Source organism: Primulina huaijiensis, chromosome 12 (genome assembly GCF_012295235.1).
Source record: "Primulina huaijiensis isolate GDHJ02 chromosome 12, ASM1229523v2, whole genome shotgun sequence".
NCBI lineage: Eukaryota > Viridiplantae > Streptophyta > Magnoliopsida > Lamiales > Gesneriaceae > Primulina > Primulina huaijiensis.
Genome location: NC_133317.1, coordinates 17,445,573 through 17,517,661, shown reverse-complemented (window position 1 = coordinate 17,517,661; position 72,089 = coordinate 17,445,573). Strand labels below are relative to the sequence as shown.

The 72,089-nt window shown below is 37.0% G+C and overlaps 3 protein-coding genes across 6 annotated transcripts in view; 2 read left to right on the top strand and 1 right to left on the bottom strand.

Annotated features, from left to right (window-relative positions):
* Positions 1-384, top strand: part of LOC140989447 (uncharacterized) — a 4,527-nt gene extending 4,143 nt beyond the window's left edge. The window contains exon 7 of the mRNA XM_073458648.1: positions 163-384. Coding sequence (XP_073314749.1) covers positions 163-384 — 222 coding nt within the window. The remainder of the gene's footprint in view (positions 1-162) is intronic.
* Positions 385-20,972: 20,588 nt separating this feature from the next.
* LOC140989731 (DNA mismatch repair protein MSH3) lies at positions 20,973-34,879 on the top strand. Of its 4 annotated transcripts, XM_073459091.1 has the most exons (14): positions 20,973-21,579; positions 21,670-22,052; positions 23,537-23,731; positions 23,907-24,071; positions 24,157-24,255; positions 24,364-24,594; positions 25,083-25,337; positions 25,439-25,570; positions 25,930-26,190; positions 26,274-26,345; positions 26,585-26,734; positions 28,223-28,714; positions 34,303-34,596; positions 34,705-34,879. In XM_073459091.1, exons 1-14 carry the CDS (start codon positions 21,045-21,047, stop codon positions 34,744-34,746), a joined length of 3,306 nt encoding a protein of 1,101 aa, XP_073315192.1. In that variant the 5' UTR covers positions 20,973-21,044; the 3' UTR covers positions 34,747-34,879. The 4 variants fall into 4 exon arrangements, with proteins under 4 accessions (XP_073315192.1, XP_073315191.1, XP_073315193.1 ...); XM_073459090.1 differs by having other exon boundaries at positions 20,973-22,052; XM_073459092.1 differs by lacking the exon at positions 25,930-26,190 and having other exon boundaries at positions 20,973-22,052.
* Positions 34,880-57,596: 22,717 nt separating this feature from the next.
* Positions 57,597-62,220, bottom strand: LOC140989959 (BTB/POZ and MATH domain-containing protein 3-like). Its single transcript, XM_073459520.1, has 4 exons — positions 61,633-62,220; positions 60,713-61,061; positions 60,337-60,607; positions 57,597-58,040 (listed from the first exon to the last, which is right to left on the bottom strand). The coding sequence occupies exons 1-4, from the start codon at positions 62,010-62,012 to the stop codon at positions 57,808-57,810; spliced, it is 1,233 nt and encodes a 410-aa protein (XP_073315621.1). The 5' UTR covers positions 62,013-62,220; the 3' UTR covers positions 57,597-57,807.
* Between the last annotated feature and the right edge of the window lie 9,869 nt (positions 62,221-72,089).

Below are 72,089 nucleotides of genomic sequence, written 5' to 3'. Positions count from 1 at the left end.
TTTCGTGGCACAGTATGATTTGGTATGAAAGGAAAGTTAGCACCGAGATATGTTGGCCCGTATGAGATATTGCAGTGGATAGGCACTTTAGCTTATCGATTGGCTCTACCTCCATCTTTATCTGGTATTCATGAAGTGTTTCATGTGTCGATGTTGTGGCAGTATGAGCCGGATCCTTCACATGTGTTGGATATTTTTGAAGTTCAGTTAGATCCTGATGTATCTTATTTTGTGAGACCAGTTCGTATTTTGGATCGATCTGAACGAAAGCTTCGTAGTAAGCTTATACCGATGTTGAAGGTTCAGTGGGAGCATAGAAGTGTCGAAGAGGCCACTTGGGAGACAGAGCAGCATATGAGGGAGCTCTACCCCTCCTTATTCTGATGGTATGACGTATCATTATTTATGCATGTTATTACTATTGTTGATTAATTTCAGGGTCGAAATTCATTTAAGGGGGGTAAAAATGTAATGCCTGAAGTAAATATTACAAGTTTTTGATTTAGTAATGTGATATTACTAAATAATTAACGATTTTTAAAGAATGAAATTTGACATATGTTGGTCATATGAAGTCCAAATGATTTGAAATTTGGATATAACGTAGAACACTGAAAGATATAGAAGTTCCATGTTTTGAGTTTGGAAAATTTGATCGTTTGACTGGTCCAAATGGATATACCGGTGTTAAAATGTTAAATATTATTATATTATACTATATTATTAATATAATATAATATTAAAAAAATTAAAAAAATTTGAGGCGGTGGATTTGATTCATTTCAAAAGAAATAAATCTCACTTTATCTAAGGACAGTGAACGAGAAAGGCGAGAGAAGAACTAATAAAGTTTTCGATTTTTCTTTTCGATCTTGCGACTTATCGGTTTATCCAATCGACGAACCGACTTCAATTCTGGGATCGTTGACACGAGGTCTTCGCTTTGAGGTATAAATTTTATAGTTTTGGTAATGTTTGAAATTCGTCGATTTCTGAAATAAATCTGATAAATTGTTAAATCATACAGAAATTGAATATTGTTGAATAGTGCATGATTTTAACGAAGTAGAGAAGATTATAGTGGTGTTATTTTTAATTATTCCTAATTTATTATAATTAGAGATTTTTAATCGTTGGATTGAGATTGAAGAGTTGTTTGTCAGTTGTTATTAATTCTGATATTATATTCGGAGTCTATGAAGTATAGGCTACACGTTGATATAAAGTTTTCGTAATTTGATGGATGTTGTAAAATAGCCTGTTATTTGAAGTTAATTAATTAAGGTGTATTTGATGGTAGTATTGTGAATTAAATACACCAGAATATTAAATTGTTGAACGATAAGAATTTATAATTGAGTTTTATATTTTGTTGAATTAATTGTTGTTGGGCTATTTGATGTTATATACTGAGGCTGTTATGTCTGTGTTGATACGTTGACAATGATCTGATAATTGTTGTTGAATTATTTAGATACATCACAAGCCTTGGAATCAAAAAATAACAAGATTTTATATATACTCGATTATCAGGTACGTGTTGACGTACGAGCATATGTTATTATTGTTTATTATTGATGAATACTATTGCGTTGAACGATGATAAATCACCGGAATTGGGTGATTTGATATTATATTTGTTGTTGTTTATTATTGTTGATATTGTTTACTATCGTTGTTGGGAGACGTCTCGTTGATGTTGTTCGTTCAACGATATTGCTGTCGCCGGAGTTGGGGTGTGACGTATCGTTGATGTTGTTGTTCGTTCAACGATATTGCTGTCGTCGTAGTTGGGGTGCGATGTATCGTTGATGTTGTTGTTCCTTGGGTGCGACGTATCGTTGATGTTGTTGTTCGTTCGACGATATTGTCGCCGGAGTTGGGGTGCGATGTATCGTCGATGTTATTGTTGCATTGTGATGTTGTTGAGGTTGTTGTTGGTTGATTGTCCAGAAACGGCAAAGGGGGTATTTCTGTTATGATTTCAGTTATATTTTATGTTGTTAATATAACTATTATATATTACGACGATGATTGTTGTGTATGCTCACCCTTTGAGGCTGTTTCTGTTGGGCAGGTTACAGGACTATACCGTGAGACAGGATAGTGGTGAAGGACTAGGCGTATCTAGTCAAACAATCCTGTAGTTGATAGTAGATAGAGACAGTATAGTTTATTGTCTTATTTGAGTTGTATGTGTGTATTTATTATACTGTTTCTGCTATACTGACGTAGATAGTGTGGTGATTGCACTATTTTGTTGTATATGCATTATATTATTACGTCGTCGAAAGGAAAAATTTTTATGCATATGACGTCACATGTTGTATGATTACGTGGCGAGGTTTGAAGCGCCACACGAACCAAGCCCTAGACTCAACCCTTAGACATCGATTAATACCCTGGTTTGACCTTTTCCAGCCCTAGCTTGACACAAGCACAGCCCTTAAACCACACAAACCCGAGAGCAGCCCATGCGCTACCCCTAACAAATCGCGAATCCAGCAACTGCCATCCAACAAGTCGCTAACCAACCTATATCAGACCTACCCCAGAACCCTAAGACCCCGTCTATACCCAGGTCACGAACCCTTGTCCAGCCACGCAAGCAAACACACGCACCAAGGACGTGCTTGCCCTACGCGCAGTCGTGATGCCCCTTATGGTTTCTGCTGCACCAGCGGCCTATTGGCCCATCTTGGACCACTTTCTAACACCTAAACACATCCCTTAACATGGCCATACATTGAAACAAGCCTTCGGATCAATCCAGTGAAGCCGGCGATCAAAAACTAGAGAAAACATGGAAGTTCATTCATATTATATATGGAAAACGATTAAAATAACGTTCTAGCATTCATATAATAAAGACAATGAGTTGTCGTGCATATTTTGTATCAAAATAAAGTAAGTAACATGATCGATACATCAAAGAAGGGTTTAGATATGCCTTTGAGTTTAAAACACACGAATATCGAATACCGACGTGGGGAAAAACGGAAGCCAGACGGAGACGGTTTGCTGCGTTTTCTTACTTCAAAAAGGACTAAATTAATCAAAAAACGTTGTGTGATGATCGGATAAAGCTGCTGCTAGAAGAAAAAAAAAATCCAATACCTAGTTGAAGAATTTCGGTCGAGAGGTGTGTGAATGTAGTGTGTGTAGCATGTGTTGTGCAAAATTTTGGGTTATGAATCTTCCTATATAATATTTTAAAATATTTATTAGGTATTTTAGGTTAATTTCCCAAAGTTTTAAATACCAAGAATCATAATTAGGTCCCCCAATTTTGAAATATGACAACTTAAGAGTCCTTAAAATCCTAAATTCCTCCAATAATATAAATACTAACCAATTTAATTAATTAAAACATAAAATAATTATTAAAATGTTGTATCTCTACTGAAAGGATTTAAATCCTCTACTTTTCGAAATTTGCTAATTAAAATTCTTAACGTTTCTTTATTTCACTCAATAAATTAAATTTGACCCTTAAATGTTAAAATTCATAAATACTTTAAAATTCATAATTTCTCGGCTTAAAATAAAAATATAACATTAAATTTTAACACCTCAATCGTCTCTGGTCCCATTTCACGGTCCAACATCGAATATTCGCTTGAAAAACTAAAACTCGAAAAAATATTTTAAATTGTATAAAAATTAATATACATACATTTAAAATAATTTAACACATAGGATGCACCACCTAGATCATTAATTAAGAATTATGCATAAGCTTACGTGTACTGATTTTTGGGCACTACAAAAAAGATAGAGTGCGATACCAAACTGTTTATGGATGTTCAGAGATAAACACTCATACATCATCATTTCTTCTACTTAGGAAGAATTTTACTAAAATACTTTTGTTTTATAATTGTAACAACTCACTTCAACTAGGACTTATTAAATGCTTAAGGTTAAACTCTCAATGATCAATTTATAGATCCGGTTGTTTAGGAACGGTTGGTTCACTAGAAAATTAAAAAAAATAATCAACGGTTAACTTGACATCTTGAGTTGGTAAAGTAGCACTGAAAGATCTTTGAATTATCTTATAGGTTTTCTACGAGAGTTGTGAGGCCCGGGGCCGAAGAGGATGGAGGGTGATCGCCGGTGCCATGAAGTTGCACAAACAATGAGTGGCTCCTGGCAGACTTCTAGGCGAAAGGAATATGAATGAACCAATCTCCCACCAGAATGAGAGAGATTCCAAAACTGTTCAGATATGAGACTGTGCAGTTGAGGAGGACTTATAAGATTTGATATGTACTACTCATATGAAGAAGGTGCATCTTATTTTCAGGAGCTCATCACATAAGAACTCTAAAGTTAAATGTGATTGACTTAGGGCAATTCTGGGATGGGTGACCCCCTGGAAAGTTTCCTAGGGTGCGTGTCAGTGAGGACATAAATACGCTGGAAAGAATCGTCTTGGTACAATGGGGACACTTGTCGAATCTGGGGCATTACAGTTGGTATCAGAGCCGACCTCTCTTAGTATAGTGTGGTTCGAGAATGAACCAAGCGGAAGCTGGTGGGCATGTGAGGCCCGGGGCCGAAGAGAACGGGGGTTGATCGCCGGTGCTATGAGGAGCACAGACAATGAGCGGCTTCTGGAAAGCTTTTAGGCAAAGAGAACATAAATGACCCGATCTCGCATCGGAATGAGAGGGTTTCCAAAACTCCTCAGGTATGAGACTGTACATTTAAGGAGGGCTTATAAGATTTGATATGTACTACTTATATCAAGAAGGTGCAACTTCTTTTCGGGAGCTCATCACATAAGAACTCTAAAGTTAAGTATGCTTGACTTGGGACAATTCAGGGATATGTGACCCACTGAGAAGTTTCAGAGGGTGCGTGTGAATGAGGACATAAACACGTTGGAAAGACTCATTTTGGTACAGTGGAAACGATCATCGAATCTGGAGAGTTACAAAAGTGGTACGAGAGCATCTTGAAAATGTGATCGTTTGAGTGTGATTAGAAATTTGTGAAAGTGAAGATTGAATATACTATGAAAAGTATTATGACTTAGGTCACTTTAAGAAACATTATGTAGTTGGTGAATACACACTCTCCTAGTTAATCTAAGATGTTTACCTTAATTATGCATTCACACACGTCTAACCATAACTAAGATGTTCAACTTTAACTAATAGCACGTACACACGTGTAACCATACAGTCGGGATGTCAGGTAAATCATTTTATATCTGGCGAAGAAGATTATGGTACTGGATAATAATAAAAAAACATTAAATATCGTACTTTCTATTCTGGGAAAAATATGTGGCTTCTTGTATGCCAACGAATGTCGACGCTCATATGACAAGAAACACACACATTAAGACCGTTTGTATGTCCCCATAATGATAAAGAGGGACCACTAATTAAAGCAACCATATCCGTATGAACAACGGCAATGATCAATATTTTAATAGATAATAAATTGTAAAATAACAAATTTTTTACCGATAAATTATTGAAAATTATATATTCTCTTGACTAAAATATACATATTGTTGCGGTTGTCCAGAGAATATAATAATCTAATCATGTATTATTTTTAGTTTTTAGACAGTGTCGTGGGCTGACGAAACAAGCAATCGGAACAAAGAAATTTACGCAGAGGTTCGAATTAGGGAAGAAGACGAGCCAAGAAATAATGAGCTCGATTTTTGAAATAGTAATTTACTCGTGTGTTTATCTATTGAAGTGATCCGGTTAAATTGAGTAAGCTGGATCGGGACAATCAACCGAATCAGATAAGAGTTTTGTTTAAGAAAATGAACAAGAAAATATATGTAAGTTATGGCTGCTGCAATGATGACCTGCAAACAAGAAGATGAACTCGTAAATGGGCGTCGGAGGGGTGTCCGACGTGAGCACTCCAATGTTTAAGTCAGCAGATGAAGATGACAGAAAACGGTTGTGTATGTGTGAAGATAAATACACGTGAAAGCCAAAAATCTCAGAATCCTTTGAATTTAAACATATCTGCTATTTATAGGAAGAAAATCACAAGATTACCTTGTTTTCAGTACTAACTTACTAACTATGGCAAAATGACTATCCATGCATTACTTTTGATAACTTTTCTGACATGCCATAGTCCTGTAATTATGATATTAATGATTACCAAGCATTAGGTATCTCATACTGATGCACTCGAGTGAGGTGTTACTTTCGAGGTAGCCCGGGTAAAAAACCTCTCAGGAACATGTATGAAACCCCGGGCTTCAGGTAGCCCGGGGTGATGATATATCGGGCATTCGGCTGCCCGACCACTGAAAAGATCCTCCTGCAAACTTATCCTGATTTGTGTATCCATATAATAACTCGGGTCATCCATGATCCAGGTTTTTACTGGGGTATCATCTATCATTTAATTAATATCGTTCATGTTCATCGTTTCATATTCCTTTCTTGTTAAAAATAAAAGAAAAGAAAATTGTAGTGAATGCATCCATCGGTTCAATGTAACCAGAAGCAAAGTCATTGAGTTAATACAAATATTAAATTTTTTTTTTTATCTTATACAATAATTTTGAAAAACTCAAATCATTGCTGGATTTTCGTGATAGATTTGAAGCTTTGAATAAATTATGTATAATAGTGTATCCGTACATACTGTATAATGTTTTTCTAATTAATTTGATTTACATTTAAATAGATATAATATCGTAGTTGTAAAAAAGTTATGAAAGGTCATACTCTACAATTTTTAATATTTTTTTTCTCCATTAAAAAAATTATTTATATATTGTAATAAATCAAGAAGGAAATTCATTTTTTACTCCACAAAAGATAGATATTTCCATAGCATAATATATCAGTGGTGCTGCGTGTATATGCCAGCTGCTATTAATCAAAAGAAATGTCAACATACCTTTTTCATTTTATGAAATTTTAATTAAATGTGACAAAATTGTAAACCCTTCATCGTAAAATAAACAATTGGCGTACCATTAGCCACAAACATACACAAGATACAGACACATACATACAGATACACACATACACATACACATATATGCGTGTGTATATATACACATATATGTATATACACACATATATGTGTGTGTGTATATATATATATATATACACACACACAAGATACAGTCACATACATATATGTACAAGATACAGACACATATATATCCATATTGCATAATATAAAGTGACCGAATACTTTATTGTTTATTTTTTCGAAATAGAAAAGGATGCATATGAATTGAGTTATTTAATTGGATAATCTTTGAATTTAGTTAATACAGTAAAATTTTCATATATTCATGAAATTTTATAGAGGAAAATTTTTTGTGTGCACATGATAAAAATATTTTAAATCGAATTATTTCTCTTATTTTTTCAATTATTCTTGAAAATGAAAAATGTCATCTTAAGTGTAACATGGAGCGTACATCCAGCATGACTCATTATTAATGCAGAAAAGTGATTGTTGGGTATTTATAAGTTTTAGCGATGTCTCTAAGTCATTAAGAATGCGGAAGTACTAAAATTCAACAAAGAAACAATTTCAGTAGTTCACATTTCAGGAGACCTCTTGCAGTTAATTCAGAAGATCTGATTAGGGTCTACCGAATTCGGAAAGATAGTCTTTAATGATTTATCAAGATATTTCTACTGTCTATTGAATTGTATTACATCCGTATACATATTTATTTTCTTAACATTGAAGACATTGGGAACAAATCCAAATCTCAGGTAATGTTCAGAGTATACAAGACAAAAACATATTAGTCGTTGGATGTTAGTGTTTCAAGGGATTTATTCTATATACTATTTTTGGAATGAGACGGACGTCACGTAACATTCGGTACTATTTTTGTTATGGACTTGATATGACTAATTATAGCCGTTAAATATGAACATTGCAACTCATCTATAAAAAAATACCTCGAGATTCATCAAACATTCTCGACACTACTACGATTTGTTAACTACTCTATTTGATAATCAAAGCTTTGCTAAAAACTTACAAGCACACACATAAAGATATATCCAAGCTATTTCAGAGATAATACGTGTTGAACCTTTAATCACAAGTGTTTCAAAGTCTATATTGTATTTTATGTGAGTTTTGTAACCAAAATAAAGAGTCTTTCTTTTCAAAATCTTCTTAAGATGTAAAAATTTGTTGGTAAGAGTTTCAATAGACATTGTATAAGACCTACAGTGGGTTTTGTAAATATTGTTAAAATAAAATTCTTTTAGTAGAATCTTTCTAGAAACAAAAGAATGAGAAACATAAAAGAGAATCATAATTCGAACTTACATAAACAAACTATATGTTATTTGCTTTCAGTTGTATTTTCCTTTGCTGATTTGTTATTCGTGATTTACTGAAATCACTTTGGTTCGCAAAGTTCGACTATATTTTTTCCACACTGAATCTTCATTTATCTACTGAAATTTGATGGTCGAGATCCTATTTTCACTGCTGACACCACTTGAGATAACTTTTTTTCAGAAGAAAAGAAAATGTTACGAAGTGTTTTGTAGTGCCCAAAAACCAGTACACGTAAACCCCATGCATAATTAAAATAATTTAATTAATATTTTAGGTGATGCATGCTATATGATAAATTATTTTAAAGTTAATTATATATTTATTTATTGATGAAATTTCAAATGTTTTCTCAAGTTTTATCTTTCAAATGAATATTCGATGTCGAACCGGGAAAGGAAACCGGAGACGATTAAGTTGTTAAAAATTTAAATTTATATTTAAGTATTTTAAAAAAATTTTAAATTTTAGCATTTATGAGCTAAAATTAATTTATCTAATGAAATAGAAACTCTTAGCATTTTAATTAAAATTTTCAAAAAATGAGAGAATTAAATATTTCCACTCGAAATATAATAATTTAATAATTATTTTATGAGTTAATTACCTAAAATTAGGCAGTATTTAATTATAGGTAGAATTTAAAATTTGTAAGACTCTTAATTTCAAAAATTAGAGTGCTTAATTAGTAAATTTAAATGGTGATTTAATTAAATTAAACCCTAGTTATTATTTTTATTTAAACAAGAGGTAGAGCCCTACTCCAAATCATACCAAACTCAAGCACACACACAACACACATAAAACACACACCAACACACACAAAAACCTTACCTCTCAGCCGAGAATTCCCCAAGCAAGGGCTTGGATTATTTTGATTTTCTTCCATCAGCAGCTTTATCCGAACACTCACACTACCATACTTGATAAATTTAGCAACTTTTCCAGCCATTATGACTTACCTTCTAAATACTCGTTTGCGAATCGTAACTTAAAACTACCCATGATGACTTAGTGCTATATTATTATTACCGCGAATTTCAACTTTTTTTACAATTCTCAATATTAAAAGATGGATGACCATATTTATCGTATATTACTTTCCTTATTTTATACCAATCTTACCTTTCATCAAAACTTAAAATCCCGATTTATGCATTTTCTTACTTCCAAAGATCATCGCAGTCTTCGAATCATTGTTCTTTATGTCAAATTCTCAAAATTAACTCAACTAGTACCCACGAGTCATCAGTATTTTCTTAGAAAGATCTACGTGTCCCAAAAGCATTCATAATATTCACGATTAACTTATGGCCTAAAAAGTAGAACGTCAATACTAAAACCCAAAATTCAACATAGTTCAATTCCATCATAAAGCCAACATGCGTTGAAATCATATAATTTCTTATTTCATATCGTATCACGTACAAAAATTCTAAAGCGTATAAAACATATATCCTCATAAAGATATTAAACATGTGATACGAACATATAATTCATGTGCTTATACAGGTAACATCATAAAAATCATATAAAGCATGTAAACTTACAAATTGAGGCTTGACGACTAAGCTTCCCGACACTGATGGTGACACAACCTTTTACAGGAACCATTGCTCTGATACCAACTGGAACGTCCACTACTCGTTTTGCATTAAAACATCCTAGAAAATTTTTTTTTCTCCTTACTCCATAATTCGAAATATACATATATATATATATATATATGTGTGTGTGTATATATATATATATACTTTAAAATACAATGACACCATTTTTTAAAAATAAAACAACCAACCAACATTTGAAAATCAAAGGAATTATTCAAAACATAAAATCATCCAACGTTTTACCAAATCTAAAAGCAATATTTGAAAAGTATAACACATACTATAACATCTCAAAACATAAATAAAAATTCGTATAAATCTCCTTAACATAACTTAAAATCATAACTAGTGCGGAAAACTAGCGTTGGTCTTCGGCTTATATGAACCTTCAGTCAAACAAAGTCAACCATCAAGACCTCCATCAACTTTATTATCATAATCACTTGCATCAATCACACCTAGTAAGTCTAAAAACTCAACACACCATAATCTTGATAACAAGTACTACATATACAGATCACATGCAACAGTGAAAATACTTGTACGTAAAATAACATTTTCGTAAATATGTATAAATTTTAAACATAAACATTTTCAATAAACATTTTCATATTATCATAAACATATTCATATTCATATTACCATCAACATATTCATATTCATATTATCATCAACATATACATATTTTTTTATTTTCGTTGAATTTAGATCGTTAATTAGGACTTTCATGTTCATCTACCTAGAGCCACCCAGCCCCAACAGCGAGCCCCCATGGCCGCTGCTGCGAAGGAAGGTTTAGTTACGATTAGAAATTGACTTTCTATCTTCACCCATGGATCCTTTACTCATACTTCCAATGAAATTCAAAGGATTTAATCCTTTACCTCTCAAATGAGCAATTCGAGAAAAAAAAACTACACATTCTCGTGATTTCTATCCCCGAGTCACTTATAAATTTCAAAGTTGGATTATGAAATTGCGAAACAGAATTTGAATTGGATCAAGACTTCCAATTGAATAAGTATGAGTAAAGGATCCATGGGTGAAGATAGAAAGTCAATTTCTAATCGTAACTAAACCTTCCTTCGATTTTCTATTCAATTTATAAAGAAATAAATTGAAGCAAAATAGCTATTCAACGACGACTTTGGTTTACTAGAGACATCGACATATTGTTTTAGCTCGTTGGAAAACCCTTTTCCTTAGGATCCTCTCAAATAGAAATAGAGAACGAAGTAACTAGAAAGATTGTTAAAATGACCTTCTTCTAGAAGGATCATCTAGAAAGCGATTCGTTTTGTTTATATTTAAACAAAAAAGCTGACATAGGTGTTATGGGTAGAATTTTGTTCATTTTGAACACATCTTAGATCTACGAATTTTCTTTTCCAATCGCCTGGAAAGGACAAAAGAAGGATCTTGTTGTTTCTTCAACAATTTCTGATCTCTAGTGGATCTCTCAGTAGGATTCGAACCCAGATGAAGTTCTGACCATCTATCAGAGAAAAAAGAACGAATGGATCTTGTAGGATTCCCAAGAAATTCTTCGATTTCTTCCAGAAGCAGGTGATTCATCATTCGAGGGGAAGTACACTACTCAATAATTTCACATTTCATTTATGTCGTAATTGAATAACGAATTAATAAAATCTAACGAATAATAAATAAAAATAATTATAAGCCAGAATAAATGAAATATTCCTTAGTCTTCACTTGGGAACTTGAGTAAGGAGTAGATCTTTTTGTTTTTGGGTTTTCTATAATTTGAAAGTGAGAACTCGTTTCTTTATTTGGTGTACCTACTTGAGTCGGATGAAAGGAAACTTTCACGTCCGATTTTGACCGGGTCCCAATTTTTCTTTTGCTAGGCCTATAATGAAAAAACCCACTTTCTTGCGATTACGAGGTTTATTCGAATATGAAATAGAATCTTGGAAATACAGCATCCCGCTTTTTTTTACTACCCAAGGCTTCGATACATTTCGAAATCGAGAAATCTCTACTGGTGCAGGTGCTATTCAAGAACAATTAGCCGATCTAGATTTACGAAATATTCTAGAAAATTCGTTGCTAGAATGGAAAGAATTAGGGGAAGAAGGACCCACAGTAAATGAATGGGACAATCGAAAGGTTGGAAGAAGAAAGGATTTTTTTTCTTAGACACATGGAATTAGCTAAGCATTTTCTTCGAACAAATATAGACCCAGAATGGACGGTTTTGTGTCTATTACCAGTTCTTGCACAGCCGCGCGACCTCCCTTCTAGTTCTCGGGTGGAGTCCTAGCAGCCATGGCCCATGCTAGGAATCCTTCCCTGACCCGTACGTGACCCTAGCCCAACCCTGGTCTAGCCAAAGCCAAGCCATGCATCACCCTTCCCCTTAACCGAACACCTAAGCCACAAAACGTGCAGTTGGGTCTAGGTTCTATCGTGTCTTGTGTGCAGAATATTCAAGTGTTCTAGGACCCTTTAAAAACATGTAAAAACATCCCATAACAATATCTAATCATGGCAGCCCCTTATGCCCATAAAAATCATGATTTTTGGATCCACACATGCGTTAAAAACTCACCGTCGATGCATAAACTAAATTATTTGAAAGATTCACTCGTTTTTCATGCAAAACATATTTAAACAAGTACTATGGTGTGATGGATGAGTAAAGAGAATAATATGGCGTGCCTTTGCGTATAATACACACGAAAACGAATCGACGATGCGAAAAACGGCGATGTACAACTTGGCTGAATTTTTCCTTCAATTTCCATGGCTTTTCTTCTTAAAATACGTGTATGTGTGTGTTGTTGGGGGTGGGGGAGAGTCCTCGAATCATTGAGAGAGGTGTGCGCGTGATTGTGGGGTGTTGGGGTAGGGTTTGGGGCTTAAATAATTAATTAAAAAAAGTAACAAAAGTTTAGGCCTATTAGAAAGTTAATTAGGCCCAAATAGCCCATTAGTGCTTAATTAAAATATTTTGTTTAATAAAATTTGTGAATTTATTATCCGGGTTGTCAAAACGTTCGTATTTTTGTTGAAAAACCAACACCGATAAAAATTATGTCCTTGCGTATAAAATAACCTCAGAACTCCTTATTTTCAAAAATAAGAAAAAGCATCAACCATATTTTAAATAATTAAAAAGAATTATTTAATAAAAACATTTTCCATTTTTCAGCTCTCAGTCTCCGTTCATCGATCGCAACTAGAATAAACTTTAAAAATACATTTTAATGCAACCATGTAGAAAAATATATTTTAAACATATGAACACGCACAACATAATTAATTTATGTAATTAAAACAATTAATTGAAATACTTAAGGAATTTAACAACTTGTATGCATGTGGTTTACGTGAACCTTCAAATTTTCGGGACGTTACATGTTCACTTGTTGATTCCAGTTCTCCATCATCTGCCATTAGGCATTTTACTTCCTCTTAATCATTGGAGCTACTCAAACTCTAAGACTCAGACTCTTCGCTGTAAGTCTCTGCCCATTTTGATTTGCTTTCTTCATTTAGCAGGACTTCATGTTTCTTTTTGAATGATCTTTTATCATTCTTATATCGTCTTCTGTATTCAACTGACTTCTTTCCTTTTCAGTTGAAGTCCGACTGTCCTTCTTTGGATTTGGACAGTCAACAATGAAGTGTCCTGATTTGCCATAGTTGTAGCTAGAGTTTAGTTCTTCCTTTGAGTTGTTTTTCTGATTATGCCTTTGAAGGAACCTTGATTTTTTCTGATTAATTTTCCAAATTTCTTGACAAATAATGACATGTCGTCATTACTCGGTTGCTCTGCAGTCTTCTCAACTGAACCAGTTTGATTGCACTAAGGTTAGTTGTGATTTGTGGAGTAGATGACTCTCCTTCTCTTGTTTGCAATTCAAACTCATAGGCTTTGAGATAATCAAACAAATCATGTAATTCAACCTTGTTCAGGTCCTTAGATTCTCTCATAGCCATGGTTTTGACATCTCATTCTTTAGGAAGACCTCGAACTACCTTTAAAGCAGCTTCTTTGTTTGAATACATTTTCTCAAGTGCATTCAGTTCATTTATTGTAACGTCCCAAAAATTTGAAGGTCCACGTGAACCACATGCATACGTGTTATTACATTATGTTGGTATTTTATTAAATTATTTTAAAGCATTAAATGCATGTTTATTTCATTAAATTGTGTTTAATTATTTTTATGCATTTTATGCATAATTATTCTATGGTATAATTTATTTAATGAAATTTTAAAGGTTCATGCATTATAGATTTTTAAGTTGCATTTCGTGATCGAACGAGGAACGGAGACCGGAAAATTATCAGAAAAATTATTTTATTACATGATTAATTTTTATTAATTATTATAAAGTGTGTTTAAGGTATTTTTCAAGAATTGGGATTTATTGGATATTTTTACCTGCATGATTTTAATTTTAACGGTACGTAAATTTTATCGAATCGGGGGATTTTTTGATGGTTCGGCTAATATTTTGAAAAAACTTTCCAAAACGAAATATTTTTCAGGAGTATGTTTGGATTTAAAGGGCCTACTTTTAAGTTTATTGGACTAAAACTCTTTTTAAATTTTTAAAAGACCATTTAAGGCCCATCATCTTACTAATTAACTATTTATTTATAAATCTAACTCCCACCAGCCGACAACCACTCTCTCCTTCATTATTTTCGTGGGTTTCAGCAGCCATTTTCATGGTTTTTATCAGCAAGCTTCGGCCATGGCTTGTTCTTGCAAAAGAATTTCCACGGCGCTCCCCCGACGCCCGTTTCTTCGACGTTCTTGCGTATATTTCATCAAGGCACGTTTGTATCTTCAACTTTCTCTTCATACACGCCATTATTGTTAAAGTAGATGCCCTGTAAGCCAACTGTTGGCTAGGGATTTTATTGACTCAGTTGTAATAAGCAATCTTTATTTTAATATAATTTAACTTTTAATGGTTTCGTTTCACTTTATCTGTATACCCATGTGATCAGCATAGATAAAGTCCTTGATTATGCTTTAATACAAATAAATTGTAATTCGATGTTGAAACTCATTTGTAAACACTGCATATTCTAAATTCATTCCTAGTCGATTCAGCCGCCTAAAACATGGATAAATATCGCTTGAGCTCGAGACTAGCATCTGTGATGTTGTGTACTACGTTTCTTGGTAAGGGCATATAGATGTCCAAACATGCAGATGGGTAGTCATATGATGATTATACCGAACAACCCTCCCTCGGACTTTCCAAGTGGTTATCATTCATCGAGAGGATAAGTCCTAGTTATGATTGTACACCGTTAGTCCTTACGACCCGGGACAACACTGAGGCTCTATATGCTAGGGCTGTGCTTTGACTCGTTTACCGGCTCCAAGAGAGTCATCAGGTGGCGAGGTTGGGTACATTTGCGACACATATAAGATCTAGTGCATTGTAGTCGGGGATTCACCGCTCACCTACGGGTGTGGATATCCTATGTGATCTGATGAAATAATAGTGCGTGGAATCTCTGGCCAGAGTATGAGATGTACGTTAGAGAAGGAGGTCTCCAATAGTACATGCGATGCCACTCTTATATGTGTCACATAGTTATCGCATTAGTATGCAACCCTCGATGAATCAATGGTTCCAGATTCGATCGGGATATATGAGATGAAAGGACCGTACTGTACGTTAATCATAATCGACTGGTTCTTGCATGCACTATCAGTGATACCTAGGGAGTCATAGGGCGATGCTACTAGACGCTCTTACCATGATTCGATGGGTTTAATCAGAAAATAGTTTATGACATTCTCATGATCAAATGTTGGTGCATGGAATGTGGCAAATTAGGGTAAGCCCGAATAAAGAATTATGTCCTGACACAAAGAGTTGTGAACCTACGGCTAGTTGTATCCCTGAACCATTGAAGGTCACACAAGCACTGGTTTACTTGTTCTCGTTGAGATAATAAATTCAATGAGTTGAATTTATAAGAAAAAAGTTTGATATGATCAATCGATAAGTTTATAAATAAAGTTTATAAAAGCTTATAGAAATTTTGAGAGCATGACTGTTAAGACAGTCAAAGGAGTATACCTGTCTTATTTAGACATTGTTGATCTCGAAATTAAAGTGTGCATCATAATAACAAATAAGTTGAAATTGTCACATCGATGATGTTGGATCGTCGATCGGGATTATGATGAGATTAATGTAATGGGAGCATGAATCATGGGCTTGTAAGAGTATAAGTCCATCGTGCAAATTTATTAAAGTTCAAATGGACTTTATTAATTAATTATATTTTAAATGAGTTAAAATATAGCCTTGAGTTTTTATAAAATATGGTATTGATACAATAATTTAAAACTTGCACACAAAGCAAAATAAATTAATGCATGATAATCTTGAAAAGATATATGCATAAAGTCGAGATTGGTCTTGAATATGGAATGAAATTAGAATCTATAATTAACCTAATTAATATGATTAATTAAGTTAAGGATGGATTAGAAATATAATAAGGATATTATTGTTCTTATTTGTACAGGAGGCATTCGGTGGGTTCTTAAGAAGAAAAGGAAAAAAGCTTTTGAAAAGGCATGCAAATATTTTTGGAATAATTAAATGACTTAATTAATTTGATTAATTAAGTAAAGTAATGATTAGAAATAATAATAAGGATTTGATCCTTATTTACGTGTATTGCATCCAAAGCCTTAAAAAAAAGGAATTCATTTTTCGGCTATTCCAATTGTTCAATTGCTGAGCTCTCGAAAATCATTATTTCTTTTTGCAAGAAAGAAAAATTTCGGTTCTTCCATTTTGAGAGGTGCTGCTCTCTAGTTTTTGTTCTTGTGACGAGAAGTTTTCGGCAATACATTGAGTCGTCTTCTTCGTGTTCCATCTCTACGCAAAAGTTCCTCTAAATTTCTAGTGCAATTTAGAAGATGAACAAATATTTCAGTCGTGGACCGGATTAGGAGATCGAAGAATGTTCGCAGGGATTTACAACAAGAGCTATGTCCGCTGATACCGGAGTAGTTGGAGTGAAGTGAAAATTATTCACTAAGGTATATTACTAAACGCCCTATGAATGTTAATTTAATTTAAACCATACGAGTGCTCAAACAAATATTTTGAACGTCAAAATAAAATTTTAAAACTTCCGCTGCGTTTTGGGCACGAGAAAACCGAGATCCAACAATTATATGCTGGATATATTGTGGGTGTTCGAAAGTTTAAAGATCTTGCATGTGATAGTGTTTTTGGTTTAAAACTTGTCATAATTCTTGCATGGTGTTGTTTATTTCTCACGTTTTCTGGAATGGTTCAAGGGGCTGCTGAATCTTGGTGTTAGGGGACTGTTAAGACATGATCAATGGAGGACACTTCGCTTGAGTCATGAACTGATCGAGCCTAGGGGGTAGACGAACGGAGTTTTGGTTGTAAGTCAATGTTTGTGGCAATGTTGAGGGAAGGAGCAAGCGCCGGCTGTAGGGAGTCACACCAAGCCACGGTGCAGGCTTTAAGGAGTCTGAGACGTGGGTTGTAAGGGTTCATTATCTGCTGGTCACGCTCGGGTATTCAATCAGGGCGCAAGGAATGGCGCTTAGGCTAGGAGTTGTGCACGGGTTTGAGTGTTTTGCGTGGGTATGGTTGCTTGGGTAGTAGGGCTAGTCAAGGAGAGTCTCTTGGGTTCGAACTTGGTCCTAGTATGGTTGGTTAGGCGCTGGTCCTCGTGGTCTTGAGCTTGATCGATAATTTGCAAGTTTAATGAATTAGTATTGAAGATGTCTTGCACAGAAATTTCCAGCAGCCTAAGGGGCCTGGTCGAGAGGTTAAAGGAGCTGGTCTTGAAGGTTTTAAGGCTGTTAATATGTTTATAAGGTGTGAAAAAAAGTTGGAAAAGTTTTGGTTAAGTTTCGATTCGATTCAGGTTAAAACTGGAACCCCGGTCCAAGTTCTAAAACAAATCGGTTAAGTTTGAATTTGACTCGAGTTTACGTCTAGGGATGCTTTTAAAATTTTTTTGGGACATTTTAAGGAGTTTGGTCAGCTTAGGGTCAATTTTAGAGGTCTAAGGGTGAAACGATAATTTTTGAGTTTCCAGGGGCAAAATTGTCATTTTGCACCTGGGATGCGATTTTGGTCCTGGCAGCGCCATGAGCACAAAAATATGATATTTTAAATGTTTATACATCACGTTTACGATTTATATGAAATTATGATAAATATGGTGCATGCTTGGTTTTAAGAAAAAAATATGTATATGCATGTTTTAATTAAGTGATGAAAATGATGACACGTTTTTGAAGGAAGGGATTTAGTTGTGACTAACAAGATGACACGATGATATGATTGGAGATATCGTGAGGGAAAAGACCCCAGAGGGAGCCCGTTTACGGGAGAAGACCCTTGAGGGAGCCCGACGATCGTATTTCTATTGACATGATATGATGATATGATAGGCCCGAGCTCAGTTGACGGGTGAGAGTGTCGCTGATGTCCCCCTCTGGCGGGTACCACGGTTACACGTAGATGGATCCATCGACTAACATGATGATACGAAAGTCACAGCTAATAAACGGAATTCAAATTAAGATTTTAACACGTATATGCTGATACGATGATACATGCTATTACCATGCTTTGACAGGTCACGGTTACGCATACGATATGATAACATGATGAGACAGGTTTTGACACGTTACGGTTTTGCACGACACAGCTTATGTTCATGTTTTTAAGCTCATGAAATGTATGTTGATTATGCTATTTTTCTCTGCTGTGTGCTATGTATATGTGCTTGTTATTACTTGTACATGTGTGTTGAGTCTTTAGACTCACTAGGCATGTGTGATGTAGGTGAGCATTTTGATCAGGGGACCGGAGGTGCCGAAAACTGAGTAGGCAGGGGGGGATTGCGGTGACACGACCCGAGAACCATTATTTTTCCGCATATTGATTCATGTGTTTTGAGAAGAGTTACACATTTTTATATGTTGATGATATTACGATTTTTACGCGTTTACGTTTACGTTTATGTTGATTTTGGATGACGTTAGTCATTTTTAAACTGCGCTATTTTTACAGTCAAGTGTTTAAGATCATTTTAAATGTTATATTTTTCTGCATGCAAAATATTTAAATGTTTATTTTCGAAAAACGAGCTTGTAAAAAAAATAAAAAAATATTTTCGCACTTTTAAAACGGTAGACGTTTCATTTATAATGTTGCTTACTCGTTCGTCGTACTTATTCATCGACTCTCCAATCTTCATTTTGATATTATCAAATTTGTGTATTGCGACTGATAGTTTATTTTCCTTTGTCTACTCATTTCCCTTGCATAACTGAATCAGCTTCTCTCAAATTTTTTTTGCTGTTCTGCACATCTTTATTTTGCTGAACGCGATTTTATCCAAGATTTTGTACAAAATATCTTTAGCACATTATCCAAATTGGCTTTCCTCTTATCTTCAGTTGTCCACTCTTCTCGTGGTTTCTCGATACGATGAGGAGCACTAATTGGAAAGTATTCAAGAACAAAATTCAAACTACTCTGATACCACTTGTTAGGATCGGTTGGGTGAATGAAATTGTTTTGAGGGGGGGGGGGGTTGAATAAACATTTCAAGATTTTCAAATCTTTTCGATGGGATGAATCAGTTTGGTGATAAACCGAATTCGCGAATCTTGAAGTCAATGTCAATCAGTTAACTGAAATAGTAGGGAAATAATGTGAATGACAGATTGAATACTTGAGAACAAAGAACAAAAAAATTTATGGATGTTCGAAGACTTCAAATGCTCCTACGTCACCTCTTCTATCTCAAGGATATGATCTTCACTAAAAGACTTTAATTAAATTACAACAACTGTAATAATCCACTTCAGTTTGGACTTAACACTGCCAAACTGAAACTCTTAGTATCAATACAATATTATCAGTATGCAACTGATGTGTTTTTCTAAGCACAATTGATATAAGATAGATCGAATATAACAACAATAAGTGTTTGTACTAGTGCTCAAAATATATCCTGAATGCTTTGAATATATCTGGTAAGCGTGAGCTCTTTGAAATTGATCTTTGAAAGCTTTTAACTTAAGAGTTTACTCAGAATGAATGTGCGTGCAAAAGTTCTTTTCTCAGCTGAACTTCTCAGCTATTTATAGGCTTTGCTCCCAAAGGTAATATTGAATGCGTTCAAATAATTATATTCGTTGATTTGTCTTGTCTAGACACGTCATCATTCTTCTGACAGCAGTACACTGTAGCATTCTGATATGCGTCGTTCCCACTACAAATTTCAGGCTACTTTTGTACAAATTGTAGGTTGTTAGCTACATTCATAACTGATGACGTGTCAAGCTGATTTATCAATCGACTCTATAGCCTATTAGATGAACTGACTGCGTAACTGATCAGTCTTAACTGATCGTCCAGTTAACTACACAATTTCAGTTAGCTTTTATCAGTTCAGTTGCCTTCGATTTTTAGCGCATTAATAATCAGTTCGGGCAACTTCAGTTACGTTGCGTTCAGTTGAGTCCATCAGTTCGGACAATCTTTAAATACTTAATTTGTCAAACTCTGAAATTCTGATTACAACGCACCCGCTACAAACGTTAATTTAATTTACTGCTTAATTGTTTCATAAAAATTGAAATTATAAAAAAGACCCTACTTGACATAATTGAAACCCTAATTCTAAAAAAGAAAACTCAATGTCAAGGTAAAAAAAAAACATAATCAATGAACAAGAACACAAAATCTAACCAAATAACAGCACGTTTCCAAAAAAAGAGATGATTAATTCAATCAAAATTTATAAAACGTTTAGGACTAAGTTGGGGATACCAAAATTTTTGGGACCAAACAAGGAAATGTGCCAAGCATATGAGACTGAATTGAGTATTTTCTCGTCACATGACATGTCTAACGTCATTATTTTTAACCATGAAATTGATAAAATGACCAAATAGACCAAAAAATTTAAATATTTAAGACTAAACAGAAAATGCGAAAACGCCTTTGTATTGAAGATTTGTAAGACAAGCCGAAATATAACCCAACGCCGAGGAGCGGCCCAAAACAGAGTTCTCCATCATATTTTATGTTTACATGATAGGCGCGGAGGCACAACGGAACGCTATATTCCGTGTACAGAACCGCCGCTTCGCCGCCGCCGCCGCCGCTGTTATGGGAAAGCAGAAGCAGCAAGTGATTTCCCGTTTCTTCGCACCGAAACCCAAATCCTACACAGCCACTTCTTCCTCCGCCGCCTCACCTCCACCCAAAATCACTGCCTCTGTCTCATTTTCACCCGCCAAACGCCTCAGGACCGCCCAGCTCACCCCTTCCCACTCCAAAATCCCCAAGCTCACTCACCCCAAACCCGATGAAGGCCGCCCCTTCTTACCTCTGCCAGACCCGACCCTCCACCAGAAATTCCTCCGCAAGCTTCTAGAGCCTTCTGGAGACCACCTCGAACCGTCGAGAGCTAACAATGCACAATCTTCAAAACTTAACTACACGCCTTTGGAAACACAAGTGGTTGAACTGAAGAGAAGGTATCCTGATGTTCTCTTGATGATTGAGGTTGGCTATAAGTACAGATTTTTCGGTGAGGATGCCGAAAGTGCTGCAAGAGTGCTGGGTATATATGCACATATGGATCATAATTTTTTAACTGCAAGTGTGCCCACTTTTAGATTAAATTTTCATTTGAGGAGGCTTGTAAGTGCAGGATATAAAGTGGGTGTAGTGAAACAAACTGAGACTGCGTCCATTAAAGCGCACGGGCTCAATAGTTCGGGACCTTTTTGCCGTGGATTATCGTCATTATACACCAAGGCTACCATAGAGGCTGCCGAGGATATGGGTGGCGCCGGGGAAGGATGTGGGCCTTGCGCTAGCTATTTACTCTGTGTTGTGGAGAAGGAAGTTGGAAATGTGGGGGGTGGCGTGGACTTGAGAATTGGGGCTGTGGGGGTGGAAATTTCTACTGGAGATGTTGTTTATGGAGAGTTTGATGACAACTTTATGAGGGATGGCTTGGAGGCTATGGTTTTAAACTTGTCTCCTGCTGAATTACTTCTGGGGATGCCACTGTCTAAACAGACAGAGAAGGTTGTTTTAAGAGGAAATTTTGTTTATTATGATTAAAATGATTATCTCATGTAATGTGCAAATTGAGTTTCTTTTCTTGCCTGAGTGGCACAACAAATCATTGTCGTGACTCTGATATATTGTTGTAGAAAATGCTCTGTGAAATTTGCGGATTGATTAGTGTAATTGCTTGCTTTTCAATAATTAAGCATGCCTTATTTTTGTAATTGCTTGAAGATAAGATATTTAATTGATTAAAACAAAAATTTTTTAATGTAAAAAATATATTAAATTATAAATAATATAAATATTATAGAAAAGCAAAAGTTTTTTTGTTTTCAAATAATGAAGATAAAAGTGGGAACATGTTTAGTCAGAAAAAGTTGTTGAGGCAATGGTGTGAAGTTTTTTTGAAAGTCTATACCCATAGCATAATTGTGTCTCTATATTTATCTTTTCAAGGAAATGGAGAATTTAGTAGTTAATCAAGTTACTTATTAATGCCAATTTGGTGGAACCATCTCTGTAGTGTTATCCTAGAAAGTGATAGCAATTTTTAATGTTTTAATCTTCTTGATTCTCCAGGTTGTTTACTCTATGTTGTAAGAATGGATGCATTTTACCGGTTTTGAAAATTGCACAATTATTACCGATGAAGTAAATGTAATTGGAATTTGATTGACTGATTATTTGATTGTAGCCTGCAGTTTCACTCTTCACTTCATTTCATTTCATCCATGAAAGTAGAGTAGGTAAGACATTTCATCATGGTTGTGAAATCAAAAACAAAAAATATTAGAAAAGTAGAATTGATGTGTCCACTGCAGTATCATGGACATTAAAGTTCTCAACTTATGCATGCAGAAAAAAATTTGAGACAATTGACGCAGAAGCACTTAATATATGTTTTTTTAATCCCGTCCACTTCCTGCCATTTTGTTGTCAAAGATTTATTTGAGCAATACTTGAGAAAAACACTATCAGCTATTAGCTTCTCTGATAATGCAAATACACAATTATCTATGCCTAGAAAGTCTTGATTGACCTCAACCTCTGTAATATGTCTTGGAAAGATCCATCGTCATCCTTTTGCTGGATTCTTGGGATGCCTTCTTCCCCTGGTGATTATTAAATAATGCGCGTGTAGTTTGCTTTGAAAGTAGTTGAGATTTATGTCAAATTCTGAAGCCCTTCCATCCGCAAATAAGCTCGATGTTTCTGTATGTTTTGTCATAAAAAAGAGTATTTGTATATGTACCATGATATGGTTTGTGTTTTCTTGGTGAACCTTCCAGGAGATCTGTTAAAAAAGATGAAATGTCTTGAACTTTGTGTCAACCTTGATGTGATGTAATTGTATCTGGTGGTCTTTAGGTTCTCTATTCACTCGCTTTGTTCATTGGCTTATTGTTGTTGATTGTATTTCTCTACATAAATTTTTTGTGTGTTTGATTTTTATTGGCATCATTCAATTTGTTTGCTGAAAACGGTTTTTGCCCTTGTAGTTACTATTAGCATTTGCTGGACCTGCCTCAAATGTTCGCGTTGACCGTGTGTCAAACAATTACCTTCATGAAGGTGGTGCTTTAGCTGAAGTTATGTCACTACATGAAGACTTTATTGAGAATATCTTGCTAAGTAATTTTCAAGAGAGCATTGTAGAGGCAGAACCCCAAGGGAATAGCGCCTTTGCAATTGAGGTGAAATCACTTGTATTTCCTTAGAAATAATTATTTATTTTGAACCTGGAAAATCTTGTAATTATTTTGAACCTGGAAAATCTTGTAATTTGGTTTGTTCACTTATCTAAGCAGTCTGTGATAAAATGGCTGATACATTCTTCTTTTGCCATTCTCTGAATTGATCACTTTGAAGGGAATTATGGCTATGCCTGACTTGGCTGTTCAAGCATTAGCTTTAACCATTCAGCATTTGAAACAATTTGGTTTAGAAAGGATTTTGTGTTTGCAAGATTCGTTCCGACCTTTCTCTTGCAGTAGGGAAATCATACTCTCCGCCAATGCACTGCAACAACTAGAGGTGATTAGTTTTCTGCTTTTTGACCATGTTATCTAACAACACATTGAATGGAAGAATGCCATCCACAAATGACACTCGTGTGTAGGTTCTGAAGAATAATTCTGATGGTTCGGAGTGTGGCTCCTTATTGCAATGTATGAATCATACTCTGACCATGTTTGGTTCAAGGCTATTCAGACACTGGGTATGGAATGTCTCTGACCCTGATATACGGTCTCTGGCTTATATTCCATCTCCTTCTTGCCGTACGTCTAATATAATATTAAACATGATATTTTTCTATTTCCTACAGGTGACTCATCCTCTATGCCATAGAAATATGATTTATGCTCGCTTAGATGCTGTTTCTGAAATTTTGGAATCCATGGGTATTATGGATTTTAATTCTGAATATTCGGGCACTGCTATGTTGAAACTTGAGCTTCATCATATAATATCATCAGCATTAATTGGTTTGGGAAGGTCCCCTGATATTCAGCGTGGGATTACCAGGATTTTTCATAGAACCGCTACCCCATCCGAGGTACAATGTTGATACCCAAAATTTAAATTGTTATAATCCATTTACATTTTCTTCGTGTTGGAGTTTCCTTTGACAGCTTGATTGATCTGTAAATGTTTAACGGCCTTGGCTATTTTGCCTCCACCCACCCCATTTGTCCATTTATATTGTCTTAGTGGCATCAGCTGGTAGGAATTCATATATTTTACTGCCCTTCGCTAATTGTCACCTCCTTGTTTTTTTCCCTATGGCTACTTGTTGATTTTTGATAAAATATTGCTGGATCTTTATCGTTCCAAATGTGATGATAAAAACTTATAGTTGACATTCTATATTTGGAAAAATCACTTGCTGAAGTAAACCACTCTTCATTGAGTTGCCTCAGTTTCCAGCCTGAATGTATATCATATGCAATTAACGAGGATATAACATAGTATTGTTTTTCTTTTGCTGCCATCATCTCTCTATATATTGATCCATTACAAATGTCCTTTTTGGTCATTTTACAGTTTATAACAGTTATTCAAGCTATTGTAGCTGCTGGAAAACTTCTTCTGCAACTCCATGTCGAAGAAGAGGATGAAATAAAAAATGTAGAAGTGAGAACTGTGAAGTCTGTTCTGTTAAGAAAGTTGATATCAACAGCTTCATCTTCAAGTGTAATCAGGACAGCGGAAAAGCTTTTGTCAACTCTCAACAAAGAAGCTACTGATCAACGGGATCTTCATAATCTCTTTATCATTACTGATGGGAAATTCCCAGAGGTTCAATTGAAGAGTTCATCCATGTCCTAATTCCTTTGAATTTTTAAATTGTCTTCATTAATTACTGCTAAATATGCTAGACCCTTTAATTTCTTTCTAAGGTCAGTGCCGCAACCACTAACATTCAGTTGGCAAATGAGAAGCTAGATGAATTGAAGCACCAGTATCGCAAACAGCTACGGATGAGCAATCTTGAATTCTCAAGTGTTTCTGGAATCACCCATTTGATAGAGGTAAGTTGACCATATTTGATATTTGTATTGCATCCTGTCATAAATTTATTTATCTCATATGATTTAACTTTATTTGGATCATAGTTTCTTGTTTGATCAGTAATTCAAAGTCATGTTTTGACTATCTCAGATAAACACAGGCAAGATGTTTTTGTTGCTTATTTGAAAACTTCTTCGTTTCTTGACTTTTCTTAACCACTTGTATCGAATAGATGATTAAGTGTGAGTGCTGTACCTTAAAATATCGAGTCCATGAGAATTTTATCAAAAGTGACCCTTTCTTCTATTTTCAGATAGACCAATTTTTTTAGCTGACATTCTAGTTAAAAATTTCCTCCAGGCATATTCTTTGCATGCAGGTGCCTTCAGATGCCAAGGTGCCTTCTGACTGGATCAAAGTAAACAGTACTAAGAAAACAATACGGTATCATCCACCAGAAGTAGTGAATGCTTTAGACAAATTATCTCTAGCGAATGAGGAGCTCTCTGTTGTATGCCGAGCCACTTGGGATAGTTTTCTAAAAGCATTTCACGGATGCTATTCTGAGTTTCAAGCTGCTGTTCAAGCACTAGCTGCCTTGGATTGCCTATATTCGCTCGCTGTGCTTTCAAGGACTAAGGTTTTATAGTTGAATTGCAGTTTAAGTACTGTTCACCATCCAACAATAATATCATAATGCTAATGTGTGGTTTTGTTTTGCAGAATTACGTACGCCCTATTTTTGTAGATGATGATGAGCCTGTTCAGATGCAAATCTCTTCTGGTCGACATCCAGTATGTAGTCTAAATTTACTTGTATGAACATTAATATTTTTATGTATGTATTAACTCTTTAAGATGAATGTTCATGATTATGCTTCCAAGCACTGTTGCATAAAAAACTTTATTTTCGTTGAAGCTAGAACTTTTACACTTATGTTGTCTTCTCCTGTATGCATCTTACTGGCTCCTTTTTCATAATTGTAACCCATATAATCCTAATGCATGCTGCTCATGATTTTTTTTTTTTTAAGGTTATGGAGAATATGCTACAGGATTATTTTGTTCCAAATGATACAAATTTGCATGCAGATGGACAGTACTGTCAGATTGTTACTGGACCTAACATGGGTGGAAAGAGTTGTTACATCCGCCAAGTTGCTCTTATAGCCCTGATGGCTCAGGTAAGTATAACTTGTTGCGCATACATTTTGAAATATTATCACAGGAATCCTCTCAAATCGAGGCAGAAAAATCAAATTTCGGGTGGGTGGGTGGCAAAATTATTATTTTTTAAATAATTAATTATTAAAAGAATATAAAGACAAATATAAAAATTGACTTGGAGTCTTGGACGCACAAAATAATAACAATTATTATGTTTGCAAACATTTTCAAAAAATGATTGTAAAAAACAATCATAATTTATTGTTTTTAAAAATAAAAAATTAGTAATTATGATTTGAAAATTAATAATCTAAAAATAGGAGCGATTAAGTACAACACTAAAGTTTCAAAGCTTCGGCATAACATGTTTTATAAACAATGAAGTTTGCAAAAAATAATTTAATCATTCTAATCGAATTAGTAATATAAAAATTAGAGTAAGAAATGATAGATTAACAATCACTGTTTACTAAGTAACTGTTTTAAGTTTGTCTCGACGTTTCGTCACAACTTCAAAAAATTGACAATATATTTCCCATTCAGTTCGACTGAACATACTTCTATGTTTTAAGTTGACTCTAACTCCATCTCTGCACATACTTTGCTATATCTTTCCATTTCCGTTCAACTGTACCTTGGTCTCATGCATGTCAGTATTCCTTTGTTAGGACTCCATATGTTCTCCGATTATTCTCTGTCTTATGTTGATAGGTTTTTCAATAATCCCATTATCTCATATATTTTGTCATCTCTTTTATGTTTTCACTCATAAGGTCCATGCCAAACTCTTCACTCCCGTTGGTGTGGCTTTTCTTTTAAAAAAGAAATTTAAATCTCAGACCATGTGTCTGCTCTTAGACTCTGTTTTAATACCCTATCATTTGCCCTTCCCTTCCAAATTTTTTTACATCCCAGGGGCCTCAAATGTTGTGGCAGGTTCTAGAATCCTGGTCGACAAATGTTCACGACGGATGCAATGAAATCTTTTAGAATGTAATTTTTGTTATGCAATTACTTTTTGCCAATCTAAAATGTTGTATTGGATTATGGGAATGTTTCGAAGCTTTAAATATTTCCATGAACTGAGGGTTGGCAGTATTTTGTGTTTCACTTCAAAAATCCTGACACAAACGAGTACCTGCACACGGAAATTTGGTCCTGGATCTTTTTATTCTTTGATCCAGAGCTTAGTGCTCATATATGATTAATTTATTGCTTTTTTAAATTTCAATTGTTTGTAGAGTTGACTACAGGAGTGTTTGCAAACTCTGAGAAAATGTTATTTTTTGTCAAGGAAAATGGGAGAATAACTTTTTTTAGAGTTTACCAACACTCCCCGACTCCTTTGGAGCTCTTCAAAACATAACCTTTAGTTTAATTTGTTTGTCATTTCTTACTTTTACATTCATTTCTCTCTTTTAGTGGAGAAATCTCTTTTTGAAACGTTGCTGAGAGATAAAATTTCCTTGGTAGAACTTCACTGAAATGTGTGTATCTATTCCTAGGTTGGTTCCTTTGTACCAGCATCATCAGCAAAATTGCACGTGTTGGATGGAATTTACACTCGAATGGGAGCTTCTGATAGCTTGCAACTAGGAAAAAGCACGTTCTTAGAAGAACTGAGTGAAGCATCTCACATTCTTCGGCATTGCACATCCCGCTCATTGGTTATAATTGATGAACTTGGTAGAGGCACAAGCACACATGATGGTGTGTCCATTGCTTATGCTACATTGCGTCATCTTTTAGAGCATAAAAGATGCATGCTACTTTTTGTCACCCATTATCCTAAAATAATCGATATAAGAAAAGAATTTCCGGGCTCTGTGGGAGCATATTATGTTTCGTATCTAACACCAATGAAAGAGTCTGACTTGGACGCCAATTTGGACCATGTAGTTGATGATGCGAATCACGATGATGTAACTTATCTATACAAACTTGTGCCAGGGGTTTCTGAAAGAAGTTTTGGGTTTAAGGTTGCTCAGCTTGCACAAGTAAGCTACCCAAATTTTTCCTTCTCGTGGAACTCATTGTTTCAAATAGACACGATTCTTCATTATTTGAAAATTTAATTTATTGTTTTTGTGTTCTTTTTTTTTTTGTCACCACATTTCTGTCTGTGAGGTTCTTGCATTTTGTGACCCAAGCTTTTGTTTATTTTGCTTTCCTCTCACATTTTTTTGTGAATAATGAATTTTTTGATAATAAAACTATAGTAGAGTAAATACGATACAATATAGATTCACATGATTTGTCCACGGTGGATAAATCTAAAGCTGAGTGTTGGGGGCTATTAGTGATACCCACTAGAAATATAGGAGTCGGTTCCAGTAGGTGATACTAGCTTGAATGCAGACTTCGAATTTACTCTAGGTTTGAAATCACAAAAGAGACCGTTAGAAAAAGGTTGGGAGGGTGTTCCGGCGTAGCCCCTCCGACGCTCAAGTCAGGTATTGAGAATAGAATGAGAAATCAGCTATGGACGCTGCTAAGAATCTATATAATGAATGAATAATTAAACTCTCAAACCTGGTATTTATAGGAGAGTATCTGAGATTCATCATGGGCCACCTACCTTGGTTAGGAATGGGCCGGGGGTCCAAAGTCTGGTTTGGGCCCGATCTTGATGGGTCCATTCATGAGGTATCACCAGTCTCCCCCTTCCAAGTTCGAAGTTCGATTAATTGCGCTGACCTTGCTTACCATAAGTGAGCCGTGCATTCTTCCTCTGCTGTCCATTAGTCTCCAAATACTTTGGGAAGAAAAAATGTTATGAGTTGAATTACCTTCCTATATCCCTAGACACGACGTCCATCAAGTACCCCTAACGCGCTTGCCCTCGCCAGCCCCTCATCCACGCCTTCGCAGCCTCCCACCCACGCCCTTGCAGCCTCACCTCACCCCTCGCCTCGCCTCGCCTCGCCCACGCCTGCCCCCCACTTGTTCGACATATTGACTCATCCAACCTCGCAGCTTCTCCCTCGCCCCCTGCACGCCTCTCCTCTCTCCCGTCTCGCCCTCCCGTCTCGTACTCTCGCTCACCCGCCTCACCCACAGCCTCACATCTCGCCTCGCCCTTCTGCTTCTCCTCCCTCCAATCAGCACCTCGCCGTCGCCTTCACTCCACTCTCGTCCGAGACCACGCGTCTCCTGCCTCGCCTCCACTCACAACCTCGCCCTCGACCTAACACCCTTGCCTTAGCCTCCCCTAGCCCTCGCCCATCGTCGCAGCCTCGCCCATCGTCGCAGCCTCGCCCCTCGCTCCAGCACCCCACAGCCTCGCCTCCTCGCCCTCTCTCAGCACCTCGCCTTCTCCCTCGCTGCCTCGCCCCAGAGCCCCACAACCTCTCCTCCCCGCCCCTCGCCCACAGCCTCTCCCTCACCCTCGCCCTCGCCTAGCCTTTACCAGCCCTTCGTCCTCGCCTCGCCTCGCCTCCCCCATCTCGCCCTCGTCTTCAAGGTTCTCTACTAGGCTTTACGTATGAGAAACGACTACTTCACTTGCCCTATATACTTCAAGCACCTCACTCTCCTCATTTCAAGCTCCTCTACATAGGGTCCAAACTTCATCTTTACCACCTCAAACTTATCTAATAGGCTCCAATCTTTACCCTCACCACCTCCTCGCCCATCGCTCCAACCTTAGTAGGAAAATCATGAACCCTATGAACCCTCACTCTCCATTCTTCAAGTTTTTCACCCTCACCACCTCAAGCTCATCTACTAGGCTCCAACTTTCACCATCACCACTTCAAGCTCATCTACTAGGCTCAGCCTTATTAGGAAAATTATAAACCATCATACTCCATACTACGAGTTTTTCACTCTCACTACTTCAACCTCCTCTACTAGTGTAACGTCCCGGATTCGACGACTGTCCCCACTGTACCAAGACAAGTATTTCCAGCGTGCTTATGTTATCAGTCACATGCACCCTATGAAATTTCCCAGAGGGACACCCATCCTAAAATTGTCCCAAGTCAAGCACGTTTAAACTTGAAGTTCTTATGTGATGAGCTACCAAAAAGAAGATGAACATTTTTTTATATGAGTAGTACATATTAAATCTCTTAAACACTCCTCAACTGCACAGTCTCATACTTGAATATTTTTCGAATCCCTCTCTTTCCGGTGTAAGATCGGTTCATTCATGTTCCTTTCGTCTAGAAGCCTGACATGAGCCGCTCATTGTTCGTTCAACCTTATGGCACCAGCGATCACCCCTGCTTCTTTAGGCCTCGGGCCTCACAACTAGGCTTCAGCCTTAGTAGTAAAATTATTAACACTCACCCTCCTCACTTCAAGCTCCTCTACCTAGGCTCAATCTTAATTTTCAGTCTTCCTACCTCTTCTCTTCTACTAGGCTCAGCCTTAGTAGGTAAAATTTAATTTTCAATTTCTCCACCTCTTCTCCTCTACTAGGCTCAGCCCATGTAGGTAAAATTTATTTTCAGTTTCTCCAACTCATTCTCCTCTACTAGGCATAGCCCAAGTAGGTAAAAATAAAATTTCATTCTCCCCACATGTTCTCCTCTATTAGTCTCAGTCTGAGTATATAAAATTTAATTTTCAATCTCCCTAACTCTTCTCTTCTACTAGGTATAGCCCAAATAGGTAAAATTTATTTTTCAGTCTTCTCACCTCTTCTCCTCTACTAGACTTAGCCTCAGTAGTTAAAATTTAATTTTCACTCTCCTCATCACTTCTCTTCTACTAGGCTCAGCTTAAGTATGTAAAATTTAATTTTCAGTCTTCCCACCTCTTATCCTCTACCAGGCTCAGCCTCAGTAGGTAAAATTTAATTTTCAATCTCCCCACTTCTTCTCCTCTACTAGGTTCAATCCAAGTAGGTAAAATTTAATTTTCAGTTTCCCCACCTCTTCTCTTCTACTAGGCTCAGCCTCAGTAGGTAAAATTTAATTTTTGTCTCCACACCTCTTCTCCTCTACTAGGCTCAGCGTTAGGAGATAAAATTTAATTTTCAATTTCCTCACCTCTTCTCCTTTACTAGACTTAGCCTAAGTAGGTAAAACTTAATTTTCAGTCTCCCCACCTCTTCTCCTCTCTTAGGCTCAGCCTCAGTAGGTAAAATTTAATTTTTAATCTCTCCAACTCTTCTCCTCTACTGAGCATAGCCCAAGTAGGTAAAATTTAATTTTCAATTTCCCCAACTCTTCTCCTCTACTATATGCAGCCCAAGTAGGTAAACATTAATTTTTGGTCTCCCCACCTCTTCTCCTCTAATAGGCTAAGCCTCAGTAAGTAAAATTTAATTTTCAATCTCTTCACCTTTGCTCCTCTACTAGGATCAGTCCAAGTATGTAAAATTTAATTCATGCCATCCTTATAATACAACAACATCCATGTATTGAATAGAAAAACTTGGTTTTATTGAATTTCAACTGATTACATATGATAAATTCAAAAACAAAATACATCAACGATAAAATCAAGAGTTATATTTTGTAAGGTGATAAGCATTCCAGGGCCTAATTAAAGCCTTGACCTGCGCATTTTCCAAATAATAGGCTCCTGAATTAAGCTTCTCGATCACTCTGAAAAGACCCTCCCACTTTCGGTCCAACTTTCCTCGCTGCTCCTTTTATACCTTCCCCAGGACCAAATCACCCACTTAGAAGCTTCTCTGAATGACTCTACGATTGTAAGACTGAGCTATACGATTTTTATAAGTTTCCATGCGAATGCTCGCAGCCTCGCTTTTCTCTTCCAATAGCTGAAGGTCAAGGGCTATCTTGAGTGTCTTTTTCTCGGACCCCAACTCTACAATTTCATATTCTTCGTCCGCTATCCCCTGAACCACCTTCTTCAATATGGGTAACCCGCTTCTTTCCTTCCTAATCTTGTTGACTTCTACACGCGCTCTTTTTCCCTGTTCTTTTTCTATTCCTTCATAACACCGACGTGCGACTTTTTGGTCCCCGCACAAGACTCCAACTCCTTTTCCCACGGGAAACTTAAGTTTCTGATGATCTTTAGGGCTGGCCATCCCAAGATTCAATTATATGTTGGAGTGTCTTTTACCTCTAGCTTTATCCTCTTCTCTCTCATCCGCACTTCTCCTCCTCCCTCCTCCCTCCTCCCTTCGCTCCCTCAACCCTACTTCACCCAGGTCGCTGCTCCATCCTCTTGTGCCGTTGTGCATCCTCCGGATTCACGTACCTTTCTGACCAAGCTAAAAGATCATCATAGCTCAATGGAGGTTTCTTGACTAGTGATTTGAAAAATTCTCCTCCTCTCAATCTTTGGGTAAAGGCACTGATCATGATGTCAGGGGTAGTTGCTGGTATCTCCAACGCTGCACTGTTGAAACGCTGGATAAACTCTCGCAAAGTCTCTGTGTCTTTTTGCTTCATCATAAACAGGTTTAGGTAACTCTTCTGGTACCTCTTATTGCTAGCAAATCGATGCCAGAAAGCTCTGGAAAAATCTTCAAAAGACCGTATGGAGTTGGGCTGCAGCGTATAAACCACTGCTGGGGTGATCTTACCAAAGTGCCCAGAAACACCCTGCACCTAACCCCGTCCAAATACTGATGCAACAGATCCGCATTCTCAAATCTCCTCAAGTGTTCTTCTGGGTCAGTACGTCCGTCGTACTGTCCCACGCTTGATTGTCGAAAACTTGGGGGAAACCCTTCTTCCAAAATGGCGGGGGAAAAAGACTTTCTCCCTTGGGTGCTGGTGCTCTGTTTCCCAACTACTGCCTCAACATTCTTATCTTCTTCCACATCTCAATTTCAGGATTCTCCCTACTTGGGAGGGGTTGCTGGGAGGGGTTGCGTATCTTCAACCCTGCTCTAATGGCCCTCAGCATTCTCCTCTGGTTCCCGGCGAAGAGCTTGTTCTTCGGAAACATGGATTATTGGTTCTTCTTCATGGCTTCGTCTACTGTCCTGGTAATGAATTGGCCTAATTGTTCCAGGGTCAAGTTCCCCACATTCTCATTGGGACGAGGTTGCTCAGGTCCCGTTTCAGGACGAGGTTGTTCGGGTCTCGTCTGAGGACTTAACGATACTGAGTTAGTTCTTCTGCTCCCTTTCCGGCTTACCTTATCTACGTCTCAGCTCAAGATTCCCACAGACGGTGCCAAGTGATACTCACTAGAAATATAAGGTTCGGTCCAGTAGGTGATACTAGTCCGAATGCTGACCTCGAATTTACTCTAGGCCTGAAATCACAAATGAGACTGTTAGTGAATGAATAATTAGATTCTTAAACCTGGTATTTATAGTTGTATCTGGGATCCATCATGGGTCCACCTACCTTGGTTAGGATTGGGCCGGAGGTCCAAAGTCTGGTTTTGGCCTGATTTTGATTGACCCATTCATGTGGTATCAATTAGTAACCACTTTTAGTTTCTGTTAAATCATAATTTTAGTGTAGATGAAAATAGAATATGAGATATATAATAGAATATTTTTATTATGGTTAAATCACAATAATAACATATCCTAGATATCTTATTTTTATTAAGATTAAATATAATATTTGATTTTAAATCTTGAATGTAGAGTTTCATCTTCCCTTGATTTTCTTATTTTGCCCTTTTCCGCTGATTGCAGTTACCTTCCTCGTGTATTAGACGAGCCACTTTTATGGCCGCAAGATTGAAACAGGAAATTTGCAGAAGAGAGAATAACAAGTTGTTAACGAGTTGTTCGAGAACGTTGCTGCCCAGTGATAAAATGGAGTGTACGGGTGATGATTTGCCGACAACAAAAATTATGAACTTGCTAGAAATCGAGAATGCTTGCCGAGACATGTTATTTAAACTAAGGATTACCCTCTTCAAAGAAGAAGATACTGCTACGAAATTCGGTCTTCTGAAGCATGCTCAAGGCCTTGCGAAGGATTTGGTAAATCTTCAATTGTTTTCTTTGTCCTAATTGCTAGTTAAAACAAATGGGATAAAATAATCAGCCAACACTTGATGCTTCTTTATCTTTTTTCGAATCTTCCCACAGATGTCTGTACTCTGCCATGTAAATGAGTGCGAAGAAAAATGAGGGGCAAGCAGGCGTATACCATGCTGTATATATATTTTCTGAGGAAATGCAATGTCATAGTTGAGAAACTTACATTGTATGGATCTCTCCTCTTCTTGTGACGTATTTCCGAGAATTCATTAATATTTTGTTTACTCCATATTTTTTTTTCTTTTCTAATCCTTCGTGTCTAGATTACAGTTTTGAAAGTTAGCATCAATAAATTGGGTTGTGGTGATCGAACAGGAAGATTCTGCCATCTTAGTTTCCTCCATTTTATCTTCCAGTCCAAGTCTCTGTATCGGTTACTTCTTTCTGAGCAGGTTACTGGTCTTGGTGGCAGTCCTGATACTTGGGTTTGCATCAGTTGTGACTATACATGTGTGGCCTTTGAAGTAGAGATCTGCATATAGTTTTGGCTTTGGGGGCTTAGATTGGTAATTGANTGATAATTTCTTCAAATGCTTGTTTGAGTTCTCTAATTATTTAAAATTTTCAAAAATATTTTAAATCTTCATAATTATGGTATATAACATTGTTTGACCTATCAAACATGTTCTTAAAGGCATATAGCCTAAAGATATGAAACTAAGATTTTTAGTCTATATACCATATTTCAGATGATGTTTTTTTATATGATGTGTCGTGCTTTTGTATAATAAATTGAATAGTTTATCTCTTTGATTGGAGTGTCGTCATGTTGTATCCACCGAGTTTTATAGATTGCTCCTCAGAGTACTACCACACAGCCAAAACAGTTGGTTCCTGACGTGGATTCCTTCAACATTACCTAGCGCAATTTTGTTTTGTTTCTTATCTCAGGGTGTATATTAAAGTGGTTTAATTTTGAAAATAATACATGAGATGGGCATTAGGTCTTGATTCTTTTATTCAAACATACAATATATTATTACATAGTAACCTACTTTAGAAAATGAGAGACTTGTTTAGCTATTTATAATATCTGAGAATGCAAAACACATATACTAGAAGGAAATATTACAATTTATTTGAAAGAAAATGAATATGTTAAATAATGTCTTCATATTCTTTTTGTTTTGATATATGTATATAAAAGTTTTGGTGGATTTGAAATTTAGACTTCAAATCTTGTTAATTATGTTGGGGAATTACATCGAAGTGATGCCAATCACGATGATAATAGTACCCAAAAAAATGCGGAATAAAATAATCAACAAGAACACAAAGATTTACGTGGTTCACCCAATATAGGCTACGTCCACGGAGCACTGCAACTTTTATAACTGGAAGAAATATTACAACAAGTGTATACACCAATACACTCAATATTTCTCACTCCCAATCCGAGTATACCGAGAAAATAATTTCTCTAACTCACACAAAGAGAATTCCCGCACTCAAGAAAAAAATACACTCTTTTTTCTATGCACTCTCTTTTTATCAAAGCTGAAAAGCTTTTGATTTTGGGATACAATAACTGAAGGAATCGAGTTCTATTTATAACTAAGTTCTTCCTGCAGTTTTTGTAAACCTTCCGATGTGGGATGAAATATTCTGAATATTTTATTTGCGTGGGTCCCTCCACTTGCCTAACAAATTATTCTGTCAGTTGTGGTCGACGACATCTTGTGAGTGATAGTCCTTTCAACCACTACTTAGTGGCTTGTCTTTATGGGTGCTTGAATGATTCATCTCTCACTAGTTAGTTGAATCGTCTTTTAGTGGTGGTTCATGCTCCACTAATGGAGTGGTAGGATCATATGTCTGTTTTTCTTTTTGTTTGGAAATCTTCTGTTTTTTATGGTCTGTGAGGAATTCGCTACTTGTGTGATTTTTCACCATTTGGATTTGTCTCTGCATTATGTTTTCGGTCTTCCAAATTATGACTCCTTCTGGTTCTGGCATTCTGGGCAGATGTTTTTCGACCATGTTCTCACATGAGCCATATTGGATAATTTCCAGCAAGTATCTCTACTTCCCGGTAGCTTCCTATTCAACAGAAGATTTCTTTTCTTTTTCAAATATTTTATTTACAAAACTTGTAGCTTCCTCTACTTCGTGTAGCCCTCGTCCTTGCGAATGATTATGTAGTTTCTGAAGAGCTTTTGGGGGCGTTGTCCCCAAATCCCCACGACCTGACCGGGCAGGTTGATCTCCGTAATTTTCGCAGCGGTAAACATCGTTCGTTATCGACAAACCAAATAAATTTTTCTAACACGGTATGCCCTCGTCGCCCTCAACTTCAAGGTCCTTTATTAAGATTTTGAAGGAAAATAATTTCCTCTTCCCCGCGCCCTTGACTCCTTTGCTAAAATAGTGCTTAGCAGGAAAAATAAAACCTCAACCTCCTCAACCTCTAACTCCTCTGCTAGGTGATGTCTTAGCAGGAAAATAAAACTCTCACCTCATCATCTCGTAACTCCTCTGTTAAGTCGAACCTTAGTAGGAAAATAAAACTCTCACCTCATCATCTTGTAACTCTTCTGCTCAGCCGGGCCTTAGCAGGAAAAATCAAACTTCAACCTCCTCACCCTCTGACTTCTCTGCTAGACGACGCCTCAGCAGAAAAATACAACTTCCACCTCCTTACCTTCTGACTCCTCTGCTAGGCAATGCCTTAGCAGGAAAATAAAACTCTCACCTCATCATCTCTAACTCCTCTGCTAAGCCGAGCCTTAATAGGAAAATAAAATTCTCACCTCATCATCTCGGAACTCTTCTGCTAAGCCGGGCCTTAGCTGGAAAAATCAAACTTCAACCTCCTCACCCTCTGACTCCTCTGCTAGGCGATACCTCAGCAGGAAAATAAAACTTAATTTCCAATTCCTCACTCTCTGACTCCTCTGCTAGGCGATGCCTTAGCAGGAAAATAAAACTCTCACTTCATCATCTCGTAACTCCTCGGCTAAGCCGAGCCTTAGTAGGAAAATAAAAGTCTCACCTCATCATCTCGTAACTTTTCTGCTAAGTCGGGCCTTAGCAGGAAAAATCAAACTTCAACTTCCTCACCCTCTGACTCCTCTGCTAGGCGATGCCTCAGCAGGAAACTAAAAATTAATTTCCAACTCCTCACCCTCTGACTCCTTTGTTAAATGATGCCTCAGCAGGAAAATAAAAGTTTTACCTCATCACCCCAGTCATAAAGGTTTCACCTTCTCACCCCTGACTCCTCTACTAGGTGCAGCCCAAGTAGGTAAATTTAAATTTTCTCATTCACTCTGCTCCTCTACTAGGCGATGCCTCCGTAGGAAAATTTTAAAATTTCTCTACTCCACTCTGCTCCTCTACTAGGCGATGCTTTAGTATGAAAATTTTAATTTTCTCTATCTCAACTCTGCTCCTCTACTAGGCGATGTCTTAGTAAAGGAAATTTTATTTTTCTCCTTCCCAACTCTGCTTCGCTACTAGGCGATTTCTTAGTAGGAAAATAAAATTTTTCTCTCGACTTTGCTCCTCTAATAGGCAATGTCTTAGTAGGAAAATAAAATTTTCTCTTTTCTAACTCTGCTCCTCTACTAGGCGATGCCTTAGTAGGAAAATAAAATTTTTCTCCTCCACTCTGCTCCTCTACTAGGCGATACATTAGTAGGAAAATAAAATTTTTCTCCTCCACTCTGCTCCTCTACTAGGCGATGCCTTAGTAGGAAAATAATATTTTTCTCCTCCGCTCTGCTCCTCTACTAGGCGATGCCTTAGTAGGAAAATAAAGTTTATTAGGCGATGTCTTAGTAGGAAAATAAAGTTTTGTCACTTTCATAATACAACATTCATGAGCTGAAAAGAAGAACTTTATTTTATTGAATTTCAATTGTTTACATGGGAAAATTCAAATATGAAATACATCAACGATAAAATCCAGAATGATATTTCCTAAGGTGGTAAGCATTACAGTGCCTCTTTAAAGCCTTACCTTGAGCATTCTCCAAGTAATAAGCTCCAGAATTAAATTTCTCAATCACTCTGAAAAGACCCTCCCACTTTGGGTCCAATTTTCTCCTTTGCTCTTCTTGTACCTCCACCAGGACCAAGCCACCCACTTCTTCCTTTCCTAATCATGCTAACCTCCACACGCGTTCTTTTTCTCTCCTCCCTCACTAACCCTTCATAACACCGACGCGCGACTTTTTGGTCTCCGCACAAGACTCCAACTCCTCTTCCCACATAAAACTAAAGCTTCTGATGATATGTGGAAACTACGGCTCTAAAGAATTCCATTATACGCTAATGGGGTATCCAGCATGGTAAAAGCTATCATTTTTGTTACCCGCCGAGGATCAGTCCCCAAGGATAGGGGAAGGACAATCTGACCCAAAGGCGGGATGACGAATCCTGCAAACCCATACATCGGAGTAAAGATCGGCTCAAATTCAAATCCTTCCACATTCATTTGATCCAACGTACGTTTGAACAACACGTTTATGGAGCTTCCATTATCAATAAATATCCTCGCCACATCATAATTGGCAATGGTGGCCGTCACCACCAAGGCATCGTTATGCGGAGTCACAATATCTCGGGGGTCTTCTGGCCCAAAGCTGATGATCGGGTCTTGTGGTAAGGCTGTACCCCTAGATATCTCAAAGTTCTCCAACCTTTTCCCATGTGCCTTCCGGGCTCGCCCAGAGTCTCCATCAGTAGCACCCCCCGAAATCATATGAATCATTCTTCTCGTAGGGTGATTATCTTCATTCATTCCTCTCATCGGTTCGACGGGCTCTTGAATGAAATTTTGACCTCAACCTTCCCCTCTCTGCTCCCCGACCCTCTGATTTATCCACGGAGGGCCTTGATCATGCCTAGGGGACGGGCGAGACCTCGGTCGACTCCCGAATGAGGATCATTCTCGTCAGTCCTGCGAAGGCAATCTAGCACTGCTCTCAACCCTTTGCGACCTCTCCCACCTCCCCTCGGCCTCCCTCACCTCCATCACCTTGTCACGACTCCTATCCAGAAGAATATGGGATGAGAATTGTCCTCTGTCCGTAGCTTTATTCTGCTCCCTCTCGCTCGCACCTCTCTTCTTACCTCCTCTTTCCACTCCCTCAACTTTATTTCCCCAAGGCCGCTGCTCCATACTCTTATGCCGCTGGGCATCTTTCAGATTTACATATTTTTCCGTCCGAGATAACAGATCATCATAACTTAATGGAGGTTTCTTGACTAACGATTTAAAAAACTCCCCTCACCTCAGTCATTGGGTAAAGGCACTTATCATGATGTCAGGGGAAGCATCTAGTATCTCCAGCGCTGCGTTGTTGAAACGCTGGACAAACTCTCTCAAAGTTTCCGCTTCTTGTTGTTTCACCACGAACAGGCTCAAATAGTTTTTCCGGTGCCTCTTACTGCTAGCGAATCGGTGCAAGAAAGCAGCAGAAAAATCCTCGAAACATCGTACGGAGTTGGGCTGCAAGGTGTTAAACCATTGCTGGGCTGACCTCACCAACGTGCTTAGAAACACCTTACACTTAACTCCATCTGAACACTGATGCAACAGCGCTGCGTCTCAAACCTTCCCAAATGTTCCTCGGGGTCAGTATGACCGTCGTACTCTCCCACATTTGATTGTCGAAAATTTGGATGAAGCCCTTCTTCCAAAGTGGCAAGTGAAAAAGGACTTCATCTCTTGGCCCTTGGGTGCCGGCGCTTTGCTTCCCAACAGCTGCCTCAACATCTGTATTTCCTTCCACACTCTCCCATCTTCATATTCCCCTCGCTTGGGAGGGGTTGTGTCTCTTCAACCCTGTTCTGGTGGCACTCAGCATTTTCCTCTCGCTCCTGGTGAGTGGCATGTTCCTCATCAAATATAGATTCTTGGTTTCTTTTCATGGCCTCGTCTATTGTCCGGGTAATAAATTGTCCCAACTGTTCCAGGGTCAAGTTCCCCACATTCTCATTGGGATGGGGTTGCTCGGCACCGGTCTCGTGACGAGGTTGCTCGGATCTTGTCGCCTGACGAGGTTGTTTGGTTCTTGTCTCTTGACGAAGTTGTTCCTGCCTCGTCTCAAGACGCGGTTGTTCGTGTCTCATCTCAACATAAGATTGTTCGGGTCCCATCTGAGGACGTGACGATGTTGTGTTTAGTTCTTTTGCTCCCTCTCCTACTTGCTATCTCTACATCTCAGCTCAAACTTCCCACAGACGGCGTCAAGTGATACTCACGGGAAATTGAGGGTCCGATTCCAGCAAGTGTCAATAGTCTAGACGCAGGTTTCGAAATCACCCTAAGCCTGGAATCACGAATAAGACCGTTAGAAGGGGGCCGGAAAGGCGTCCCGGCGTAGTCCCTCCGACGCTCAAGTCAGAGACTGAGGATATAAGTGAAGAGCAGCTAAGGATGCTGCTGAAAACAATATAGTGAATCCCCGAATTAAACACTCAAACCTGGTATTTATAGGAGAATACATGGGTCCTTGATGGGCCTGTCCTCTATTTGGGCTAGGGATGGGCTAGGGGTAGTGGGCCCATCCATGGGGTATCACCTATGCATTTTTTTATGGCATTGATATTACTGTTGTTCATCTCTTGTGAAAACGATATTTAATAATTGTTTCAAAAATATATTTGCTTGAAGTAGTAAAGAACCCGAATGTGTCAAAATTAGGCCTAATAGAGGTTAGAATGAGTCTTGAGTTGCATGGCTTGTATGGGATGGTTTGGCCTGTTCCAGAGGTGGTCTTAAGGGTCTGGACAATAAGTTAGGATGTTGGTAAGGGTGTGAGGGCCCGTGCTCCTGATTAATTTTTAATAATCAAACAATCATGATTTTCATTTTGAGCCTACAGAAATATCGGCATGATCTTGTCGTAAATAGGACATACAAAAAAAATCAAAACAACACAACAAAACATTATACTAGAGAATAGAGTCAAAAAAAAAAAAAGAAAAGAAAACCAATCGCAGGCAGAGCCGGCCAGGCTCGATCACTCCAAATAAGATCAAACACTCAAGAATACAACCATACAAATACACGAGGCATTTATTCGGCAAATGAGTCAATATATATAGTATAAATATCTGGAGACTCTCAACTCAATCCGACTCACAAGGCTCTACTGGCAGACGCTCCGCCAGCTGCATCATAACCACCTGTATAACCTGCTATGCAATCACAAAACAAACCACAGTAGCTTCGAGGGATAGGGGTCAAACCCCAGTACGAAGATCAAATAAATTACATCATATATAAATGACATGTAATGATATCAATGTAATGCATGTAAGGTACCAAATAATCTCGTATATCAAACTGGATCCAATGAAAACGATAACAACAACTGTGGCCACATGTGCCAGGGGTGTGACGTGTCAAATACTCCCTTGGCCCTGCACATCTGCGTCAGGGGTGTCCGTCTGCAGAACTGCTCGGACCTTCCGCTAGTCATTTGAGGTGTGACGCTTAAATGCCCTCGGTTCTGATGTCTAAAAAAACTCATCCAAGAGTAAACAGAAATCTCGGTAACAACGGATTCATGGCTCGATATGAATGCATGCTCAATAATGCATATAAATCTACATATTATTCCAATATATTTGAAACTCATATGTATTTTAAGAAACGGGGAATAATATTAAAAATACACCCAAAAAGCACAAAGAGCACATAAACACATAATTCTCATAAAATCACATCAATTAAAATACACGTCGTTTTAGACACTGTAAGGAATCGATCAATCCGTAACTTAACCTTCAAATTAAATTACCATAATAACTTGTGAACTCCTTGGAACTTCCTGGCTACTAAAACTTGTGGCAAATAATTTATCAATATCAAATAAATATTCAACTCTTTGCCAAATTCAAGTTACTAATCCCAGCTTGTATCCAAGCTCAGTTTTAGGGTCATAACTCAACCAAAACGTAACCAAAATACAGTTATCATACATGGCTGGAATCCTAACTCAAAATCCCATATTTCATCAGAAGACATCATAAATACATTTGATCATCTCGACACTGAAAAACACCCAAAACCAAAAACCATGAGAATATAAATTTTGTGATAGAATCAGGTTCGACACTTATGAGTATAAAATTCATATATAAGTCATCATTGACTCAAATCAATATCCACAAATTGGAATTGAAAGATAACTCAAATATCTAAGTTATCCTAGAAGAAACCAATTTCAGAATCTCAGTAGATTAATCCCAGAATTATCAAGAACACGCTACTACATATGCAATTCGCGGGCAGAAATCTGAAACTGAGCAGTTTAAGCAAAACAAGCCTAACTATTTCAATTCTTAATGGAATTTAACGATTCTTATATCATGACAAAGACAACACATAGCTCTAAAACTTTTATTTGAACCATAAGTCCATAATCTGATTGCATAAATGTCATAACTTCGAGTTAAAGTATCTATTCTACACAGCTCAAACACAGAACTTCATTTTGACACATTTTGGTAGAAAAATCATATCAAATCCGTTTCTAATTGGAATTCCTTTTTGTCAGTGGATACAGAAATTTAACACCTAGATCTATAAGTTCTATTTGTACCACAAGTCGAGAATCTTAGTGCACAACACACACAAACCCGAAAATCAGAAGCCAAAATCTGTAATTCGAAACTGAAACCAACATCTTTTTCCATTAACAAAATTGAAACCCTAGGCTTAGATATTACCTTCAAAAGCTTCCTATGAATTGAAATGAAGCTAGAATCGACCTTTACACACTATAAAGAACCAAGAAAAATAGAAATCAAGAAGCTGGAAAGGAAACGCAAGAACTTGGCAGAAACATGATAACAAGCAACAAGCTCCTCTATGCTGATTATGGCAAGGAGAGCTGAGGGACTTCTTGGGCTAGCTTGGGTGAGCTCTGGAGACCCGCTTCCTTGCAGCAAGGGGAGATGAAAAGCTGCTCACGATGGAAAAGAAAATGGATGGAAGAGAAGAGGCGAGAAGCTTGAGGAGAAAATGAATTGGGTTTGGGGAAAAAATGGGCTCCTCAATTACATAACACATATATATATATATACTTGCATATTATTATTTAACCCAAATGCTAGAATGTTACCCGGTACAAATATTACAACTCCCGTGTGCTTTAAAACTATGATATGTATTTTAATATCGTCTATAATTCTGATATTTTCTAAAACATTTTTTTAACACACAATTAAAATTATTTGACTAATTATTTTAATTTAGCACTTTAAAATAATTATTTCTAATTTTTACCAAATATTGAATAATTAAATTCGGGTTCTCACATTCTCCCCTCCAAAAGAAAAAAAAAGATTTCGTCCTCGAAATCTATCATACACGACACTTATACACAAAGTGGTTAAAACATTTACCACTATTAATACATAGGAAAATATGAGTACATGGAGTCATTTATCATATTTTCAAACAAGTGAGGCCACTCTTGACGCATTCTAGCCTCTAACTCTCATGTAGCTTCTTCTTTTCCATGTCTACTCCACTGCACCAAGACCAAGGAATTGTCTTGTTCCTGAGTTGCTTCTCTATGCGATAAAAAATTTGAACAGGATTCTCAACATAACTTAGAGAACTATCTAACTCCACATCCTCGGTATTCAAAACAAGAGATGGATATTGTAAGATCGAAAATTAAGACTACGTAATCCAACTGCATTCAAATCTAGGAAATATGAAAAATGACTAATTAAATAATTTTAATTGTTTGATTGATTATGTGACATGTTTATATGGTGTTTTAGTATTTTTTCTACTTACATGCATTAAAATGTATTTTTAAAGGTTATTCAAGTTGCGATCGAGGAACGAAGACCGAGGGCTGAAAAATAGGAAATGTTTTTATTAAATAATTGTTTTTAATTATTTAAAATATGATTGATGCTTTTTTTTATTTTTGAAAATAACGGGGTTTTGAGGTGATTTTATACGCCGGGACGTAAATTTTATCGGTGTTAGTTGAAACGACCTCGATTTTTTTTTCTAATCATAAACCATGAATTCGAAAGTACTAAATAAAATAACTTACCATTTCTGACAATCATAATAATAAATTAACATATGAAATCTCAAGTGCATAAAATAAATTTTAAATCATCGACTAACCAAAATTTCTAAATCGACCTTCACAAAGATCGACTAACAATAAAGCATAAAAATATTTCTAATAAAAATAATTAACATAAATCTTTAAATCATAAATCTATCTAGCTAGAGCAGAAACATAAAGACCCCCGGGTGTGTACTGCTGCATTCGATCCATTCAGTCGTCACCGTCTCCCATAAATCATTGAATCTTGCATCATACAAACCTAGTGAGTCTAAAGACTCAGCACATTCTAAACATGGATAGCAAATAATACATATACAATCACATGCATTAAAAATCATATTTTTATTTAAAATAGCTTTTGAACATAAATAATCCATTTAAAATCATTTTAGCATAAATAAATGATAAAATCATTTTAAAATAACTTTAAGCATAAATAAATCATTTAAAATAAGCTTTGAGCATAAATAAATCATTTTAAAAATAGCTTTAATCATCATCATGAATCATATATCATAAAATCATTTAAAATAGTAAAGCTTTCAATCATATATCATTTTGGATGAAGTTTGATCCTTGAAAGTGACTAGCATTTATCCTTTGGTCGACTAATCAGTGTTCAACTCCACATGGCTCATGGAGGTGTGCACTAGGCTCCACTATGAAAATACGATCGTCGGGGTTCTCTCGGGGGCCTTCTCCCATAGACGAGCTCTATCTGGAGTCTTTTCCCATAAATGGGCTCACTCTGGGCCTTCTCCCGTAATTGGGCTTACTCTGGGCCTTTTCACCTTACAACATCCCCACAAAATTGTAAGTTCACCGTTCTTTCTTAAAACAGATCCCCCACATATCATATATCATTTGTCATAGTCAATTCACATCCCTCAAAATATTTTTTCTTTTTTTTAAAAATCATAAAATAACATAGCTTTCCAAAAATAGCATTTTAAACAGTAAAAATTGCATAGCTTTTCCAAAAATCATAAAATAACATATTATCATCAAAATCATCATTTTAAATCATATAATATCATTTTACAAGCATTATGATCCTTCGGGACGCTGCCAAGCGTTTACATATTTTCCTAAGTGTAAAATTACTATTTTGCCCCTGGACGTAAAAATTCTCAAATTTATCTTTTTCTTATTTTTAATGACATGGGATTATTCTAAATACTTATTTAAGTTTAAATATAATTTTCCATAATTTTATGAAGCTTAAAACTAGGCTTTTCAATTAATTCTTTAATTAACATTTTGTTCGTCGATTAAATCCCGGATAAATCCAAAACTCATTATTTTGATCCTAAATTTTAAACATAACATTTTTATTATTTATTATACCCTTCCAAATCATGATCCACTCCCGTGGACCCATGGTTCGAATTTTCTTCCTTATATTTTTGAAATTGACCCTTATAGGAACACACCGAGCCATCTCCCAAAATACTCGAGCCACGCCCGAGCCACCTCAAGCCAAACCCGAGCCATCCCACCTAGGCACCCTTTTGACCAAGCCCAGTCCAAGGAACCAGCCCCTAAGTCGCTCAAAATTTCCTGGACAGAAGCACAAACCTGCACAAGGAAGGAAACTCACGCCTATGGAATCCTAGCCCACTAGGACTCTTCCATCCCAGCCACCACCGAGCCCACTTGACCCTAACCAACCCTGGACCATGCCCAGCCCCAGCCTAGACAAGCCCAAGCCCTGGAACCCAACAGCGAACCACCTGGATCAGAAAGCAACCTGCGCGCCACCTTGGAGCTTCCCTCGCGTTCTCACGTTTGGCTCGAGCCACAACGCACTCAGCCGCTCCAGACCTTGGCCCAACCCCTGCCCATCATCCTAGGACCCTGATGGACCACCCTGGCTAGCCCCTAGGCCAGCCGCGAGCCCTTCTTCTTTCTCGAACAGCTTCTGCGCTTGAATATGGAAGGAGTCCCACTTCGGGTGGGCTCCTTCCACAAGCCTAGAACTCGAATCCTAGCCACCCTAGGACCCAACCCAGCCCCAGAACGAGACCACCCTTGCCCCTGAACCAGCCCTGATTGATCTCCTTGACCCCATGCATAAGAACCGAACCCTTTGAGCCACAACATTCACCAACTCTCGGCCCTTCTTTCTAAAAAAAAATCCTACGGTTCCGGCTTGTTTTCTTTTATCAATTTATCATGTTTTAATCATAATAAATCATATTTTATCATTTATTAGCAGATGTCCGTTGGCTTCATAACGATTCTTTTAAAACAAGCATAAAATCATAAAAACGTTGAAATTACGTATCATACCGTAAAATAATCGAACCCACGTATTTTCATGCATAATTAATTAAAACAAACATATTATGATTTGTATGATATTTGAAATGGTTTAGAAAACGTGCCTTTGCGTTTATAACGCTCGATTATTCGATCTTCGGAGAGGGTGCGGCGTTGAACGACCGGACGACGAAGAACACAAGTTTTTCTTCCTTGATAAATTTCGAAATTATGAATTGTGTGTGTGGTGTGTTTCGGCTGTTTCAAGGGTGAGTTGTGGTGTTTTGCAAGCTTTGGCAACTTATTTATAAATAATTAACATGCTAATGGGCTTTGGTTTTGGGCTTTCATGCTCAAAGGTAATTGGGCCTACTTAAATTAATTAAATTGGGCCCAATAACACTTAATTAATTAAATTATAAAAGTTTATAAAATTAATTTTCCATAAAAAAATATTTTCGATCTTTTAAAACTCTTTTTTTGCTCAAAATCGGCTTCTTGAAAAAAATCGAGTTCGTCTCGTAAAATAATTCGAACTCCAGCATTTTTAGGAAAATTAAATCATTTTTAAATCATATTAGGAAGCCTTGCCATTAATTAGATAAAAATATATATTCTTGTCTTGGTCGTCTCGGTCTCCTTTCCCCTGCCTATTATCGAATATTCGGGTAAAATCCTTAATTTCAAGCAATCATGTCATATAATCATTTAATCATATCATAAATATCATGCTTAGCATTTAAAAGTAATTAAATAAAACAATTAAGCAATTAAAATAATTTTGCATGCATGTGGTTTACGTAGGTTGGTTTTTCGGACGTTACATTAGTTTTTCCACAAAAATATGAATGTATTTGCAACCCTGCTAATAAATTCACAAACTTTTCTAAACAAAATATTTTAATTAAACAATAATGGACTAAATGGGCCTAATTAAAATGGTTAATGGGCCTAAGCTAGTAATTAGATTTTAGTTAGGATTTTATTAAATATTTAAAGTGCTAATACCTCATAACCCTTCCCATAACCCACGCCCACCTCCCAAATAATTTACAAACTCTTCCCTTGCACTATACGACACACACAAGCTAAAATTGAGAGAAAATTTCGAAGCCTTCAAGGGAAATTCAAGCCAAGGTAGTTCGTCACCGTTCTTCGTAATCGTCAACGTTAATTCGTACGTAAAATACGCAAAGGCATGCCATACTCTTTCCTTCAAACATCTATCACACCATAATGTTTTATTTAATTGAATTTTTGCATGAAAAACAAGTGCATCATGAAACAATTTCGTTTTTGTGTCATTTGGTAATTTTAAGGCTTGAATTTAATGCAAAAATAATGGTTTAATATGTGTTAAGGGGCTGTCACGAATTAGGACATGATCAAGCATGTTTTTACACGAGTTTAGGGTCCTAGACACACACCAAATACACTGCAACCATGATAGAATAGAAGCTGGAACTATTGGGTGTCATGTGTGTCTTGAGGGCTCAGTGTTGGGAGTTAAGGGCTTGGCTTGGTCTCGGCTTGGGGCCAGGGCTAGCTAGGGTCGGGTATGAGTCAAGGAAGGAGTCCTAGCCATGCTAGAACTCGAGTCAAGGGCCATGCTGCGCGCTTTTGGTGCAGCAGCGCGCATGGGCTCAGGGGCTCGGCCATGGGGTTCGGGCTAGGCTAGGTCAAGGGGTTAGGGTGCACAAGGGGTTGGTCCAGGAGCTGGCTCGGTTGGCTAGGGCCTAGGCACGATGGAAGAGTCCTAAGTCTACTAGGTGTTCTCGGCCACTTCTTGCATCTGATCGTGTGGCTCGGTTTTGGGGCTAGGGTCAAGTTCCTTTGGTTCTAAGGGTCCAATAGGGTACATAGGGGGCTTGTCTCAAGGATGGCTCATGATGGCTCGAGAAAATAACGAGATGGCTCGTAGGGGCTTAGTCGATGCACTTAGGGTTTCTTCTTTGAAAAATATATCGAAACACGGCTCATGAGGATCGAGTCGTGGTTCACGAGGACTAAAATAATATAAAAAAGTCTAAGTTTTGAATTTAAGAATTTTATATTAAAGTTTGAAATTATTCGGAATTAAAACGCCTTAAAAACATATAATTAAAGAATAATTAAAAAACCTAATATTTAAGCTAAATAAAATTATGAGAATTTTAATTTAAGCTTAAATAATTATTTGAGACATGTTAGAGTCAATGTAATTAAGAAAATGTCAAAAACGTGAAATTTTACGTCTAGGGGTAAAACGGTAATTTTACATCTGAAAATTAGTAAACGTCATGGCATTGTCATGAATGCTGTTTTATATGCTAATATGAATATTTTAAATGTTTATGAAATTTTTTTATATGTCAAAAAATGATTTTTAAATGTTTATGGGTTTTTACGATGAAATGATAACGTTAAAAGATATGTTGCATGATTGGTTTAAAAGAAAAACGTTATTTGCATGTTTAATTTTTATAAAATGATGAGAATACGAAACATTGAAGGAAGTGAAGTAATTGTGACTAATACGATGATATGTTGGAGATATCGTGAGGGAGAAGGTCCTAGTGGGAGCCCAACGATCGTATTTCCATGGACACGATATGATATGTTAATACGTAAGGTCAAGGCTCAGTTGACAGGTGAGAGTGTCGTTGATGTCCTCGCCGCTCAGTACTGTGGTTACATGTAGATGGATCCATCGCCCAACACTTAGACGAACACAGAAGTCACAATTAACGATCCGAATTCAACGAAAAGTAAAAAGAATACGTTTATGTTGATGATAATATGTATATGAATATGCTGATGATGATATGAAAAGGTTTATGAAAATGTTTATGTTAAAGTTATGCATCTTCATGAAATGTTTATTTTAAGTACAAGTATTTTCATTGTTATATGTGATCTGTATACGTATTATGTTGTTATCAAGATTATGGTGTGTTGAGTCTTTAGACTCACTAGGTGTGATCGATGTAGGTGAGCGTGATGTTGAGGTCAGTGGAGGTCTTCATGCCTGATCTGACTGGGCTGGAGGTGCACATAACTCGAGGACCAACGCTTCTATTTTTCCTTACTTATGATTTTAAGTTTATGTTAAAAGATTTTACGACTAGTTATTTATGTTCGAGAGGTTTTTGAGAGGTGATAGTATGAGCTATACTTTTCAAATTATTGCTTTTTAGGTTTGATTTTATGTTTAAACTATTTCCTTGATTTTTAAAATATTAGTTGATTATTTTATTTTTAAAAATGATGTCAAAAATATTTTATATTTGCATGTGAGTGTTCGGCCGAAATATGTGAGAGGTTTTAAAAAAAAATTCTAGTACTTTTTAAACAAAACGAATGGCAGACGTTTAAGTTGGTATCAGAGCAATGGTTCTGTAAAGGATTGTGCCACCATCAGCGCCGGAAAGATCAGTCGTCAAGCCTCAATCTGTAAATTTACATGCTTTGTATGATTTATTAAAATGTTACCTGCATGATTACATGAATAATATGTTTACGTCACATGTTTGCTAGCTTTTTGAGGATATATGCTTTATATGCTTAAATTGCTAAAATGAATTAGAATATGTTACATGATTAGAAACTTAGATTTATATGCATGTTGGTTACGTTAGAATTTGGAAAACATTCAGATATAACGCCTCTTAGACGCGCACCTCTTGACAGACAGACAAAGACCACCAGAGATCAGAATGTTAATGCACCCCCGCCTATTAATGGGGATTCTGTTACTCTTGCATTAGAGGGGATGACTCGTTTCTTCGAGCAGCAGTTACAGCAGGCACCTAGGCCACATCATGATGTATATGATCAGTTCCGGAGGCTAGGGCCAAAGGAATTTTCTGGCACCACCGATCCCTTTGCTGCTGAGGCATGGATTCGTGCACTCAAGGTGCACTTTCGTTATCTAAATATGGGGGATGTTGACCGTGTGAGGTGTCCAACTTACCTGTTTAGGGATGATGCTTCTCTATGGTGGGAAGGAGCCGAGCATGGTGTTAATCTGGCTACACTTACTTGGGTTCGATTCAAGGAGATCTTCTATGAGAAATATTTTACTTCTGATGTTAAAGGGTGATTGAAGACGGAATTTATGACTCTCCGCCAAGGAGACTCTTCTGTTGCTGAATTTGTGAAGAAAATTGATAGGAGTTGTCACTTTGTACCCCTTATTGTAAGTGATGCTGCTGAGAAGCTTAGACACTTCATGGATGGCTTACGACCTACCATACGAAATAACGTGATTATGATGCGTCTTTTGGATTATGCTACTGCTACTATTTACGCATGTGGGGATCTTTTAGATGCTTCATATGCAAGGAAGAAGGGCACAAAGCTGCTGATTGCCCGAAGAAAAATGCGCCTACCGCAGGACGAGCATATGTTATTGAATGCCATGGAAGCAAAGGAGGAGTCAAACACGACTCTTATCACGGGTAACCTAGTCATTTAACATTTTTATATTGCTTTTATTGCATGAAATGTTAAATTTGTTATTAGATTTGGGCCTCATCATCATCGTATATATATATCGTCAGTCACAACCAATACTCATCCTTCAAAAACATCATAAATTTCATCACTTATCAAAATCATGCATATACGTAATTTTCTTTAAAATCAAGCATGCAACGTATTTTCATATTTACATAAAAATCATATACATGATACATAAACATTTAATAACATGATAAATTTGTGCTCAAGGTGCTGCCAGGACAAAAATCTCAACTCGGGTTCAAAATAACCATTTTGCCCTTAGAAACCCAAAATAACCGTTTTACCCCTGGACCTCAACATTTCGACCCGAAGCTTACCAAACACCTTAAAACATCCCAAAACATATTCGAAAGTATTTCTTAGACATAAACTCGAGCCCGTTTCAAAACTTAATCTATTCGTTTTAAAACTTGGACTGGGGTCCCGGTTTTAACCCGAATCAACCCAAATTTCAACCAAACTTTTCACAACTTGAAATATGACTTAAACCTACATTTTCAGCCTAAAAACCACTTATTCCAGCCTACTTATAACCCACGAAACGAACCCAAAACGTTGTTGGAATTTTACTACACAAGCTGACTCAAGACCCTAGTGCGCCAAACGTAGTATACTTTCGACCCTATATCAAATCCACGCGGACCAGCACCTAACCAGCTATACTGGGACCATGTTCGAACCCAAGAGACTCCTCTGGACCGACCGTAGCTGACCCTACTGCCCAAAACGTCGGCCCTGTGCACTACCCTAGAAGCTGCGCCGCACAAGTTGTCAAACCCTGCCTCGATCTAATCTCTTCGGCCGACTTCTAGACTACGACCAGCCATTTCTAGCACCCTTCCAGCCTTGTCACGGACCCTAGAGGGTCAGCTCCTTGGCTGGAAACAAGCCATGCATGACCACGCAACCTCAAACCTTCGATCTCGCCAAACCCGAGCCTGCATACACTAAGCATCGATCGGCCCTCAATGATTTCGACCCTTGGCCAACTCCAGCCCCTTGCTACCTTAGATCATGACGTTATTAGTCCTTAGCAACATGGAATTGGCATCCCCTCGCAAAAGATCAAGAAAACGTGAGTTTCACACAAGATAAACACATTTACGTGTCAAAACCTTTACAAGAACAATGCTAAAAGAGGGACCAACGAAAATTCATTCAAAAATGTAAACAACAACATATAATCATGGTTTAAATGATGAGAAAGGAGATACATGGCGTGCATTTACGTTTACACGCTTGAAAACTTTGAGTGTCGCATGGGACGTGCACCGGAGAGACGGTGGGGGAGGGGGGGGGGTTAGTTTTCTTGAAAACCTTTGAAGAATTAGAGAGGAGCTTGAAGGAGGCTGCTGTTAACGTGAACACGGCTGCTTGAAAAATGAAGAGGACGGCCAACTCAATATAAAATAGGTTTAGGGTTTTGTTAATTAAGTTTAAACCATAAAATAATACACTAATGGGTCCTTAATAATAAATTAAAGGGTTAAAAGGGTTTTGAGCCAATTAAGCACTAAAATAAACCCATCAAGCCCAATAACACTTCTGAAAGATATTTCGTTTAGGTAAGTTTTTGAAAATATTGCCCGAACCCTCAAAAAGTCCCCCGAATCGATAAAATTTGCGTAACTGCTAAAAATATAACCCGGGAGGTAAAAATACCCAACAAAGACCCATTTTCAAAAATCATACTTAAAAACACCACATATTTAATAATTAAAAATAATTATTCAATAAAAATATTTTTCTTCAATATCCTCGGTCTCCGTTCCTCGTTCGAGCGCGAAATGCAACTTAAAATCCTAATGCATAAAACTTTAAATAAACCATGAATTAAAACACAAATTCATGAAATAAACATGCATTTAATGCATTAAAATAATTTAATAAAATATAAAAAAAATTTAATAACTTGAATGCATGTGGTTTACGTGGACTTTCAAATTTTCGGGACGTTAAAAAAATATGGCCTGTTATCTTATTTAATTTATCTTTTTTTCTTTGAAATTTTGATGTAACGTCAAAGCCCGACTGCAGTCTCGATCTGTTAGGTTGTAGACAATTCTTGGATAAATTACTCATACAATTTTTCCAGCACAAAGATTCCTTGATGTAATTCCCAATTTTGAATCTTGAAGGTTATTCATTTGTTTATAGCATATAGCAATATCAATGGATGAATCTACCACTTCTTTAAAAGTAGCTTTTATCGTAATTTGGATTGCTCCGATATGCATGGATATACAGACAAAGTAAATGAAAAAATAAAAAGTTTAAATTATATTAAAATAACGACTGTTAATTACAACTGGATCGATAAATTATTTAGCCAATCGTTAGCTGACAGGACATCTACTCTAACACAAACAACATGCAAGATAATATAATATGTTGATTCATGAAAATATTCATGTATCTAAAGTGTTAATCTCGATGTAGTCGGAGTTCTTGCTACGTAAATTTATTTGGGGCTCTTCCTGGCTTAGAAAATTCAAAGACTTTGGGCTCCAATTTTAGAATCCGAAAATCAGATTACGTATAAGCCATGAATAATTAATATAATTTAAATAAAAATGATTTTTTTATGCATGAGGGTTTAAACTCACTTTAAAATTTGTTGAGTCGTGATTATTTATTTTACGCAGAAGTTTAGTTTTTATCTTTTCGGATAAATAAGCGAGGTCGGACTGGAGTTGGAGTATTGAGATAAAATTTATAATAAGAAAATATTCCTGAATTTAATTTAAGCCAAAGAATAATTTATTTTAATATAAAAGAATGTTTAATGATTTATTTAATTAATTAGAGTTAAGTAGTAAATAAGTTCTTTTATGTCCAATAATTAATTAAAAGCCTAAATTAAAATGTGTAACCAATCGGGATAAATTAATCTAGGCCTATTTTATTTAAGAAATTGTAAATTAACATGTTAGTAATTTATTTTAAGACTTAGCCATGCATGCAAGAAAATTACTAACCTAAATTAATTTATTATTTCACTAAAATACATAATAAGTGTTTAAAACTTTAAGGAGTTAAAATTCAAAAATTGAGCAATATTTTACATCCATTTATTAAGCAAATTTTCGGCCCCCCTTAGAATCAATTTAATCATGTTTAGCAACTCTCCATTTTTTATATCTTTCCTTAACCTTTCTTGGTATGATTAATTCCTCCATTTTAATCACCAACAATTAATAATTAAGCACTTTTATTGCACATAATTAAACCACTAATCTAGCCTACCAACCCCACAATTTTCGAGCAGCAACAAGGAAGGAAGCAATTCTTGTGTCATTCAAATCCCTCACTTGTAGCTCCTACCTTAATGCATTCCTTGGCTCATTTATCACCTCTAGTAGACTTCACCCCCATTCCTTAGCATTCTCTCCACCCTCTCATTCAAAAATCTCAGCATAAACCAGCAGCAAGAATCGTGAGCCTTCAACAAGAAAACAAAAAAGAAAAGGGACTCCGTCTTCACCGCGCCGTGTTCGTCGTATAGTTTGTTTTCTTTCTTAAACAAATTTCAGGCATGTATATGTTATTCTTTTCTCTTCAATCAAGTCCTATACATGTTTTTAAACCATATTTTGTTCATGAATCATGAAGCATATTCGAAAATATGACATCAACTTTTCGAAAATCTGTGCAGTATTTTTCGGCTTTCACTTGTGCCTCACGGTTTTGATTGTTTTGTGGTTTCAGGAGGTTGGCTTGATTCCCGGCACTCAAGGCTGCATCTAGGCATGTACTAGGGTGTGTTAGAATCATGTTGGTCCATTAGTTCAAGCCCCTACACGCTGGACGAAGACTTGACAGCAACTTTCCCTTAGTTGCAAGCTTGAGTCTCGATTTTTTTGTTTTGGTCGTCTAAGTTGAAGGTTCGGATCATGGTTGGTCTAAGGCTTGTAACCATGGTTAGAACCCTTCCTTAATATGTCTAGGACGTGACCAAGATGGCCTTTCAAGGCTTGGTTCATGGTCCCATCGATTTTTTTAAACAAAACACACACATGCCCCTCGGTTTCGTTTTCCTGGTGTGGGAGTGAAGCTTCGGCTTCTTGGTGTGGGAGTGGATTTTGGTTGGCTTTTAACCCTTAGCCATGGTTCATACAATACTTCATCAAGTCTAGATCGAGCCATGGTCGATCATATGGCCAATGGAACGATACAAGACAGCAAGGTGATTCAAAAAATCGCTCAACACAGAATTTTCTTTGGTGCTCTCGGTTTGAGCTTCGAGTTGTCGTAGGTGTTTGCTTGAGTTGTGGTTGGCCAAGTGCCCTTAGCCATGGTTCAAGCCACACCTTAGGATGTCGGTAAGAGGCTTTGGTTGGTGGTTCAAGCCCCAATGGCCATTGGTTTCACAAACCACCCAAGGAAGCGCAGCTGCTGCCACTGTGTTATGACAGCAACTTGGGCTTCAGTTCAGAGGTCATGTTCGAGTTCTTGGTTGGCTTTTAGCCTATGGCCTTGGACTGGACAGTACCTCAATGAGTTAGAAAGGTCATGTTTTTGGCCGTTTGTGATTTGGTCAAGTTTAGAGGTCGTACAAGAATTTACGGTGAAATGTGCCAAAGTGACTCTCGAAAGAGCGTTGCAAGACTTTGGCCTCCAGTCGCTAAATTTCGTGAATTACAATTCTTAGGAGCATTATTTCATCATGTTAGGCGTATTTTAATCATGATTAAACGATGGTTCGATGTTGGTTCGGGTTGGTACAGATTCATGGTTGGAAAATTAGTTTGTTGGTCGCATTGGTCTCGTTTTTGGTTCAGATATTAAGTTTCTGCCAAGTTGAGATTATTTGCATGTTTCTCTTGTTAGAATTAGGTCGCAGCAAGCCTGAGAACGATCCAACTCATTCGTTAAAACAGGGTTATAATTCTATTACGTGCATAAAATATAAAATGTTTATTTTTGAGATATATGCGATATGTCTTGTGGCCACCTTACGCTTATGGGATTGCTTCACCCGGTGACTTACGACCGGTTTACGATTATGTATGGGTACGGATATCCAGTCCAAGGGCTGTGATGATCTTTACCGCCCAGTATACTGTTGTTTAGTCTGATCAGACGTGCATGTTATGTTATGGGTCACTTGCGTTGAAACATTATCTCTACCAGAAAAAAATAACGATATGATATTTTATGACAGGGCTCTATCGAACAAATCTTTTACGTACGATTTTCAGATATGAACCTATTTATAATTACTCACGACACGATTTTCACCTTACGCTTTACGATACGATATTTTTACGTTGCATGCGATTTTATGATATATATTTACTTGTTATTCACGATATATGCATGTTGAGTCTTTAGACTCACTAGACTTGATTGTTGTAGGTACTGATGAGGTCGGAACTGAGGGCGACGACCAGTGAGCTACCTTGGGTCGGCAGTAGTAAGAACCCGAGGACCTCATGTTTCAGTTTATTCGCATTTTCACGTTCAAACTCATCTTTTTATATGTTGGATATTTATTTTTTTAAACTGTTGTTTCGAAACAAAATAATTACTTCTGCTGTTATTTTTAAAGTTAAACCTATTTATCAGCTTATTTTATGAATGATGGATGTTATTTATTTAAAGAAAAAATTTTAAATAATTCATCAAAATTTAGAATACGAAATACGGGCCTCTACACCAATGGTTTATTTTAATTTTAGTATTAACAACAATGGAAGTCAAGGAGGGATATGATCCTTCCACACACTAAATTTTCTTGTGAATTTTTATGCAATAAATAAATAATGATTTCAGGCTTCCAATATTTCGAATGGTTATGTTCGTATCCTTGTCCATATTATTGGTAAATAGCTTGAAATATCCAATGTACTTTTTGAATAAGCGAAACATCTCTATATTAAATTACTGAACAACTCATTTGGCTTGTCGGGACAGAGCAAAATTACCTAGGGCTTCTTCTATGGATGAAGCTCCCTTAAAGCCGCCCGCCTTTTGCCTGTCCAACCCAGATTACCAAGCAAAATACTATATATTTCAATGGATATTGGCGTTGTGTGCCATCCTCCATCTTACTTGCACAGATGAACACTTAAAAAAATTCTTCCGATTGGCCTGGAGTACCGACGCCAAAGCATATTCATTGAAATGACAGACAAATCAAGTGGCACTTAGCCAAAGCACGATGAACATCGGTTACAACCCCAACATACCATGCATACCACAAGAAACAAAATTCTAATGTTTGGAACAAAGTATTCGACCGATACATGCAAAAATTTACTACTATAAACACGATACAGTAGAACTAGAGTTTAGTAAGCGTTATCAATATGCTTGTTTCGCAACATTAGATCCGCCTACACAGCCGCCTTCCACTAGGATTACCAGATTCTGCTACACCACCACCACCACCACCACCATCGGCAGCCAAATCTAACCCGAATATACTGCTACCGCTACGTTTCTTACCTGATACAGGATTTGACTTCTCATCGACTAATGCAACCGTTTCAAGCAGTTCGGATAAGAGCGAGGGGCAGCTCTCTTCTAAATCTTTGAATCCTTCGGATTCCATGACCACTATTACAAATAGGCAAGGTTTTAGCAATTCTGAGAACCAAGAAATTCTAATTCATCAAATTTTAAACAATCAGGACAAAGGGAAAAAAGCCAACGGAATTATACTGCAGAGAGTATTCTTTATCTCTACTTTGAACCTTGAAGAAGATTCTGTATATACAAAATATCATAACTACATTCACATCAATTGGATGCTTCGCTTCTATACACAAAACAATTCACAATCATAACACAACTCACCAAAAAAAAAAAAAAAGCAGAAGAAAAAATCATTAAAAAATACCAACTAAACAAAAGAAATAGTATGTTTGATCAAACCTTTCCAAGAGAAGAAACACACTCTTGTGATGTTTATCCAATCATCTATCTGTAAGCTAAAGAATCTTGCAATTAAAGTCACACTGAAGCAAAAACTAGTAGAGAGTCAGAAATTTTGATTATTTTGCTGTCCATCATATAAACCAACACCAGGCATCTTTTTCTTATTGACAATAATAGTAAACATTTTCTCAACTAGAAAAAAATTCTAGATTGGATACATATGAAGTCTTCAGCAAGGAGACATATGCTATTACTCATATCTAAGATTTAAAAAGATAACAACAGCCGTCGCACAAAGATTTAATCTACCCCAAAGTATAGATTTCTGTTTCATGATAAGTTCACAACAAATGAAAGAGAAAAATTATTCATAACCGCCCTCAAACTCTAGCGTGGAAAATTAAAATAACAGGTTTATAAAGACAATTTTTTGCAAATAGATAAAACTGAAAAAGTTTGCATTTCTAACACGATGTAATATATCAAAAAATCCCTAGGATTATGACGAAGCAGAACTTGAATGCTGCAATGGTAACTAACAATTTTCCGAAACTGTTTATACAAGAACTTATTTAGATAGCTAACACAAAATCTTTAGCATGCATCATGTCAAGCCCAAAATCAATGTTTTAAAGATAAACTTCTTCATATGTAGAATAAGAAATAACTAAACCATTTTCTGTTTTTCGAAGGGCCTATAAGACCAATGCTGCTTCTGTCAGCAATGAAACAACAATGACATTGTGCAGGATAGATTACCATCATATGGCTCTACATAAGATTCTAAATCATACTTCACGTACAGAAAGCTGATGTGTGTCGAGAAAGACATCATTCTCAAAGCTGGACACGGAACTTCTAGCTTTGAATGGTAAACTCACCAATAAAACATCCTTGCGTTATATAAGAAACCATATCAATACAGAAAAACTCTATGAAGCCTCTAGATTTTAAGAAAATATGTTTCTTCTAAAAGAGGAGCCACATTGCATTGGTTCTAATTAAACAACTTGGATTAGTTTGGAAAGACACAATCACTCAATAGGACTTGTGTATTGGCATTTAACTGAAGACTTTTCCTTTTCATTGTCATTTTCACGTAGAGGGATTGCATATAAGACTTCCTCACTCTTATCAGATTAATTTTTTTACACATCTTTCGTTTCGTAAGTTGAAAATATCACACATTTGCAGGGGCCATTGCGGCCAAACCCTTGCTAACCCGATATCAGTTTCTTTGGGATTACAAAATGGAATATAAAGACAAATATAAACCAAAACCATAGTGAGACTTTGCCAACTGAAAGCAATAATTTTTAGATCAACTGATAGAAATATGTTTGGAAACTAAAAACGCGCCCCATGGTCTCCGAGACCCAGAACATTTTCCTCAGTCACATAGTAATGATACATTGGAAACAAACAAAAACTAAAAAAAAGCACAATCGAGTTGAAATATTTTTCTCAGAATGAAAACAATTTTCTTTATCAAGTGCAAGATGTAAGTATTTAAAAAACAAAGTGTAAGATGTAAGTTTTCACACCATTCCACTACAACCGGAAACTAGAAAAACCTCCAAGGAATGTTTTTTCTATTTACAATAAATATTTAAAAGTTGAACAACATCACTTTAAGATAACTAAAAGTAGATGACCCAAAAATTCCCACCATTTATTGAAGATTGAGCAACTTGCTTTGTAAACTAGCTTATCATCGTGTGTAAAATGTAAACGTTCAAATTACTCCCATGAAAAAAGAACAAATTCCATTTGTGTCTTCTATATACAAATCAGGGAGAAATAAAAACACTTTCCAGACATTTAATAGCAGATGACTACAAAAGTAGATGACCATAAAATCCCCCTAATCAATGGGCATTCATGTCATCGCATCAAGAATACAGATAACAGGCTGAAGAATTAAAATGACATAATCTGAAACATTGGACCGCTCAGATCTACGGACTACACGCACCTCCCAAGTTTGTTGCGGCAAATTTCAAACATATGGACTTCAGCTGCGGGCAGTGATGCTGCTCTGCTAGAGAAAGAGTTGTCGCTACTGTCTCAGCACTAACATCTTCACACAATTTTGCTTCACAGAGCTGTTTCAATCTCTCTAACCCAAAGCGGTCCGCAGCAGCTAGTAGATGCTGCATCATAATTGTGTAGGTGGACATAGATGTGGAGTCAATTATTTCATGAAAATTGGGAAGACTGTCAGAGTAGATAAAGTGTAGCAGTGCCTGCACAGAATTAGGGCCTCGCAATTCAATGTAGTTCATCAAGAAAGATCTGGTATTTCACGAGACAAAACAGATTAAGATAGGGGAGACAAACAAATACATTACCTTGAAAATAGAAGGTTCAATATCTTCGAGTTCTACTCTGCCACTATTAGGATTTCCAATATGACCAAAAAATTGCGCTCTAAACACAGGAGAACGAGCAGCAAGTATCAATTTATGGGCCTTGAATGTCTCTACCCCAACATGGAAAACAACATCACAGTTAAGTTCAGCATCCAGCAAATACTTGAAACTCTGTCCAATGTCTGACGGTGGCACGAGAACATTGTAAGATTTTGGTCCTTCCACGCGAGTTCTAACAACTCCCACAGTACAGTGCATAGAAAGACAATCATCCTTCAGAAAATCAGAAGCTTCTAAAGAAGCCCTCCTGAAAAACCGTTTATATCCCCTGCGAAGAAAGCAAAGAGAAATCAGACTAGCTAACTAATAATTGGGAGCAATAGGTATAAGGAGAATCAGATGATTTTTATTCGATTCCCCTGATCACCATTTCCACACATCGTAAATGGACTCTTTTTATATTTTAAAGAGCAACAAAAAATTACAAGGGAATAACCAGAATTTACAGAAAACACCATCCCTTGAAAAATAATACTTCTTTAGAGCAATCAAATAACCCGAGATTTCTTTGTTTTATTAAAAACAGTAATCTGATTGCAAAGCATTGCCCCTGAATGAGTGATGATTTCAACGCTACTAACAGACACGGGTATTTTGTGGGTTCTGTTAAGCTAAGAATTCTCTGAGTCAGCCTCAAATATTCTTCTACCTAGCCAAATTATGAATAAACAAAGAGCTCAATTTCGTGTAGGATAATTTGATAAAATCGGTTATTCAATTGATCATCTAAAACTACCACACGTTCTCAAATCATTGATCAAAGTACCAATTCAAGATTTAAAGAAAATCTCAATCGCATTTCTTAAATACAAAATCAAGCACAACAAGAAGACGCATACCACATGCTTCCCCTGTATTTAAGAGAGTAAGGGCCACTCTCCAGCGCCCGATCAAAATGACTGTGCACCTTATGCTTTCCTTTACCACTTTGGTCCAAAAGAGTCAATTCAAAGAGCGCCCTCACATCCGTGCCCTCGCTCGCCAACGCAACGAAAACTGACACATACAGCGACGAATCCTCGACGTTCTTCCCGTCGGGGTAAAAGTAGATAGCCCATTCGTAGCCACCCACGCTGAAAGTTTCGGACGAAATGTATTTTCCCGGGCCCATACCCTTAGCCAAGGAGTACCCACGGATGGTGAAGTGGTGCGAGCCATCCACCGTCTCATTTACGGATTTTGAGCTGGAGTCGAGGGAGTTCTGGGGATTGACAATCATCTCATAAATTGAAAGAGGGGGACATGGAAATGGGAAACCCTAGAAAGCGAGTTTATCGGAATCTCAGGTGAGATTCACCGGCGAATTGGGTAGATTTCGAGGACTTGATCGAGGATAAATCAGTGAGTTGAAGGGAATAATCGAGTTTGTAATTTGGGGGTGCCACGACAGAATCCAACAGAATCATTTATTCTTTCCCCTAAAATGCAACCTAGTCCATATTATTCATGTGGNTTAAAAAATATAACAAAAATATTAATACAACAGTAATGTCACAGTCATATATATATATATATATATTAATCAAATGAGTCCTGAGTTTGTAATATAATCGTTATATTTAACTAACATTCGTTAAAAGATCTTTAAAAAATATAACAAAAATATTAATACAACAGTAATGTCACAGTCTTACTGGTCCAGCATTTTCATTTTTCACAATTTTCTTCCTATTCGGTATCATGTAATCATGTATCTGAAAATTGCAATAAATTTAAAAAATTGAAGTAAATATTTGAGAATTTAGTGAGGGAATAGAGTGAGCTATATATAGTTATAACAAATCATTAGTAATACATCAGTGCAATATTTCAACATAAATGACATGTATCAGTAATAATGTATCGTCACAAATCTTATCAAGTGAGATGCAGTGATTTTTCAGGACACATGACTGATATCATGGGCTAAAGAGGTGTGTCAGAACTTTTACGTTTTAGTGAATTAACAAGGATTCTGATCTAGTTGATAATTAATAAGCCTAACCGAATTGAATTCTAGAAGAATACTAAATATCCAGGCGTATACGTAGTAGCCCTACCGATTGCTTAGACCAAAACTAAAAATTTATTACTCGAAAGAAAAAAGTCACTGATAACCAAACTCATCAAAGGATGACATATTGAGTAGTTTTTCTCAGACGATCAATCAGTCTATATCAACATACATTCCACGAAATTATTAAATTTACTGAATGTTAAGGATCATATCCGAGCTGAAATATCGGATAAATTTTTCGTACTAACAGTCTCCGATTCGTAATAGATTGTTAGAATTTCGCGAGCACCTCTCTCAGTGTACTATTGTTGGAAAGTACAGTGACGTGGAAATGACGTGACCCATTACTCTATTTGATCATTGAATCAAATTATATAAATAGAGGAAGATTTCAGTTAGTCTTTCTCTTGCATCTTTGAAAAAGTTTAAGTATTATCAAGCTTTCAAGAGCCCAACAGATAAAAAATTTCTACCACACACTTGAGTGTTTTAATCAAATCATTGATGATCTTTTGTGTGTAGCATTCTATTTCGGATATACTTGTAATCTGATAGTAAGTGTACTGATCAGTTATGTTAAGTAAAATTATTAAGAGTTTCAGTTAGGCTGTATTGTAAGTTCTACTGAAGTGGGCAGTTTCAAATGTTGTAACAAAGTCTTTTAGTGAAATCATTTCACAATGAAGGAGTATCATAGGAGAATTGAAGTCTCCGAGCATCCAAAATTGTCACGCCCCGAGACTGAAGCGTCGGTGACATCCGGTATTGTTTAACAATTACTTGAAAACAATAAGCTTCGTATCGAAAAGCCAAATAAACCAGTATTTTTCATAAAAAAAATATTGTCTTTACAATGACAACAAAATAAAAAAAATACATCAGAGTGTTACGGAAGCTAAACAAAAGAAAATGTAAAAATCTTGATTCTTGATCTTGTCGTTCGATCACCATCCTCAGAAAGCTTCTTGTTCCTCCTCATTCATTTGCTCTTCATTCTTATCTGAAAGTTGTAAGGGGTGAGTGTTTTGGAAAACACTCAGTAAGTGGGGTCGATCGATTTCCAAAGATACATATAGAACTTAATCTTTGAAGCATTTCTTTAATAAACTTTTAAAACTTATTACCTTTGACTTATCATAACAGAACCGAATCAAATATGAGACAAGAATTATCAGACGATTCAGAGCAATTCAGAAGCAAATTAGAAACAAACACAACACTATTACGCATCCCATTTCTATGGTCAAATTGTCCCCAATATGTTAGTCCTCTAAGAGGTGAGGCCAGAACACAGTTTTATGTCCACTAATAGGGGCCAGATAGAACACAGTTTTATATGGAACGATAAATCTGTTCGATAAATCTGAATTCTCTGATACACTGTTACAAATCGATTTGTATATGGAACGATAATTGTAATTCTGTATGGCCCCCATTGGTGGGTATAAAACCGTGTTCTGGCCTCCATCAGTGGTTACTTGAACAACCTCAGGTCTAGTGATAGCGTTTTCTTTAACTTCATCCTAGTACAAAGGTGACCTACACTTTCGGTCGTACGATGCTTCATACAGAGCCATTTCAATACTGCTGTGATAACTGTTATTAAAAGAAAATTATATCAAAGGTAATTGCTCGCTCCAATTCCCATTAAAGTCCAGAGCACATGCCCGCAACATGTCCTTAAGGGTTTGAATTGTTCTTTCAGTTTGGCCATCAGTCTGAGGATGATAGGCCATACTAAGAGATACTTTGGTTCCCATGGCTTCTTCGAAACTTTTTCAAAATCGTGGCCAGTCCATGATTGCCTCTACTTTCTTAGGGTCCACGGACACTCCTGCTTCAGAGATTATATGGCCTAAGAACGCAACACTTTTTATCCAAAATTCAAACTTCTTGAATTTGGCATAGAGTTCTTTTTCTCGCAGTGTCTGCAAAGTGAGACGCAGATGTTCTCGATGTTCTTCCTCACTTGGTGAGTACACAAGGATATCATCTATGAACACTACCACAAACTTATCAAGGTATGGTTTGAATACACGGTTCATAAGGTCCATGAATGCAGCAGGAGCATTTGTTAGACCAAAAGGCATTACCGTGAATTCGTAGTGTTCATATCTTGTTCTAAAAGCGGTTTTAGAGATATCATATGCTTTGACCTTCAGTTGGTCATAGCCTGATCTTAGGTTAAGTTTTGAAAAGACCTTAGCTCCTTTTAGTTGGTCGAAAAGATCAACTATCCTTGGGAGCCGGTACTTATTCTTTATTGTGATTTTGTTTAACTCTCTATAATCAATGCATAGCCTCATGCTTCTGTCCTTTTTCTTAACAAACAGGACCGTGGCTCCCCACGAGGATGCACTTGGTCGGATTTGTTTCTTATCTAACAACTCCTGAAGTTGCTCCTTTAACTCTTTCAATTCAGCTGGAGCCATTCGGTATGGTGTGTTTGAAATTGGTGCAGTACCAGGGACCAAATTAATTTCAAATTCTACCTCTCTATCTGGTATTGCACCCGGTAAGTCCTCAGGAAAAACATCCGGAAATTCTTGGACGACCGGAATGTTTTTCAACTTTGGGGCATCTTCTTCTTGACCTCATTGATCATTGCTAGACAAATTTCTTCGCCTCTTTTTATGGCCTTCCAGGCTTGTGAGGCAGATAGAAGAGATTTTTGTTCTGTGGATTTCCCGTGATATATGATATCTTCTTTAGTCGGAGTCTGAAGTCTAACATTTTTATTTTGGCAGTCCACTATGGCATGGTGTTTGGCTAACCAGTCTATTCCAAGAATGATGTGAAACTCAATCATATTGAGTTGAATCAATTCTGTCTCAAAAATCTGTTTACTGATACAAATTTTTCAGTCCCAAAATACCTTATGGGTTTCGATTGTTTTAGTAGCAGGTGTCGAAACTCTTAATGGTTCACTAAGAGTTTTATGCTCAAGTTTTAGCTTCTTAGCAAATCTTCTAAACACAAAAGAGTGCATAGCACCACAATCAAATAAAGCATAAGCAGACATTTCATTGAGTAAAACAGTATCTGCCATCACATCGTTGGTGTTATCAGCTTCCTCCTGGGTTATAGCATACACACGAGCGTTAGTCTTGTTTTCATTTTGTTTGCTGGGTCCAGTACCTTTGTCTTTGTTTTCAGGACAATCTTTAATCCGATGACCCACCTTTCCACATTTGAAACAAGCGCTCGTTTTCCTATAACATTCCACAAAGTGATTTTGTCAACAAGTAGGACACCACTTCCCTTCCTTATTGCCAGCATTACTACAGGTTCCCTTTGGAGGGCCGTTTGAATAGTTTGGCCTCTTGAATGGGGTCACTCTGAGCAGACTGACTGAACAAAGGTCTCTTGTTCTTGTTTTATTCTTCTCGACGTTTGATATCAGTTTTCGCAGCCATTAAATCTGCAAAGTTATTTGGTCTGAAAACAGCCAATGCCGATTGAATCCGGCTGTTTAGCCTTTTCTTAAAACGGTGAATTTTCAAGGTCTCATCTGACATGATAGTTGGAACATAGGTTCACAGATCATTGAACCTTGAGGTGTACTCCATCACCGTCTTGTCAGATGTTTGTTTGAAACTTTCATACTCGCTCAACTTTTGCAGACGAAATTCTGCTGGGTAATATTACTTTAAAAATTCCCTTCGGATGATTTTCCATGAGATCTGCTCAATTTCGGCCAATTATGTTGATATTGTTTCCCACCACTTGCGGGCTCTATCCTCAAGAAATGGTATCACTACTTCTACTTTGAGCTCTTCGGGCACTTCCAGCAAATGAAGTTGGCTTTCTACATTTTTGAGCCAGTTGTGGCCAGCTTTCGGGTCAGGATTCCTATCATAGGTTGGGACTCGATTTCTACGAAGAGACTCGTAGTGGTATTTGATTCCACGTGGTTGGGGTTCTGGTGGTGGCTGGATGGTATTGGCAATTGGGTTCACAATTCCTTGCAGTGTGGCGGCTACTATGGTAGCTATTGCCATCATGTCCTCTCGACTGAGATTCACCCTCGGTGGTGACGGTGGATTTTTGTTTCCATTTCCTATAATCATACATTTGATTAATTTGTTTGAAACAATGCATAGGCAAATAAATATTTTCATTAATTTTTGAAATTCATACAATCAGTCTTAAAATATTAGCCTAATACAATCGAAGCTTATACTAGGGGTCATCGTACTCGTCTATCACTTCATCATCCCCTATAGCTTCGTCATTTTCTTCTTCCATGGGGTTTTTTTCTTGGTTTTCTTCGAATTCTCCCCTGAGCTCGTCCATGTTGATCATATCATTCTGTAGTTGATCAATGTTGTTTAACAACAGTGTGTTGTGGTCATCGAGATTGTTCACTTGGTCCTGACTCCTGAAGTTCTTGTATTGTCGGTTGGTTTGCTGCCTTATTGAGTTTGTAGGACGATTGAAGGAGATATAATTCGAATTTCTCGAAGAATTTTTAAAAAGATGAGAGTTTGTTTTAGAATGCATTAGACTTTTGCCAAAATTTGACTTTGCCAAATTTTGTCTATCAAAATCCCAGCTGGATTATGAACCTAGCGTCTCTAATACCACTTAAACGTCACTCCTTGAGACCGAAACGTCAGTGACATCCGGCATTGTTTAACAATTACTTGAAAACAATAAGCCTCGTATCGAAAAACCAAATAAATCAGTCTTTTTCATAAATAAAATATTGTATTTACAATGACAATAGAATAAAAAAAATACATCAGAGTGTTACGGAAGCTAAACAAAAGAAAAGGTAAAAATATTGATTCTTGATCTTGTCGTTCGATCACCATCCTCAGAAAACTTCTTGTTCCTCCTCATTCATTTGCTCTTCATTCTTATCTGAAAGTTGTAAGGGGTGAGTGTTTTGGAAAAAACTCAGCAAGTGGGGGTCGATCGATTTCCAAAGATACATATAGAACTTAATATTTAAAGCATTTCTTTAATAAACTTTTAAAACTTATTACCTTTGACTTATCATAACAGAACCGAATCAGAGCAATTCAGAAGCAAATAAGAAACAAATACAACACTGTTACGCATATCATTTCCATGGTGAAATTTTCCCCAATATGTTAGTCCTCTAAGGGGTGAGGACAGAACATAGTTTTAAACCCACTGATGGGGGCCAGACAGAACACAGTTTTATACCAACCCATGGGGGCCAGATAGAATAAAAATTATCGTTCCATATACAAATCTATTTGTGACGAACCGTACTTTTCTACTATTTAAAATTTGCGAAAAAATTTAAAATTTTCTTAAATAACTTGTGAACCTTCAAAATACGCTTAAATAAACTGTACGTCTCAACCGTGGACAAGAAATCTAAAAATAAAGTTTGACCAAATATTTGGTTGAATGCTTCATGACCAGTAGCGTGAAATCAGAGTATTTGACATTTCATAAAACTTAAAATCTTGGGCGGTCCTCGGGTCTAGCCTTCAACTCAGTCCAAGCCAGCTCCTTGGTCCCCACCTCCAACCTCCTCAACATACTCATCACCTGCATCGATCAAGTCTAGTGAGTCTAAAGACTCAACACGTATAAACTTGAAGTAACGAATAATACGTAATAAAACCACATGCAACTTTGAAATAAGGAGTACATACATGAAACTTGAACTTGCATAACAAAACTTGAACATACGTATATATATACATAGACGTGCCATCAACATAAAATTTTTTTTAAAACATGCTTCCATACTTGAACATACTTGAACGTACATAATTCCATCATTTTGCGTAGAGGCATGTTTCAAAGCAAGTGACCCATACATAATAAATGCCTGATCAGACAAACCACAGTACTGGGCTGACAGGGACGTATCCACTGCCACATACATGAGATCCCCGTTCATGCTTTAACGGGTGGATTGGTCCCCGTTCATGCTTTAACGCTTTCCAATCCTGATCTAAACCCGTTCATGCTTTAATGGGGTGGAGAGGTCCTCGGCCACGTTCACCAACTTCCAAACCCCTTCATAATTTGGTCACAAGACATTTAGCATACCTCAAAAACTTGAAATATTTCCTTTTTGCACGTCAACATACTTACTTGGCGTTGAGGAATTCGTTGGATCTCGCTTGGGGCCACTGTTGCATACTAACATGAGTTCAAACACTTATCTTTCATAGCTTAGACGTAGGTACTTGTGCTCACCACCGAAGTAGATAAATAGCTTATGACATTCTAAATCACTCGGGACTTGACCTCGTTTAATCATCATAATAAACCATGAAATAGAACCCCAAAACAAATCCTATATTTTATATTCATAACCACAAAACACTTCCTATACTTTATATTCATATTTTAAAAATAATTTTTTTTTTTTAAAAGAGGTACACGGACCCCGTGTAGGGGTCCGGGTAGGCTCTGGAAATTCGTATTTTTGAAGGAAAAAGGACACGGACTCCGTGTCGGGGTCCAGGTAGGGGTCCGGGTAGCCTCTAGACTTGGACATTCACGAAAATTCGCTATCTCATTCATTCATTCTCTCAATCCAAGCCTAAGGACCATGAAACAACACCTCGAGACTCATCCTAGGATGCTATTACATTGATTCAAACCCGTAAAAACACCCCAAACATCTCCAAGCATTGACAAGCAACTTCAATACAACAATAACCCGTAATCCGACATCGTTTCGCTTCCTACGACTTCTATTATATCCCAAGCCAATCCCGACCCAAACGAACCACCAAATAACATCTAAACTCATCCCATAACATATATAAATGCAGTAGCACAAGCCTGGTGGTGCCCAACGAAGCCTGCAACTCAAAAACTTCAAAACATGATGAACATCATTTTCATAAGATCGTAGGTTTGAGCAGTCACACGAAAACAACCATAACTCACTCGTTTCTATTTCAAAAATTACGAATTTTATATCAAATCGAAGGTATCAAAGAGTACTACGTTTTATATGTTGAAAGTTTTTTAAAAACTCGACCAAACAATCGCAGTTTTTAAAATGACAGCAAAAAACGTGATTTGTGATCCAAAAACCCTTTCAAACTTGATCCAAACATCATTGCTCAAACTTCCACACATCACACATGTATTTTTACGCATAAATAACAACACAACGCATAATATGACACGATCGATCCATAAACGAAAGAATATACGTGCCTTTTGATATTTAAAAATACCGAAACGACGATATCGATGCGGAAGCGGAGCGAGGCTTGATCCGGGACGAACGTGGTACTATTTTCATTGAAGAAAACACAACAAAACTTTGCTAGAATTTCAGAGGAAGGGGCGGCTGCTGAAAGGTAGAAGAACCCTAGGTTTTTCTTTCAAAATCTGAAAATAAAAAAAATGTGTAGTGTGTGTTGTGTGTTTTGGCCGTGTAAGTGTGTGTGTGTAGGTGTGTGTGCGTGAGTTTAGAACTAATTAGGGGATGATTTTGCTTAATTATGCCATTAACCATGCTAAACCTCATACTAATAAAAATGTTAACTCAATTAACAAATTAATTAAAATACTCTCCCTACTAATCTTTAAATATAATTCCCTAATTAAAATAAAAAGTGCAAGCAATAAATCTTTAAAGGTTTTAAAATCTTAAAAACACTTAATAAATAAAGTAGGCTTTAAAAGACTAATACTTCATAAATTAATTAAAATGCCCCGTCCTGAAAAAAGAATAAAATACCGCATTAAAATTTTCGCCAAAAGTCGTCGCCGGTCTTTCCTCGATCCCGCCTCGAATAATCGCCTGAAACATGAAACTCGAAAAATATTTTAACGTGCATCACATAAGTATAAATAATTTAAATACTGCATTTAAATAAATTATGCATGGCTAAAACTCATTTTAAATTTAAATAAATGATTTAATAATTAAATAAATGTATGGAATTTAAGTGTACTGACTTTGGGCACTACACTATTTGTAATAGTGTGTCACAGAATTCAGATTTATCGAACATATCTTATCAAAAGTTTGAAAGGAATTCAGCGGAATCAATGAATGTCGAAAACCGACGAACATATCATCAATCGAAATTTTAAATTATAACACACTGATTTAAAAAAAAATATGGACACACATTCAAGCATGTCATGCTATATATATCCAAATTTAAAATTACAAATGTATACATAACAAAAACTCACTTACGGAAATTTGAAGGTATGCTTCGAGATTTGCTCAAACTCGGACGTACGAAGCTTGCTGAATTCGAACCAGGTGTTGACCGAAATTTGGACAGAGCCTTCCTACAGTGTTGACAATGATTTACAGCATAGAACTCCGGCACGAATCTTCCTCCTTCTTCCTTGCTAGCAGCGGCCGAGGCTTTTTGTGAAGAGGGGAGAACCAAAATTTTCAAGGCTTTTGGAAGTGTTTTGCATTCAGCATATGAGTGATATTTATAGGTGAACTTTTTCCTTTTCCCATACCCTCATTGTCGTCCACTTGGTGCCCAAGAAAAGGAATAATTGTAAGGCCCGAGATTTTAATTCTGTTAAGCTGAGATTATTGATTTTGAATTGATGTGATTATAGACGGATCAGTCCAAGACCGGATTGGGCCCAGCATATGAATACACAATTGTTGAACAAAACTATCGACGCCCGAGCGGTAGTGTTTGACCGCCCGAGCGCCATGGTTCGACAAGTATATGGTTCGGGCAGAAGATGTGGCGCCCGAGCGATAATTTATAACCGCCCGAGCGCCAATGTGCGAGAAGGAAATATTTGGGCAGAACATTCCGCGCCCGAGCGGTAATGTTTAACCACCCGAGCGCGAGACATGCAGAGTAAAAATGAGCCACGTTGTTAAACATGCAAGTTGATGTAGATATATATATAACATTCCTTCATCAGCAATCAAAGGAAAGAAACGAAGAAACGAGAAGGAATCGAGGAAGGATTGAAGAAAATCCTTACGCCTTTATATTTCGATCCGTCCGTCTGATTTTGAATCCGACTTCAGTACCGTGTTCTTATCGACGCAGGCTACAACTGGACGTAAGTTTTGTTACGTTTGGATATGATTTGAAATTATGATATTGTCAGAATTGAATAAGAATCATATATGGTGTTTCTGATACAGTAGACATCGTATAATTGAAGTCAGATCGAAGAACAGACTGTGTCTGTAATTGTTATGATTTTCAGAACTGTTATGATAGAGATTGTACAGAATTGAGAGTATGATCTATTATTGTTGAGAGTATGAATTATACCGATATTGATTATGAGTTCTGGTAGTATATCTGTGATGTTGAGATTGACGGGGTTATCGAGACTGTA

Excerpts from the sequence above, each read along its gene's own strand:
- LOC140989959 (XM_073459520.1), bottom strand. The coding sequence starts at position 62,012 with ATGATTGTCAATCCCCAGAACTCCCTCGACTCCAGCTCAAAATCCGTA. Across the intron at positions 61,062-61,632 it reads AAATACAGGGGAAGCATGTG|GGGATATAAACGGTTTTTCA; the intron begins GTATGCGTCTTC and ends CTTTCTTCGCAG. Across the intron at positions 58,041-60,336 it reads TGCCGCAACAAACTTGGGAG|TGGTCATGGAATCCGAAGGA; the intron begins GTGCGTGTAGTC and ends TATTTGTAATAG.
- LOC140989731 (XM_073459090.1), top strand. The coding sequence starts at position 21,045 with ATGATAGGCGCGGAGGCACAACGGAACGCTATATTCCGTGTACAGAAC. Across the intron at positions 22,053-23,536 it reads TGTCTAAACAGACAGAGAAG|TTACTATTAGCATTTGCTGG; the intron begins GTTGTTTTAAGA and ends TTGCCCTTGTAG. Across the intron at positions 24,595-25,082 it reads GAACCGCTACCCCATCCGAG|TTTATAACAGTTATTCAAGC; the intron begins GTACAATGTTGA and ends GTCATTTTACAG.